The 72,089-nt window shown below is 30.0% G+C and overlaps 2 protein-coding genes across 3 annotated transcripts; one reads left to right on the top strand and one right to left on the bottom strand.

Annotated features, from left to right (window-relative positions):
• Positions 1-18,806: 18,806 nt before the first annotated feature.
• On the bottom strand, positions 18,807-49,195 carry LOC129944515 (innexin inx1). 2 transcript variants are annotated; one of them, XM_056054001.1, is made up of 6 exons: positions 49,179-49,195; positions 30,860-31,222; positions 28,445-28,552; positions 19,838-19,993; positions 19,425-19,777; positions 18,807-19,356 (listed from the first exon to the last, which is right to left on the bottom strand). In XM_056054001.1, the coding sequence occupies exons 2-6, from the start codon at positions 31,106-31,108 to the stop codon at positions 19,119-19,121; spliced, it is 1,104 nt and encodes a 367-aa protein (XP_055909976.1). In that variant the 5' UTR covers positions 31,109-31,222; positions 49,179-49,195; the 3' UTR covers positions 18,807-19,118. The 2 variants fall into 2 exon arrangements, with proteins under 2 accessions (XP_055909976.1, XP_055909975.1); XM_056054000.1 differs by lacking the exon at positions 49,179-49,195 and adding an exon at positions 48,338-49,111.
• On the top strand, positions 25,836-28,335 carry LOC129944514 (innexin inx7). The gene is made up of 5 exons (XM_056053998.1): positions 25,836-26,096; positions 26,217-26,310; positions 26,864-27,044; positions 27,106-27,634; positions 27,697-28,335. Exons 1-5 carry the CDS (start codon positions 25,963-25,965, stop codon positions 28,004-28,006), a joined length of 1,248 nt encoding a protein of 415 aa, XP_055909973.1. The 5' UTR covers positions 25,836-25,962; the 3' UTR covers positions 28,007-28,335.
• Positions 49,196-72,089: the final 22,894 nt, after the last annotated feature.

Genomic DNA, 72,089 nt, shown 5'->3' on the forward strand with positions numbered 1-72,089 from the left:
AGTTGGATATCATCTCACGGTGGCGCTCACCATTCACAGTTACGCTACGATTCGCATCATCTTTGAAGAAGTACGGTTCAATGATGCCACCAGCCCATGCATTGGTATAGCTCTTGCAATGCTTCTATATATATATTTTATTTGTAGCCAAATTTTGTGTTTACATTTTTCATACTTAAACCTATATTGCACAATTTACAGAGATTGGTATATATGCTACCTTACTACTGCCAAGTATATATTTTGTAATCAATTTTATAAAGCTTAAATTCGAGATTTGAAGGAAAAGCTACTGTTAAAAACCTTCATTAAACAAAATAAAAAAAAAAACATAAAAGGCGTAGATGTGTTGAGAGAAGGGGTGGTTTCAACACGAAGGTGGTTTCAACACGAAAGGATACAATACCCAGTTCAAAACAGCTTTTACAAAAGAAATATAATTTGTGTAGGTACATAATATTATACATATCAGTCTTTATTACGAATAAATAAACAGTATTATTATTAATAGAATAAATAAATAAATAGATAAATAAATGTATGAATAAATACAAAATTAAATAAATAAAAAATAAATAAATAAATAAATAAATAATTAAATAAATAAATCAATAAATAAATAAATAAATAAATAAATAAATAAATAAATAAATAAATAAAATAATAAATAAATAAATAAATAAATAAATAAATATATAAATGAATAAATAAATAGATATATAAAAAATGAAAATATTAAATAGATCAGAATAAAATAAACAGATACAAAAAAGTTAATGAATATATAAACATATAATAATATTTGAATAAAAAAAAAAATCTTTGAAATGAATAATTTAATAGATAAATAAGTTACATACAAAATAACGTTGATATACAAAATAGATACTAAACAATTTGAAAAATAAATAAATAGATAAATAATAAATAATTGTATAATAATTAATAACAAAAAACATTTATCAATAAATAAATTAAATAAATTTGCCTATAATACACATTTTATCATTCTTAACAAAAATAACGTTTTATAACAAAGTTTAAGAAGTTAGATTTGAGATAAGGGAATTGTCGGAAGATAAACAAGAATTTATATATTTTTCACTTAATTTTGAAATTGTCATGGAGACCATTTCTATGTTGGCTAAGGCGTGCTATTCGATTGTTCAACAAGCACCATGGAACATTTAGCATCATTTTCAAGAGTTTGTTCTGACAAATTTGAAGTTTTCCTATGTGACTTTTTGCACAATTTCCCCAAGCAGGTGATCCATAGAACATAATCGCTTGAAAAATTGCTTTGTAGATCAGTAGTTTGTTGTCACTACTCAACTTTGATTTTCTGTTTATAAATGGGTACAGTATTTTGATTGTTAGGTTCATATTTTTAATAACTTCTTGTATGTGTGTTACTAAACCTTAATCTCTTATCCAAATAAACCCCTAAATATTTAGCGCTTGACTTCCAATCTGTTTCATAACCGTTAAGAATAAGATTGTTACTTGGTAAGAAACAGGGTTTTCTTTTTCGAGAGAAAAAGACCGCCTGAGTCTTAGCAGCATTTATCTTTATTTTACAGTGACTAAAGTAATCTTGTATTATAAACAGTGCAGATTGCAAGTTAGTTTCAATAGTGGAACCAATTGAATCTGAAGAATAAATACATGTGTCGTCAGCAAAGATGGCTGTTTCACAATTTTGAAGTCTTGGAAAGTCAGACGTAAACACGTTGTAGAGAATTGGACCAAGTACAGATCTTTGGGGGACCCCGGCGACACAAATAAAGCTTTGGGAAAGACAATTGTTAACGGACACAATACACTTTCTTGAAGACAAAAAAGATTTTAAAATTTTAATAAGGTACATAGGAAAATTGAAAATTAATAGCTTATGTAATAGTCCGTCATGCCAAACGGAATCAAAAGCTTTTTCAATGTCCAGCAACACCAAACCCGTACTTTTTCCTACATTAAAGTTACTTTTAATGTGTTTTGTGATGCGATGAACCTGTTGTACAGTACTGTGAAATGCACGGAATCCAAATTGCTCTAAAGGCAAAACATTATTTGAATTAATTTGTTCAATAAGCTTCTTTTTAATGATTTTTTCAAAACATTTACCAAGAGAACTCAGCAAACTAATCGGTTTGTAGTTAACAGACAAGTTAGCTATCTTACCAGGTTTTAAAATTGGAATAACCTTTGCTATTTTCCATTCATTTGGGAAATATCCCAATTTAAGGCATGAATTAAAAAGTTTTTGTACAAATTTAACTCCCAGCTTTGGCATATTTTTCAAATACAAATTTTTTATTTTGTCAAATCCAACTGACTTTCTAGTTTTCAAAGAATTAAGAACATCTTTGATGTCTTCAATAGTGATGAAGTAATTTTCACCATCATTCGTATCACAGTTAATTATTCTTATTGATTGAGAAACAACAGATTCAATGGTATCATTTGTAACGGCATTGCTAGCTAACAATTGTGCATTATAAAAGGTCGTTGCTAATGCATCTGCTTTTTCAGATCCCGTCATCATTAAACTACTTCCTACCTTTAAGACAGGAATATGAGAGTTTCGTTTTTTTATAACTTTAACTATATTCCAGAATGGTTTGCTTGCTTTATCCAACCCTAGCAGCTTCTGATTCCAAGCTCTATTTCTGAAAACTGCTATACCTCCTTTTATAATAGAGTTAAGAATGTTCATTTCAGTGAAATAGAAGCTATTTCTAGTTCTTATCCACCTTGCTCGGTATCGGTTTCGCACCTTAATCAATTCGACCAAATTTGGTGGAAGGACATTTGTGCTTTTAATTTTCATTGGTTTTTTAGGTACAGCCTGATCAACACTTTCGATTATTGCAGATGTAAAGGAAGTAATGGTTTGATCAATTTTAAATTGATCTATGTCCGGTGTGAAATTATCTGCGAGATTTCTCAATTTTGTTTTTAATTCTCTTTTATAAATACACCATTTAGCATTTTTAAAATCGAAAACTTCATTTCGTTGACTAAGAGGGGATATAAAAGTGTCCAGAGCTCAATTCGTTTAGCACAAAAGGTTCGCTTAATAAACCCGGTACATTAGTTAGAAAAATGTCTATAGTTGATGGACTTGCCCTACTGTTTGTAGGGTAATAAGTTGGATGAGGTGGATATAAAATATCAAAAGAGTGATTTATGTTTAAATTATGCAATATATTTCCCCAAGCATTTGCTCTTAAACACCCCCAATTTCTATGCTTGCAGTTAAAATTTCCTCCAATTAAATAAATATCTTGAATACTAACTAATTTTCTTAAATCATTGTTTAAATCAAACCTCTTTTGAGGTGACGTAGAGCGACCCGGAAAGTATGCATCAAAAACTTTTAAAAAAGAACCATCAGAAAAAGGAATTTCGATACCAATATTTTGTACTACTTTAGTATCAACAATGGGAATTAATTTATGATGTATAGTTTTTTTGACTACCACGGCAACACCACCACCCCTTCTCTCATCTCTATCTAAACGATAACACACATAAACCCCATTAGATATCACCATAGCTAAGCCATGTTTCAGTTACTAATGCAATGTCTACTTTATGCTTGTTAAGAAAAGCAATACTTCTGGCTGATATTCACTCCAAAATTTTACGTTTCAGTAGGTTGTTCGGCTTCAATTTTTGCACCAGCTGTATTTTGTAAGTTCGATATTCAATATTTTCTTCGATTCGTACTTTACGTAAGCGTGTTGGTGGTTTAATGTCTAACAGTGTAAATTTGGTACGAAATTTAGTCACAATAGCCCGGTTATCGGCTTGAGTGGTTCGATTTAAAAACCCATAAAATGGAAGAAGCGCACAATGAACTTTCTTAACAGAGCTCGCATTTTGATAATAAAATTCAATAATTCGCAAGCGTTTTATAATTATAGACCAAACTAAAGATGTTTGACAGTAAAACAAAACAAGAAACGTGCGTCTGCTGTTTAAACCAGAGTTGCCAAAAAGATAATAGCTAAAAACTCAACCTTTATAAGTACCAATACTACTCTCAAAACACAGAGGTTGCACAGAGATCTTTACACACAGAAAGTTAAAAGCTGCAACCTCCTTTTTTTGTCCATTCAGCTTCTTTAATCAATTTAATTCTTAAATTTTCATTAGGATAATACCAATTAAGAAACACATAAAATATTTTTTTTTAGTGGTACATTGCAAAGTTTAAAATCCCGGTTACTAGCCTTTTTGCCGTTTCTGGCTTTTTTTATAATATTAATTATTGGTTATGGTTGTTGAATAATTGAAAAGATAAAGAATGTAAGTTTGAATGGTGGTTGAATGTTTCCTGTAGTTACTGCCACCATTGATCCTTCTGCTTTCACTTTACCTCATGCTACTTTTACTAAAATTGAAAGTTGCTTGGAGTCAAATGTTTGAGAGTTGAAATAGTTTAATGATTGAAAAATTCAAACAATAAAAATCCCACATTTTTTTGTCGAAGGGTTGAATGTTTAAATTGTTAAAATGTAGAAATGTAATAAAAATAAAAATTTAAAGTGTTAATGAAAGTGAGTAAAGTTGAATGGTTAGCCGCTGTTGCATCCTTCTATCTCAAAATATTAAATTTTCCATACTTTCAGTCCGATTTTAATAAATCTTATCACGAAAAATACAATTAACTTTTAAGAAGTACATAAATTTGCGACTTACACTGATAACTTAACATCTCATCTGTCAACTTGTCTTGCTAAAAACTTTAACAAAATATTCATAATAATATTTTGTTTACAATTTTTCTAAGAACAATATTTTACGTTAAAAACAGAATGAAATCATTTTCAAGTCAATACCTTAATTTTGCGTACTTGTTACTGTAGATTTTAATTTGTACACAAAAACTTACTGTTGTATTTGTATCGAGTGTTGAAAACAATATTTTCTATAAAATGAAATACATTTGTACGTCCGGGAAGTTTTTTTCGTCATCCATAGCTCAAAAACCAGTAGAGATATCTACTTCCAATAAATTTTGTTATACCGATAATAATGCAGAAAGATGCAGAGGGGGCTCACAAAAAAATTGAGTGGGTGGTTTTTTACCAAAGCAAATTTTGATTAACTCTAAACATCTCATGAACCAATAACGCTAGCGACTTGAATTCAATTTTATATTATGTATTGTAACGTAATACCAAACAAATACATTTTGTGAAAAAAAATCCCATTAAGGTTTTTTTTATGAATCAAAAAAAAAACTGAAAACAAATTATGTTTCATCTCGAAAGTTTTTTATTTTATTAAACGAAGAAAAACGTTTTTTAATATGTATCTGGTAAAATTTTGAGAAAAATCGAATTGACAGGTTTTTACCAAAAAAGTTCGTAAAAATGTATTTTCGACTCAAATATCTTTTAAAAATGTTGATATATTGACTTTAGACTAATTTTATTTTAGAATTAAATATTGTTTTCAACATTCAGTAAAATTTTAAGACAAATTTAATTGACAGTTTTTTACAAAAAATAAAAACAATGCTAAAACTTGGTAAAAAAAATTCTTTCGACTCAAACATCTTTTCAAAATTTAAAAATATTTGCTTCAAATTATTTTTCACAGAAAATATTGTTTTCGACATTCAGTACATTTCTTTTATAGAAATATAACTCTTAGTTTTTTTTCATACAAATTTAAATTCTACAAAAAATAGTAACGTATATTTTTTTTGGTTTTTTTATTTGTAAATAAAGTGTCATTTGATTTTTTTTAGTTCAAAATTATATCTGTTTGGTATCACTTTAATATATAAAGTATTAAATTTAAGTCATTAGCGTTATATTTTTGTGAGATATTTTGGGTTAACCAAATCACACACTAAATTTTTTTGAGAGTCCTCTAATTCTATAATTTATTTGAAGTCGATTTCTTTACTGGTTCTTAAGATATGGAAGACGGAAAAAGCTATCCGAACGTACAAGCAAAAGGACGTACCAACGAACGTACACACGCACAGACACATCGCTCTAAAATTCTATGATTTATATTCTAGGATCATTAAAACGTTGAAAAATGTCAAAAGTTTCAATTCGAAAAATCGGGCCGATTACAATAACTTTCTTTGGAAAGTTAACAACATTTTTGTAGTCAATTTAAAAATTACACTATTTGTTTTCTAAAATATTCAAATTATTAAAAAGAAACAACTGTTTTTCTGAGAAAACTTCTAAATCGTCTAAAAATAATTTGAAGCATAGCAATCATGAATTTGTATATGAAGAAAACACTGTGTTCAAGAATGACTTTAGATTTTTTGTCGGGGGTTTTGGTAAAAATTTGGAACTAGGGTTTTTATGAAAACGCAATCAGTGATTTAACTGGAACAAAATCAGACGTTATAATAAAAAAAATTGTATATTTAATTAGTTTACACAACTTTTGACTGTTCTACTTCCTTTTTCAAGAATTACAATTAATTAATTAATTTTAATTTAATACAAAATCCTCGACCTATAGAAGTTAATTAGTAAAAATGATACACACAATTTTTATTTAAGATTTTAATCAATTGATGTTTTAAGCCTTGTTTAAAAGTCTTCAAATTTATTAATTCCCACAAAAAATAACTTGTTCCATTTTTTCAATGTAAATAAGCTTTTAAGTTGCATAAAATTCATTCCATGTGAGTTAAAGCATCAAACTGACGTCAACCCTTTTAACAAAAGATCTGAAAAATGTTCATTCAAACTTTACAAATCTCACTGATGCCAACTGGAGTCAGGAGACGAGCCTATAGTGAAACTATATTAATGTTAAGTTGGGAAAGTAATGTAAAGCTGTTGCGGGTGGAAGGGATAATGAGAAAGCGCCAGAACAGCATACAGTGGGGTAGATATTTTATTTAAAATACTTGGAATAAAATCACGAAACGTGCATCACATCATAATTTTGAAACTTATACAAAGTTACCAAATTATTACGTATGTAACTGACGCAAAGCTAATTTTTGATAATTTTTTTCAAGCGAGTTTATATTTATATTTTTTTATGATTTGTCATTTCATAAAAACAAGACAATCAATTGGTCATCTTTATCCTTCTAGTTCTTCAGTTTAACGGATGCGGTATCGTTCGACTAATTTGCTCTCGACTAATTTGTTGCTGTTCTTTTTAAAAAGGAAGGATAATATACCCCACTGTGCAATGTGGCGGCGGCGCGGCGTCGAATATATAGGCATGGATGCTGAGTTAATTGCATGCAAATTGAATTGTGAACAATAGTGCCGCTAATTGCGTTGTTCCGTCGAATAGCTGGCGCGCTTCAGGAGGCAAAAATACAATAGCCAAGTGCATTTATGTGGCTACTGTATTTGAATAGTAACGCTCTTGTGGTGAATGCTACGGTATGGTGCTCTGGATAGTAGTGTCATTAAAAATTCATTGTGAGCCCAATGAAAATAACTTCACCATCACTATCATGCTTTATACCTGTCGGAGCATTAATTACGGGTAACTTTGTAAGGCTGCATGACCTCATCAAGGATATTTTTTTAAATATTTTATTGTAATATAGGTAAAGGTATATAATCTACTCTAGTCGTACTGGAACTGGTGTAGCGAACAGAAATCTTGATGTGCTGTTCAGTTGTTAAATCTTCAGTTCAGTTCGCGGAAGCTATGAAAGGTCAACGTCCCTGCTTATCATATGCTTTATTCTATGATGTAGAACAAACAAAAGCATTCTTATTTATTCTCTAGAAATGTCTCCATTTTATTTCTAAGTCAACAAAATGCACAAAAAAGGTCAAATGCGGTTATACATAAATCTGCATCTCGACTTTTGAAAACCAGGAAGTAAGAATTGGCATGGGAATTTTTTTTTGTTTAATATTGCATTAATATTGACAATCGAATTAAAAGGCACTGCTCTGGTTTTTTCCTTCTCCTACAGCAGGTCAATTTTAACAGAAAAATTTCTGCCCCATTTCGTTATGTAACTTAATGAACCTTTCGATAATTCGAATTTCGAACTCTGCAAAAGACCCAAATACCAAATAACTCCTCTACGTTGCTCAATATACGAAATAAATGAAAACGTACTCATCACCGTATTTTCACATTTAAATTTGTGTCCGTAGAGGATTTTTATGTCTTTGCTTCAGTCGAGAGAGGACATTGGGCATCTGTGTCATTTTGCTGGGATACAAATCAAATTTGGCATGTGGCCATTTTAATCCTGTTTTAAAAATGCATACATAGCAAAATTGCATATGGCAAGACTCTATATACATTAAAATTAAGGTGATTTTCGTTCAGGATACGAGTTTGGGTTTTGGTATTTTAATTGAATCAATGGGAAATTTTATTTACCGGATGAAGCTTAAAACAAATTCATTTTAATTTTTAAAGAGAGTTATTTTAAAACGAAGAGAAGTTCTTTTATTATTAAAGTCAATCTAGTTGAAAATAAACATCTTATGTTGACATAAAGTCTAGCTTGACGATAGTCAGTGCATATCTGGGGAACTATAAAATATGAATTGAATTTTTTCAATGCAAATTTTGAATGTTATAGAAAATGAAATTTAATCTTTTGGATAAACAATAATTGAATGCTTTACCTCTAATGAAACAAATTAAAAGGTCCTAGTGACTGACAACTCTCAACCATTCTTGTTCTGATTAATGATGTTTGGGATGGATTTACCTCTAATTATTCCAACAAAATCGAGTATGATTGGTATATGGGGGCGTATACGTAATTTTCTTGTTTTATAAAACATTCAATGCAAGGTTTTTCCTTAACTTAAAAACTAGCTGTTTTGGTAATGGTAACATCGAAAAAACGAAAAAGAGTATTTTTAGTCATGTTTGGTTAGTTCAGGGTATTATATTGAAACCCTGAGTGCAAAAAAGGCCTAGTTTTAATATTATAGTTCATATAGCGCCAACATATCTGCATTCATTTTAATCCAATGATCTTATTACTATTTGCTTAAAGGAGACATTAAAGCATTAGTAAGAATAGATTGTCAATTATAAATTATATAAAATTATTGTGATGAAGACTGAATTTAATATAGCGGTTACAACTTTGGTTTTTTTTAGTCACGCCATAAGAGAAGGGCATCGTTTCTAGAGCCGTTTAAACACGAAAAACTTCCTTTTCGACTTGCAACGTTTTTAACTTCCCATAGGAAATTATAATTGGACCGATTTGTGGAATTGAAAATTTTGACCTTTCTCGACGTTTCAAGGCCCTAGAGTCGAAATTTTTTGCGTACGTTTGTACGTCCGTATGCTCGCGACGTTTTTTTTCGTCGTTCATAGCTAAAGAACCAGTAGAGATATAGACTTCAAAAAAATTTTGTTATACAGATAATAATGTAGAAACATGCAGAGAGGACTCTAAAAAAATTACGTGGGTGATTTCCATAACAATTTAAAAAAAGGGGAAAATTTTGGTTAAAATTTGATTTTTGAATCAAATATCTTTTCGAAAAATTTAGGTTATGGCTTCCAACTAATTTTTATTAAAAATGATTAATAAAAGTTGGTAAAAATTGATTTTCGACTCAAATATCTTTTCAAAACTTTAAGATGTTGGCTTTAGACTCATTTTTTCTTTTTAAAAATATTGTTGTCAGCATTTATTAAAATTTTGAGAAAAATCGAATGGACAGTTTTTTTACAAAATATAAAAGCCTAAACAAAACATTAATAGAAGTTTGTACAAATTGATTTTCGATTTAATTAACTTTTCAAAACTTTGAGATATTGGCTTAAAATATCTCGTCTTTTAAAAATATTGTTGACTACATTCAGTCAAATTTTGAGAATAGTTTTTTGACAGTTTTTTTACAAAAAAAAATAAAAACCTAAAAAATGAACAAAGTGTGTAAAAATTGATTTTCGACTTAAATATCTTTCCAAAAATCTTAGATTATGGCTTCAAACTAATTTTATTTTATAAGAAATATTGTTTTTAACATTTGGTAAATTAAAAAAAAAATCGAATTGAGAGTTTTTTTTTACAAAAAAAAATAAAAAAACCCAAAAAAAATTAATAAAGTTTGAAAAAATAGATTTTCGACTTAACTATCTTTTCAAAAATCTTAGATTATGGCTTCAAACTAATTTTGTTTTATAAGAAATATTGTTTTCAACATTTGGTACATTTTTTAAGGAAATCGAATTGATATTTTTTTTAATTTAAATTTTCGACTCAAATGTCTTTTCAAAAATTCAAAATAATTTTATCTCACAGAAAATATTGTTTTCGAAATTCAGTAAAGTTTTTATAAAAATCCAACAGTCCGTATTTTTTTTTATTAAAATCTGCAAAAAATAGAAGCAACATTGGTGAAAATTGATGTTCGGTTCTGGATATCTCGTGAACAAGAGAAGATATTGAATTCAAATAAGTTTCATTTATCCAATTTGTATTTGTTTATATAAGAAATAAAAAAAATTAAAAAATGACACTAAAATTGGTAAGGAAGGGTTTTCGACTAAGAATCCCGATAACTTAAATAGATTTTGAAATCAACTTTTAATCATATGAAAAATATTGTTGATAATTTTTTTTTTTTCAGAATAACTCTACTGACTACTTTTTTAACAAATAACGAAAACCTTCAAACCTTTTAAAGAAGACAAATCAACAGATGGGATGGGAAGTTATCAGCACACCAGCTTCTTTTTAAGATTTTGTTATCATTTCCTTTGACTGGCTTTAAATTTGCCAGGTTGCAACTGATTAATGATTTATTTAACAAGAACTGAAATTGTTTTTGACTGTCTTTCCAGTATATTACCAAAGGGATTTTCAATATGGGCAGGTAGATGTTGAAATGGAATAAAACAAGCGGTGTGTGAGGTAATAACACAATTATTTTTTTATTTGCCATTACATAAGTGTTGAATATGTCATCATTCAAATGCCCGCCTCGGTTTTTTACGGTAGCAGTGATACGAGTATTTCACGGTATGACTCATTAGCATAGATCCGTCGGAATTTGAGCGATGGCCTGTGTTATGTTCACAGGTTGATTGTGTATGCATCATTTGATTGTGGTTTATTTGCACAGACCTGGGACTTCAAGAAACCCCACAGGAAAAAATGCACATCACCCCTTACCCTCAAATCGTTCATGCGAAATGTCAATCGTGGCGTTTGCTGTGTGACACGTAGCACCGTCCTGCTAGAACAATGTGTCATCTACGTCCATATGGTTCAATTTGGCCCATACAAAATTAATTATTATCGTTATTTAGCGTTCGCTGTTGACGGTGACCGCCTTACTAACGACGTTTTCAAAAGGCTCCACACCAAACGGTAAATTTTTGAGGATGCATTATCACCTGATGGACCTCGCGTGGATTGGTATCGTCAGATATACATCAATTTTGCAGTTAACTGAACCGGTCGTCTCAAATTTGGCCACCAAACATTGAAGAAGCGACTATGAAGGGCCACCGCGTCTATCGTAAAATGGGCACAACGACATCCAATTCAGATTTTAGAGTGGTTAACTGATTTAAATTTCTCAGCTGTATTAGCTATTTTAATTAATGACCGCGCTGGACATTCAAAAAAATTTGTTGAATGGATACGTGAACAAGCAGAATTGCCGTATTTGGAGCGAAGAGGAACCAGAAGCTTTATTAGATTTATTAGATTGTTTTTGTTAAAATTTGAAGGCCAACGAAATTTTTTACTAGACGAACATGTTAAGTTTTGTATTTTTAAAATCTCATATTATTTTCGCTTAAATGTTTAACTATTACAAAAAACAGAGCTAGTTAAACTAATTATAGCCTAATCAAAAGCCTCGTGGTAACCTTAAGTTAAATTATCTGCATTTAAATCATTGTATAATCATTATCTTAACTTACAAACAAAATATGTTTAAATTACTTCTTATAATATAAATAAAATAAATATAAAATAAAATATCTTAAATTTATGTTTAGGTTTTTATTACTTATCACGTAGAAGATTTAATTTGTATACTACCTAAAATAATTGTTCATCATAACCTTTTACTTAGGTAAAAGATTGGTAAAACTCACCCTAGTGGAGGGTTAAATTTCCTTCGCAAACGGACGTAAGTTACCCTAGCTATAAGGCAAACATCCGGCAGATCACCTTTAATACTAAGGCATTTTTACCTCCTGCTAAGGTAAAAACTTGGTTAAAATCACCCGAGGAGAGGGTAAAATTACCTTAGCAAACGGACATAAGTTACCCTAGCTATAAGGCAAACATCTGGCAGATCCCCTTAAATACTTAGGCATTTTTACCTCTTGCTAAGGTAAGAACTTGGTAAAAATCAATCTAGGGGAGGGTAAGATTACCTTGGCAAACGAACACAAGTTACCCTAGCTATAAGGCAAACATCCGGCAGATCACCTTTAATACTAAGGCATTTTTACCTCCTGCTAAGGTAAAAACTTGGTTAAAATCACCCGAGGAGAGGGTAAAATTACCTTAGCAAACGGACATAAGTTACCCTAGCTATAAGGCAAACATCTGGCAGATCCCCTTAAATACTTAGGCATTTTTACCTCTTGCTAAGGTAAGAACTTGGTAAAAATCAATCTAGGGGAGGGTAAAATTACCTTGGCAAACGAACACAAGTTACCCTAGCTATAAGGCAAACATCCGGCAGATCACCTTTAATACTAAGGCATTTTTACCTCCTGCTAAGGTAAAAACTTGGTTAAAATCACCCGAGGAGAGGGTAAAATTACCTTATCAAACGGACATAAGTTACCCTAGCTATAAGGCAAACATCTGACAGATCACCTTAAATACTAAGGCATTGTTACCTCTTGCTAAGGTAAGAACTTGCTAAAAATCACACTAGTGCACGGTAAAACTACCTAAGCACACGATCATACACTACCCTAGCTTTAAGGTAAACAGTTAATTAAGTTAACACGTGATTTAGGTTGGTTTTACACAGTTTTTTCTTTGAGTGTACAACAGGTAGCAAAGCATCCAGAATAATTCACTGTTATGGTGTGTATTGTTAGCTGGTAGAATCACTTGATTGAATAAATGAATTAAAGATAACAACCTTTTTTAAAATTTAAGAGCTTGACTCGCATGACATGTGGTTTATCATGCCACACAGCATGCGTAACAATGGACAAGTTGAGAGGCGTGTTCGGTGAACAGCTTATATCACGTTTGGGGCTAAGCAATTAGACGGTTTTAACGTCCGATTTAACGCCTCGAAGCTATGTTAAAACTTATTCCTATAAAAACAAGCAGTCTTCGATTGGCGCACTAGAATCCAACATTTTATTGTGAGATACCGATGTACATATGTATAAGTTAGAAAGAGTGTGCCACCATTAGTCTGAGCGGATTGTCCATCGACCGTACTATCGATTCAAATAAAGCTTTTGTAAATTTTATTAGATTTCCGATAGCTCTTAAAAAATCACTATTTTGTAATTGTGATTTTTTTTATTTTTTGACAGTATTATTGCAGTCATTGCTTTTTTAAATAATCTTTCATGGCACATTGGAATACAAAAGAAACGTTTTCATTCCTGTGATCTAACATTGATGTAAACCCCTCTATTTATAATTTAAGCAGATTTTAAACCAGTGAATAGAAAAAATATTCAAATTGTTGCAAGTTTTTAATTTTTATTTAAGAAACATAATGTACTTACATTTTTCCAAGCAAATTGTCACCCATGCAAATATATTCATAGTTTTAACATATTTCATATCTATTGTATATGCAATATGTCAATTTATACTTCATACAATAATGGACGTGCAACAACTTATACTGGAACAATTTTTGGCATTTTCACATCAAATTATGTAAAATTCCATTAAAACTTTGTGACATTTTGACATGCAAAGTATAATGGATATTCATATGATGGTGTTTACCTTCACAGTTAAAGGTGTTTGGTTGTTCATACGTAATGTTACTATTGACTTATATAGACGTTCATTTTGTTTTTAAATAAACGAAATAACAAATATAAAATAAAAATGATATGTAAAACCTATGGAAGGCAAGATATATTTTGTTTCATTCTTGAAAAGTCAAGATTCAATAAGAGCAAAAATGTTGTCAAATAAAACAGATAGGTAAACATGTATTTTTAGAACATTTCTGTATATTTTCCGCACCTAAGTGTATATTTTAATGGTGTCAATAATATGCTATTAATGTGCAAGTTTCTAGCATCAATATGGAAACATTGAGTCCAATTATTTGTTAGTATAAGCTGTGCTTAAGGCATATATTATAAATCTTTATCTATGGACAGGACACCATGCTTTCAATTGTTACTCAAGATTAAAGTTTGCAAACCTAAATAAAGAAAACAACATGCGAGTAACACATTTATTTTTTGATCAACAAAGTCGCATTAACTAGAAGGAAATGTCCAAGGATGGAAGAAAGGCTCGCATGTCGCATGTGCTAACAACTATTTGATTGCCTTTGTATTTGAAAATTAATTTTAAAAAATGGCCAATAAACCCCCAATTTCATTTTTTCAGTTGGTTGTGGAAAATTTAAAAAACAGAACTTAACGATATTTTCGTTTTAACGAATATTATTTTCATAAACCTTTTTAAAATAATGGTTTTGATATATGCTAGAGTTATTTCTCGTCAAACATAGGTGGCTCTACTAAATTTTTAGAGAATAAATGACTAATGCTAGGTTTCCACTTGTGATTTTGAATAGGGTGTTTTTACAAATATGAACATTCGAATAATCATTATAACGTTATATGGTTCAGACTGGACTTGATGAATTTTATTATATCGCTTTTAAGATATTCAAAACAACGTATTTAAATTCAAAGAACCCGGATTCAGGATATAAAAAGATTACTTTTAATGTTAATAGCCTTTAGTTCCTCTTAACTCTACCATACGTGCTAACGTTGACGTTATTCTAAAATCTATTTCTTTATTTCTAAAAACGTGTTAAAATTATTTAAATGAAAAAGGACTTCAGGGTTGTAAAGATTTTAGTATTTTAGTGACTGCAGTTAGTTAAGTTAAACACGAAAAGTCATAAAACTAAAGAAAGTTAAGAAAAGCTGAGCATTTTTTTTTCAAAACTCTTAAAAGAGCAAATAAAGCTGAAAAACTTATACGTTTTTAAATATTTTAAACAAATTAACGTTATTAATCAGTTTAAAAAAAAAAAAATGTGCCTATGCAAAATAATTCAATAAAGGGTGATAGTCTGTATAGCCATGAGCTCTAACATAGCCCCAAAAAATAGTCTAATGGCTTAAAATCGCACGATCTAGGCGGCCAATTAACCCGTTCCGAACATGAAATAAAACGTTCTCCGAACTCGCCTTTCAATAAGTACATTGTTGCACGTGCTGTTTTTCTTGTTGCACCGTTTAGTTGTAACCATATGTCAAGTCAACCTCTTGCATTTTGAGCAACACATTTTTATCATCTCACGGTAGCGCTCACCATTTACAATTACGTAACGATTCGCACATCTTTGAAAAAGTACGGTCCAAAGATGCCACCAGCTCATAAACCGCACTAAACTGTGACTTCTTCTGGATGCATTGGTAGCTCTTTCAATGATTCTGGCTGGTATTTGCTCTAAAATCGACACTTCTACTTATTTACGTACCCATTGATATTGGGCCAACTTTTTTTACGTTTCAGTATTTCGTTTGGCTTGGCTTTAATTACTGCAGCAGGTGTATTTTGAAAGACATCACATCTAAATCCTTCTGCAAAACATTGTTGAGTAACAGAGGCCCAATTGCTGGAAACACATTAACACTGGTAGATACTGCAGCGATATTTTCTTTAGTTCGCACTTTACGCAAGCGTGTTGGTGGTTTAATGTCCAACATTGTAAATTTGGAACGAAATTTAGTCACTATAGCTCAAGTAGCCGATTAAACTGATCATAAAATGTAAGAAACGCGCCATGAACTTTCTTAACAGAGCAGGCATTTTGATCATAAAATTCAATAATTTGCTAGCGTTGTTAGTTTTTAAGACGATTCATGGTTAAATTATAGACCAAACTGAAAATGTTTAACAGTAAAACAAAACACGAAACGTGCGTCTGCTGTTTAAAACAGTGTTTCAAAAAAGATAATTACTAAAAAATCACCCTTAAAAATAAATCTTGGTCACTGTCCATGCAAAAACCATGTCAGCTGTCTTTCTGAAGATTGGATGTTGCGTGAATTAAAATAATGGTAACTTAACTCTTTTTTTAGTTTGTATTAAATATATATTTATTAATTAATTAATTTTTAAATAACAAATAGCGATGTTACTGTCAGGACATGTGATATGTAATAGTATTGGTTTACTGTGGAAAATTTCCAAGAACAAAATTAGACTTCATTATTTCTTTATTTAAATTTTTCAAAAACTTGTTTCTATTTTACCTTAAAACCCTAATCTTGTTTTCAAAACCGTTTGATTCTTAAATATTTTAGTATTTGAATTATTTAATTTTGAAATTTCAGTGGATAGTATTACAATAGCCATTCTTCTAGTTAATCGACTTGGAATGCCGTCAAATTATTGAACTGCACTAGAAATTTTATTAAAAATTGTACACCAGATTTCCTTGTTGCATTACCGGAACAGAATTATAGTTTTACGACAGACACGTTCCAAAAAGTTTTGAAAATACATAATATTCCCTTTACACAAAAAAGGATTCTACGATTCAACAGAAAATTATAGAAGATGAAAATAATGTGGCATACATATGGGATGGTGAGTATATTTATAGAGTATTCAACAGTAACAGAGTAAAGCAAGGTTGTGTCTTTAGTGCGTTACTTTTGATTTTATTTCGTTAACTTAACAAATGTAAAACAATGATGTTCAAAGATGGTGGTATTGAACACGTTAAATAAGAGAAGTGCACTTTTAGATTAAAAAATGTCTCTATAGTTCGTGAACATAAGTATTTAGGTGTACTTATCTCTCTCAATCTTAACACGTGAAATCACTGCGAGCTAAAATTAGGCGAATCGAAAAGAGCAGTTTCTTTAGTTTGATTTTTGTTGTTTGGGAAGTAAATACTATGTATAAGGAACATAGTAACCGGTTATACATTTTGCGGTTTGAAAAGTATAGAGCTGGAATTCGACATCTGTGAAACTAACTTTTTTTTTTAGTTGAAAATTTGACATTTACGAAAAAGGATAGCTTAACTATCGCACAACGCATACAATATATCGCGCCTTAAGAGAAAATTATGGTATAAATAATCGTAAAGAAATTTGAAGAGAATGGATTGGTTACAGATATTGTAAGGCATCATCTTTTCGTCGTTCAACTGAAAATTTAGCTGTTGTTAGTAAAAGTGTTGCCGAAAACCCGAATGTGGCGATTCTTCGTCGTTCTAAGGAACTTGGAACCTTCATTCATATAAAATTCAGCTCACACAACAACCGAAGCCAGCTGACCATTCACAACGTCATCGTAGATATACGTCGAATGGGTACTTGAACAAAATGTTCGGTGGGTATGTTAATACACAAATTTGTCGTATTTGGACTTGTGATTGGACCAAACCTCTTGAAAACGACAACTGAACGACTGTCATCATCGATTCAGAGCGTTATGGTCATATGATACCTGCTACTTAAGAATAGGACTTAAATAACATGTGGTTTTAACAAGACGGTGTCACATGCCACACAACTTTATTGCTGGCCGCGTAATTTCTCGTTGATATCAACTTGCTACCAAGTTCATGCGATTTGACACCGCTGGACTTCTTTTTGTATTGCTACGCAACAGACCGTGTTTAAAAACTAACATTCGTCAAGTTATGGCTGAGATACCGTCGAATATGTGTTAAAAAGTATTGGAAAATTACCTCAAAAGAATCAATTTCTTTAATAATTGGCATGGTAGTCATTTAAATGATGTGGTTTTTAACACATAGAATTAACGTTCAAACTTTAAATTAAAAAGAAACATCGTCAACAAAAATATTATACATGTGTATTATTAACGTTTACTTTTGAAACCGCAAAAAGTAAAAAAAAAGTTTAACAAATGTCAGTCGACCTTAGCTTCTATTCTTATTCATGAAGGCCGAGTTTGGGCTTACACCCAATTCGAAGGAATAGAAAAGTACGGAAGATGTACAAAATTTCATTCCCAGATGTCTCATACTAAAGAGTTTTCCTCGAGACACTTTAAAAGTTTAAAGTATAGAGGTGATGGAATCAAATGACACGATACACTTCCTAAATGAAAAGCTAGGCAGGGAAGAAAACGTTTAAAATAAATAAAAGTGAATTCGAAGTATCCGAAATGTCAATCTGGTAGACGGCTACTGTCCAAACCATACAAAACTTGAGATTATAAAATTGTAAATTTTTTAAATTTATCAAATTAAAACATTTTAAAATAGTTTTGTTATGAAGTTATCAACTTACTCCTATCAATTAAAAATAAGGTTATATTGATTTTGCAAATAGACACAAATGAAAAACAAAATTACTGTCAGTGACATACACAAAAATAAATTTATTTAAATAAACTTGTTTGATTTTTATGTGTTTTTCATTGAAATATTTTTAAATAATTTTCATTTTGATTATCATCAATAGGTACTCTTAAACATACTTTTTTTCTTAAAAATAAACTTATAAAAGACTCAGAAGCAATTTACTTAAAAAGAGAGCTAAATTAAATGCCTGTTTTTTTTTTATTCTCATGAAACTTAACTAAAATTGATATTATTATGGCTTAAAATAGATCCTTTTTATTTATAATTTTAATTGCATGTGTATAAAATTTTATAAATTAAATTTAAATAAAGTTATATAGTAGTAAAGAATTCTTAAATATTTATAAAAATTTAAATTCTTCTCGATTCGAGTTGTGATCATTGCATACAAAAAAAAAATACCAAAATAGGTTAAAACTTTTTGTTTGATTTCCCTATTTTCTTCGACTATTTATATATAAAATAATATTTATCTTAATCACAGAACTAAAAACTGCTTCTAATTAGCACTACGTTACGTGATGGGGTGTGTTTTCGAATAAAGATAAGAAACTTTTTCGTTTCCGTTTCATCAAAAGGCAGCCATATTGTATGTTCATCAATTTCTTATCCCAAGTTTTTTTTCGAGTGATAATATTGGTTTTCGGGTTCAACTTGCTTAGCAAATTCACCCATAACGTCCTTGTATACACCAGGGTCTAGATTGTGTCCAAGCATGTAGATGAGCCACCAGTCTCCCAGTTCTAGCTTTCGAGATAAAGAACGACAAGTTTCGATTGGGATCATGCGGTTACGAGAATGCAAAATACGTGGACGTAACTTGGGCATGAAAAATATAATTCCTCTGAAATAATAAAAAAAAACATAATGAATGATAGCTCTTGCTTTAGTTTTGAAAAATCAAATCCTTACCTGAATATCATAAGTCCAAATAAAAGTATTGTCATTATGACAAACCAAAACCAAATGAAAACGTATGTTTTTTCGTTGACAATATTGAGTGGCAGAATGCAAAGTGAATCGTGTTTTTGCAATGTTCCAGATGCACCAAATTTATGGAATATACACTTGGTGACTCTGGGAAATACATAAACCATTGGATCGACACGTTGTTCCTGGGGGGTATCCAATAGACCCATGACTCGGGTACCATAAGTCATAAATTCTCCATCGAAGAATTTGTTCATAAGATACATTTGAATAATGATATTGAAAAGGCAAAGAGCTTCACATGCCCAATAACGAGCAACATACATTTTATGGCGCTAAAAATAGATCAATATTTATAAGTTAGCAGATATATTGGTATGAGGTTTAGAATTTACCTTGACATGTTTAATTAAATAGTCCAAAATTGCGTCTCGTTTAGCTTCTTTTTCTTCTTTTGTGCAAATTGTTAAATTCAAGCCCATGACAATGGAACGTAACAATCCACCTTCGAAATGATCCCAAATAAATTTCGGCGTGTAGCATGCAGCTGCCTGAAAGATAAAATGGTTCCAAATTAAACAAAGTTAACAAACTTTAGTGAAATACAAACAAATAAAGTATAAAGATTCTGTGTTTAGTAACTTAAAAATATATCAAAAAGCATACATTATAAAAACATTGATCTGCAGACAAAGGGCTGCACAGATAGGGCTTAAAAAAATAGGTTGAATATATAAATAAGTATTTTCTTAAGATCAATGGATTTGTATTTCATTTATTAATTTTACAGAAAAATATGTGCCCCCCAAAGGGTAACCATAAAATTTTCCATGACCAATTTAAACATCTGAGCCTATATGTACTCGATACCTTTACCAATCCCATTTCTATGGCCTCGATAAATAACACGGTCAGATAACTTTCCTTAAAAAATTTCAATTCTTTCGTTGCTTTTTTGGCACGTATCGACACCGTTTTGTTAAAAATAACTGTCATCGTCCAAATCATAACCTTTCAATTCCGTGCCGCGATCTATTCACCATAACAGTTTTTAACATAGTTTTCGGATAAATCTAATTCCATTGCCATCAACAGCCAACAAAAAAAAAATGGTGTACAGACTTCTCAACAATAATTCTCAGAGTTTACAAGTTTAAAGCAATTTAGTTTTGCGCATAAGGTAGCCTCTGATATGCTTTTGAATGAAAACATAGTGTTTCATTGCACTTCAAGGAAGACACTACCGTAATGTTGCTGATGATCTACCAACTAGAGTTATTATTCTTTCTAAGCCTTAAAAGTCTTTAAAATTAAGTCTTTATACAAAATACGATGAATTGGGAAACTTTTAGCGATCGAACACAAATCGACAAACTTGGGTTTTCGTCAACACTATGGACTCTATGCACATAGTTTCGAAACATGTCTGTGTCGTCGCTCAACGGAGTTGCTGCTGTAGCCTATAGTGATTGCTGTTGAAAATCCAAACTTGTCCTCTGTCCCAACACCTGAAACGATTGCATTAGTTGCACTATTGTGAAGCAAGAAAATGCTTTAAGACGACCCAAAAGTTCTTTCGAAGATTTTTGTATTTAATTTTAACAATATCAACGCTTTGTTTAAATTTTCATTGCTTCTCTTGTCAAGTGTCAAAATATCATGTCTTGAAAATTGACAACTGCCCCAATGATGGAGTATTCTATATGAAACCTCTTTCGTACCAATGTATGTGAGTTTAACTTTTTCAAACTCATTTGACTCTTTTGGTTCTTCGTTATACATATTTTTAATGTTTATCTTTCAAACATGTTTTCTAGGAAGCATTTCAACATTTTAAATTTATAATCCTTTTTCAATAGTTTGCATAAAAACTTCTAAATTATTGAAGTAATAAAATGTGCCTATGCCTAATTAATTTAAATTGCTTGTCATCATGAGTATATATTGAATATTGCACTAAAAATGTAAACATATAAAACATATTATTTCATTGTTCCACAAAGGATTGATGGCATTTTTATTACTTAAACTAAACTTAAGATGATTAGAGTTAGTCCAATACAAAATAATATCGTCTCAGCAAAACCACAGTCAGTAAATTATATTCATCTAAAAACACCTTTTGATCATAAATTGTTTCCTTTGTTTCAAGATTTACAAGTCTCCGTTCTTACCGTGTGTAACAATTTTTAAATGAAAATAAATGAAATTCAAATACTATAAAAACAAAGCTATGATTATTTTGGATTGCTTTCAATAAATCTATATCGAAAAGATAAATAAGTACATCACTACTTGTTTTCTTGAGCTTCTTTATGGATAAAAAAAAGAATATCATGCTCATGTCTTTTTTGTATGCAGTTTCTCTTACTTTAGAATTAAGAATTTAAATTAAATTGACATTAATTGAACAAAGACTAGTAGACTGGCTTTAAGATGTTATTTTTCTGTATAGACTTTATGGATACTTTGTTGAGATGAAAACATTGGAAACATGACAACTGAACTGATGTGTCCTCTTTTTATATGAACAACAACATACGAGTACTCGTGCAGCTACATTATGTATACTTCTTTTTTTAAATAAATAAGATAAGATTATTTCTTCATATGTACATGCACATATGTATAAATATATAACACGTCGATTTAAGCCTATGCAACTTGCAGTTATTTCCATTTACATGAGGTCAATTTACTGACCAACTAAATGATGATGACGATCATGGTGACATTCAAAATGATGTACAAACGAGCATTCAATCAAACTGAATAAAATTCATTTAACCGAGTAGGGTATCACCCCATCATATTATTGTTTGTTTTGAAAAATTTTTACTTATTATTTAAATTTATATTACATAATAAATTTTGATTTTATAACAAAAACAAAATGATTATTTGGGGGATATATAATAAATTATTTGAGTATTTTTACAAATTGATCGATCTTTGTGTCTTCACACTCCTTGAAAAAATAATTGAATGATAATTGTTTAAATATCGAATAGAAACGTAGTCCGAAACTCTTATACTCATATTTTCAATTCCTGATATTGAAATTGTATTTAAATTAATCAAGTTTTTCAAACATTTAGAAAAATCTACACGTTCCAAGAACATGTTTCTATAAATTCAAGTCAAAATACTTTCTTTTAGGAGATTAGAAAATATAGATAAATAATAAAAAAGAAGCCAAGTTCTGCTGTACAAACAAAAAAAACTTGGTAAAAATTCTGCTGGACAAGAAATAAGATCTTAGTATTTTCCGAGTTAAAAAATGTATGAATTTTTTAATAACAATTTATTATAAGCAGTTTTATATCAAAGCAACTCATAAATGATAATTTTTTGTATGCCTCGAATAATTCAAGACAACAAATGTTTCAGAAAATTTGTATGTTCAAAATGAAGATTTTAGTAAAAAAAAATGCTGCACATTGTAATAAGTGGAAAATATTGGGCTTAAGGGCAAACTGATGGCAGTCCTAGCAGTACGGGTATTACGGTTGAATTATTTAAGGGGAGGAATGCAACTGGCTATTTTGCTAGAACATTGTTTATAAAAATAACGATGAAACAATGACAGCATGAGACCTTGCAGCGTTGTTCAAGAGAAGCGAATGTCTCGATGAGAGAACGATCTATTATCATTTTTTAGAGCTCTATTTACAATTGTATCCAGAAGACTCAAGTACTTTATAGGGGCTCCAGCCAAAATAAGAGTGGCACTCGAGCTTAGGACGAATAAAAGATTTGTAAATTATAGCCAGTTTAGAAGGGGTAAAATACTTCTTGCATAGTCGAAGAAAACCTTAACACTTTGCAACATTTTTGGTGATGTCAAATATGTGATCACTCCACAACAAGTGGTTTGTGATGCACATACCTAGGACTGATAGTTGTTAAATCTGCTCGCTTTTTGTGACAGTAGAGAGCATTGAGTTTTCGAAGCATTTCTACACGGTTTTTGAATCCCATTGAACAATGCTGTCAAGATCATGATTTAATGGGTTTTTCATACGCTGCCGTTGATAGTCCACTTCCGAAGAACAGAGATGAGAATCTAAAAACGGATATGAAAAGAAGATCTCAGACAAAAGATTATTTATAAAAATAAGGAAGAGCTTCGGAGACAAAACGGAGCCGTGGGGCACACTAGCGTTTATTTTGTGGATATCAGATTTGAACTCGTCCAGTCCAATACTACTTGAAACAAATGGTCCGAAAGGTAATTTACAACCCAACAAAGAAGAGATTCATCATCATGCCTTTGAAATATCGAGTGCAATACTCTTACTTTCTCCAAAACGATGTAAAGATTTGTGGACCTATTGCGACAAAATCCATACTACCGTTCATTAAGAAGCTTCCGTTCTTCAAGATATTTCTTAAGCTGAAAATTGATCAATATTTCCATGACCTTGGAAAGAAGGGACGTAAATGCAATTGGACAATAGTTAGAGGGGGAGGATGATTCGCCTTTTTTAGGGACAGGCTGGACAAATGCAGTTTTCCATCCACTTAGAAAGAACCAAGTCGAATAGATGGAGCCCACGTAGTGGTTTTGTCAGCGTTGAAGAACAACTCTTCAGAACTACAGCGGGGGTGCTATCTGGGCCAGCGAATTAGTGAATCTCAAGATCTTTTAGTACTCTACCAACTGTAAAATTTGTTGCTTCCTTATGCTCCTGTCTGGCAGTGCCCATAGATTTTTAACGGCATTCATATCCGTCGACTGTGCTGGCGGTGTCATTAAATGAGGGTTGTTCCATATCAACCAGGACTGCACAATATTTGTTTTGATCTTCGGATCGTTATGTTGGTAGCATCAAAAACAAATGCTTACGCTCAACTTCTCAGCTCTTTGGATCAAATTTTTCTTTAAAAAGATAAAGTACAGTTTTTCTATGATCTTATTCACTAAATTCTATGCAACCAACTTCTGCAGCGGACATACATTCCCAAAGCATAACGCTGCCGCGGCGCGCGCCGCCGTGTTCCACTGTTGGCTCGAAGTTTTTTAGTAATGCAATCAGAAAAAAAATATTAAATTTGAACTCGTCTGAGAAAATAACAGAGTTTCAGAAGTAAGAGTCCATAGAATGATGTTTCTTGACGAAGCTTTTCTTTTTTAAAAACGGTTGCTACAGCTACTCGACCATAAAATTCATGGTTATGAAACACGTGGCGTCTTGTTTGGGCACTGTACGACTGTTCCAATACCTCAAGCACCTTTGAAGCTATCCTTGGGGAGCTAAAAGCTTGCGTTCATCTGCTGGAGTATATTTTATTCGGCGCAATTTCCCTTTGTCTTTCGAAAGATTTTCATGTAAATATGTACATATGTATGATATGATGCACTTAACGGTCTCAGCAATTTTCCGCCGCGACGGACCTTTTTTAAAATGATCAAATAATTGTGTTTGCATTGCCTTGCTAACATTCTAAAGTAGCATACGTGTTCAACTTATGATATGTATGCTCAACATGTAGACATCTCACTAAGTTTACAAATTGAAGTGGATTAATTAAGCTGATACCGACTGTATGTATTTTTACTAAAATATGAGTCATTAATTATCATAAAATATAAAATCTTGTTCAGAAGCAAAATATTGAAATCATTACAAAAGTTTCTAAGAAAATTTCAAAATAAAATTTTGATTCTGTGGGGAGCTTTACAAAAATCTATATTTTTTTATATTAAAAGAAGCCAAATTAACAAAACATTTGTAAAGATAATTTTATAAAAATCTATCGATCCATTTTTGAGAATTTTCAATTTTTGACCGACAAATTTGGGTGTAGATTACTGATTATTAGTTTTGGTCTTAAAACCTTAATTTTCAAATTTAGACTTAAATCATTGGTTAAGGTTGCAGAGGCTAGGACAAACAGATTTATAGAATCGCCGAACCCACTGTTTTGGAACTTCTTTACCACCGTAATGTCATGTTCGATTGAAATCTCGAGTTTCAAATTTTTTAAGAATGCAATACTTGCCAAATTAATGCCTCGCAAGTAGAATTAATAATTTGTATCTCTATGAACAAACTTGAGATAACATACTTTACATCTGTTCAAAATTAAGAGTCAACTTTAAAACCTATCCAGAAATTCGCTTCATTTACTGCACATTTTCGCAGACTCAATATAAAGTTTCACTCTTAAGAACTTTTTTAATACCAAACTCTCTAAAAAAGCACGTTATTGAGAATTCCAACTAACTAACAGTAATAAAGGTTAAGAGTGCGATGGAAAACAATTCCTTATCGGTTAGCAAAACCATTGATAAGAAAGCTATTGATTTCAATTTGTGGGTTTGATTTTTATACCAATTTCAGAAATGAATGGAAAACTTAACTGAAACCTTAATAGCCTAAATATGAGAGTTTCAGTTGTATCGAAAAGGTTATAAGATATAGACGGTTTATTTTCTTCGACAGTTTTAGCTCTAAGAGTAGTTCATGAGAGAAAATATTTTATTAATATAGTTTATTAATCAACATTTGATATCATGTTGAAAATATTTGAACCCCTTAAACCATTTCTTCAACCAACAAAGGTTTCAATAGATAATTTTTTCTTTAAATTACATTATCGTTTTACATTTTTAATACTTTTAATCGCAACAGTTTTAATAACATCGAGGTGAGATAATAAACTGTATATATGTATTTATTATGTTTTTTTTTGTATATAGAAGTTTAACGAAAAGTAAAAGGAAAATTATGATTTCTATATTTTTAATTTTTTTTCGGAAACTTGAAGACAATACATCGGAGAGCATATAAAATGTATTTCAGATACAATATCTGAACATGTTATTAATACATTTTGTTTTGTTACAACAACATTTAGAGTGGTGAGTATCTCTGAATTATTAGGGCTTATTTTTGTTTTTTGCAATAATTTATGGACTAACATTAAGTTTGTTATAAAAATATTGGTTTATTTCATTGTAAAGACGATATCTACCAAACGACCGAACATAAAAAAATAATTTCTCCTTAAAAGCTATGTCTTAATTGTGGTTGCCTGAAGCTACTGTTGAGACTATATTTTTTGTTTAAGCTAATTCTAGATTTAGAACTTTTTTGTTTTTTAAGGTTCATATTCGTCTAAGTTGAAAAATAATTTTTAACATTATACACTCATAACCTATAATACAAAATTACGTGGCTTAACAGTTTGAAGAAAGCCAGGGCCTATTGACAACTCTCAACTATTTCTGTATATCAGGAATGAAGGGGACTTACATGTTTTATGCCTAGTCCGAAAGAACTTTTCATGACAAGAACTAATTTTCGAGGATTTGTCAACCCAAGGCCTCTGGCACGACAACTCTACGCACTAACCATAACACTACGGGTACTCTCTTATACCTTACATTAATTTATTTATTTTTTTATTTAAAGGTTCGTCATTTTAATATTACCGCTTTGGAAACTGGTGCCATTTTTCAACCAGGCATTGGTCCATATCACTTCAATGAAGAACCTATAAAAAGACATGCCTACTACCAATGGGTTCCGTTTATACTCTTTGGACAAGCTCTTTGCTTTCTTGTACCACATATTATGTGGAAACGTTGGGAAGGTAAATATATCAACTTTGATCAAACTGTATTATTTCTTTTCAAATCATCCTTTTTTCTTAGGTGATCGTGTAAAGAAACTGATTATACGTTTAAAAACGGCAAGCATTTCAAGATATGTTCATTCAAAATTTAAATTTGGAAATACTGAAGTTCCAACTATGGAAGAAACCGAAGATCACATCAAGGATATTCGTCGCGAAATAATAACCCGAATGCCTTTGAATGAGTCCTGGGGTACTCATCTTATGATTGCTGAATGGATGAATTTGATCAATATCGTTTTTCAAATATGGTGGACAAATAAATTTCTCGGTGGTCAATTTTTAAGTCTTGGTGTACATATACTGTCGGAAAATTGGAAAGACAAAATGGATATCCTCGATAAGGTTTTCCCTAAAGTTACAAAATGTCATTTCAATAAATTTGGTCCCTCGGGATCGTTACAAGTCCATGATACACTTTGTGTAATGGCTTTGAATATTATCCATGAGAAAATTTACTCAATTCTATGGTTTTGGTTTGCATTTATTTTGATCACGTCAATTTTGGCAGTACTTTGGAGATTGGCAACATTCATATTTTTTAAAAAGTAAGCTTGAACATTTTTTTCGTACATAAAACACTTAAATGACTGATTTTTACTTCTTACAGCGAAAAGTTTTCACATCTGGCTTTTTCATTTGCAAAATCTGGCAGACATGCTAATCGACATGATCTAAATTTGGTTATTCAAAAGTGCAACTTCTCTAATTGGATGTTTTTATATTTTTTGGCATCAAATGTATCTTATTTTATGTTCAGACAAATTATTGAAAATCTTGCTGCAGAAATTCCAGAAAAAAACGGGAATCCCAAATTATTTTACCGAGAACAAATGTCTGGAAGTGTCTCTAAGCCACCAGTAGGAATAGATACAGTAGATGCTCCATTAATAAGCAAAGAAGCCTCGAAAGCTGACTAGGTTAAGTTAAATATACATTTTAAGTCTTAAGAAATAAAATTTGTATTAATTGACGTTTTTGAAAAAAAAAATCAAACAAAAATTGTAATTACTGACTAAAGAATTTATCACAAAGCCGGCCGGGACAAAGAACTGTAAATTAATGCAAATTTGTCCAAGACTTTAAATTGTCCAAGTTCATCAGAGTATATAGGTAGGAGTGTGGGAAATATTACTGCCAGACAATAATGAACCAATTGCCTTTAATTAACTTCCCCCGACATAGTATCTTTTGTTGTTGTTGGTTTATTATTAGAACTTCTAGCTAAGCAGACAGGAAAAAAGTAAATATCTACTTTAAATTGTCTGGTAAGTATCTTGTTAAAAATGAATCTAAAAATTTATTTTATTTAATCTACATATTCTAGTTCTATTTTTTTTTGTTTGTTAGAAACTTACTTGGAAAAAGAGTACGAAGCAAACCCACTGGTAGTAGGTGTAGAACTTCTTGGCTTGTTCATCGTCAAAATCGTTAGCAATACCAGGATGAGCAACTTCGGTTCCGACCTGAAATCAAAAAAAAATAAAAAATAAGTTTCCTTAAAGAAAATAAGATCCATGTATAAAGAGCATAAAGTTCTTCCCCACCAACTAACCGTGAAAGTTAAAAAAAAAACTTATTTTCTAGACTACCTTACCGACGGTACTAGTGAACTAGATTTACTAGATTTTTGTATTTCATAGAACTAGACATTTTATTTGTATGGAACCAATACAATTTCACTAGATATAGAGGAAATACAAATAGACCCTATTGCTTATACGATTTAATCAAAGTCATTATTTTTCAGTTGAAAATACAATTGTTTCCGAGAATATCCAGTAATAGCACAATGGGCAAATACGTTAGTGGTCATACAAAAGATAAGGTACAAAGAATAGGTCTAGCATAGTATAGAACCCTTCTATGAGCAAGTAATTTACTTGTCTACCAGACATCAGTCATGTTAAGCATATAGGCAAGATACAAAGCATGCATGATGATTTAAAAGCACTATGGAGAAGTATTGGTCTCTTGCTAAATAAAAATTTAGGAAAAGTAAAAAAAAGTGTTTTTTGTCAGGCATAACAATTTAACCTACATGTGTTGAACTAGTAATGCAATTTGCTTCAAAATTGGTCCAAAATACGTTTTCTCAAAATTAAAAAATTTACATATGCCTAAGTACCCTCGTCAAAAACAGTTTTAAGTTATGGTTGTTTCCGTCAGATCTATGTACTTAATGGTTTGGGACAAAAAGCACTATGATTTTTAAGTTCCTTGTTGAATCCTTCAAGTGAATGTACAATTCTGGCGGGGCTTTTAGTTCCCTATATATATAAATACTTAATTTCCTTGTGTACTTTTATGCGTTTTCAATTCTTTTTGTGCTTGAATGAATGACATTAGTACAAGTCCTGATACTAAAACAAAATTAATAAATTAGGTTTCGCAACAGTCCGTAGAGAACCAGGGCTTAGTGACTTACAACTCTCAACCATTTCTGTGAGCTAGTAATTGCAGGAATCGAGGGGACCTAGTTTATAAGCTGAATCCCACGGCTCATTTGAGAAAGCACTTTTCATGACAAGATTTGCTCGTAGATTTGTAACGTAGGTTCTAATTGTTAAATGTCAAAAAACGAGAACTACAAAAGAGGATGCTGTATAAAGGCGAGCTATTCAAACCAATAGCTCTTATTGGAAAACCGTTGAATATAAAAATTATATAACATTTATAAATATATAGTTATATCGGAATAATATATGACTTGTGGCTATTAATAAAGGTTATGAATTAAACAACACTTAAAGTAGGTAATTAGATTTAAGTCTTAAACTGTTTTAGCTCTATCCTTATCGTTTTTAAATACAAATAATTAAAAACATAATATTATAACCTAAGCCATTTTGCAATTTCAAGCCACAACACACGATAATGTCTGAAGCTGTTTAAAACTATACTACTTTCGTATTCATAGCATGCGTATTTTTTTGCAAACAACGACCACCGAACATGAAGAATCTGATGACATTTAAGTAAGGTATATGACAGATTAGCTACGAACAACGGAAGTTGCTGCCGCTGAGACGATAAAAGAAAAATAAATATAAATATTGTCTAAGTTTGCAGATTTAAAGTTCACAAATAACATGACAAGTGCTGTAGTATTTAATTAAGACCTTACTTTCTGAATCATAGTTAATCGTTGAAAAGTGGTTTTGGCAATTGCATTAATAATGTGCGTACAATAAGAGCAGTGACGTTAAACCAATACACGATCGATTGTTATACGCTATGCGCAAATTATCTTTTACTAGCGTTGTTTAGGTTTAACTAAAAAAATAAAAAACAAATTGGGTAGCGCAACAGTCCGTTTGAGAACTAGGGCTTAGTGACTGACAACTTTCAACCATTTAGGTTTAACTAAGAAAAATTAAAAAGGTGAACGATTTTTTTAAAAATTAACCAAAAAAATAGTTTATGTAATTTAAGCTAAAGCTTAAATGGGTTTTTATCTTGCTTATGTATTTTCTTTAAAATGTTTTTTTTTAAGAAGCACTATCTCGGTCGGATAAATTAGACCTAAAAAAAGTAGAACATTGCATTTGATTTTTAATAATTTTTTAAGAAAAAAAAAACAATCTATCATTTTCATTATACAATATACATGTCATCTCCTATCAATACTTCTGTTTTTCATTATTATTTTTTTTTAATAAGGAACTGACAATACTGCGATTTACAAAAATGTTGTTTTGAGATTTTTATAAGAAGAATTATTTTATCAAAATTATTTTAATTACTTTAGGAAATTTTTAAATTCCACTTACCTGTCTTCGAAAAGCATCCGGCATCGTAAACGTACTGGAAATCCAGCAAAAAGTATTCACCACATGCACCGGAATGCCACTGACAATGCAACTAATTGGATTACCTACATATTGTGTAGCGGTAATGATTAGACTGCACATCAGCAACAATGCCGTTGTGAATGAATTATGCAAACGAAATATTGCATTATCCGTATGAATATCTTGTATTTTAAGATATACTTTCAAACTTCCCAAGACCTTAATCATCTTGTCTCAGAGTTTTGTATTTGTTTGTTTTGAAGAAGAAAATGTCTCAATCAGTATCGAATAGTTTTTTCCGGTTTGATAAGTATAAGTTCTGTATATTGCCACTCATATCATCTGGAAGAAAGAAAAATGAAAAACAAAATATGTCGATTAGTCACATCATCAAGAAAGTAATAGAGAGTATCAAAATATTAAATTACTCAACAGACAAAAGTGTAGTTGCAAGATTTCTACTATGATTTTGTAATTGAAAATAAAATCTGTTTTTTAATGAAATAAATCTGTTTTCGATTTCCTTTGTTTGATTGATTGACTCATTGTTAATTGTTCGGAATTTATTATGACACATCACAAATCCTATCAAAGACATGGGGTTGGAAAAATCAATCATATTAATTGACCATATTGCAACAGAAAACAGAAAGCACATATTTTTGAATAAAGAGTTTCGCAAGTATGGAATCAGAAGATTGGGCACATTTTTGAAACAAATCTACAAGGGAATGTTTTATAAATAAATAATTTTTCAAACCCAATAATAATTGAACATTCTGTATTACTTAAAACGTTTGTATAAAACATCTGATTTAAGCTCAATAAATGAAGAAATGCAAAATGAAGTGATAAGTAATCAAATTATTCTAATTATTTAACAATATGTTCTCTGAGTTCCGTAAAAAAAATTACTCCAATCTGTAAAATAACTGATGCACAGCAAATTCCTTAGAAAGGCTCAAAAAAAGACTTACTATATATTACTCTGTTGAAAGTTAAAATGCTCTAAATAACACAATAGACTCTATAAGAAAATTAGATGGAAATCAGCACTCAAAACCTTAAAAGTACCACATTTGCACAATTTTGGAAAATGAATTTTACATATTAAATTCTAATTAGGTTATAAACTCTTTAAACTTTTTAATTTTAAAAACGTTTTAGAAACTCATCAAAGCTTATAATGGCTTTGCACTTATAAAGATAAAAATATTAGTTGAATTTGTTTTGATGAAAAACTATGAAAAGCAATTGCTTCCAATATTGTATCATTATAAATTTTACAAAAAAGTAAAAAACGTTTTTCTAACCTAAATTAATGTTTAGTTAATTAATAAGCTCAGTTTTTGAAAAAAAATCGTCTTAAAATACGAAAATAGAGCTTGCTGACTTTATCAACATTTAAAAAACCTAACACATAATTTCTACATACGGCCAAATTAAAAATTTTGACATTTCTCGTTTCAAGGTCCCTAGACTGGAAATAAAAGATTTTTAGAATGATGTCTGTGCGTGCGAGTGTACGTACGTTCGTATGTCCATATGGCCGTATGTCCGTATGTCCGTACGTCCGTACGTTCGAGACGTTTTTTTTTTGTCGTCCATAGCTCAAGAACCAGAAGAGATATCGTTTCAAATAAATTTTGTTATACAGATAATAATTCAGAAAGATACAAAAAGGGATCTCAAGAAAATTGCATAGGTGGTTTTTTTACCATATCAGTTTGAAAAAAAGGTGAACATTTTGGTTAACCCTAAATATCTTACGAACCAAAAACGCTAGAGACTTGAATTAAATTTTATATAATATATTGTAACGTGATATCAAAGAAGTATAATTTTTGTAAAAAATCCATTTAACGGTTTTTTTATAAATCAAAAAAACTGGAAAAAAAAATTGTCACCTGTAAAATTTTACGCCTAAAATATTATTTCATCACCAAAATAATTTTGTGCAACGAAGCATAATGTTTTTGACATCTGATAAAATTTTGAGAAAAATCTAATTGACAGTTTTTTTTTTATAAAAAATAAAAATCTAAGAAAAGCATTACTATATCGATTCAAAACTTTGAGATATTTGCTTTAATTCACTTTTAAATTTCAAAAAATATTGTTGTCAACACTCAGTAAAATTTTAAAAAAATCGAATTGACAGTTTTTTACAAAAATTAAAAACAGAAAAAAAATTAACAAAAGTTGGTAAAAATTGTTTTTCGACTCAAATATCTTTTCGAAAATTGTAGACATTGGCTTTAAACTACTTTTATCTTTCAAAAAATATTGCTGTGAACATTCAGTAAAATTTAAAAAAAAATCGAATTGACAGTTTCTGTAAAAAAAATTAAAAACCTAAAAAAAAATTTAACAAAAGTTGGTAAAAATTGATTTTCGACACAAATATCTTTTCAAAAATTTGAGATAATGGCTTAAAACTAATTTTATCTTATAAGAAATATTGTTTTCAACATTTTGAAAAATTTTAAGAAAAATTCAGACAAATTTTGAGAAAAGTGGATTTGACATTTTTTTTACAAAAAATAAAAACCTAAACAAAAACATTAATACCAATTTTTAAAAATTCAGTAAAATTTTGAGAAAAATCTAATTGACAGTTTTTATAAAAAAAATAAAGAACTCAAAAAAAAAAAAAAACAAATACTAAAATTTGGTAAAAATTTACTTTTGACTCAAATAGCTTTTCATAAATAAAAAATATTGTCTTCAAACTTTTTTATTGCACAGAAAATATTTTTGTCCATATTCAGTAGTTTTCTTAAACAAAAGTCCACTTTTTCATTAAAAAAAATAAATTCTACAAAAAATAGTTCGCAAATTTGGTAAGAATTTATGTTCGGTTCTTGATTTCTCTCAAATTAATTGTATTCATCCAATTTGTTAAAATTTAAAAAATTCTATTAAAATTGGTATAATAATTTGTTTTCGGCTAAAAATCTATTTAACGAAACTAGATTTTCAAACTAAACTATTTCTTTATATGAAAAATATTTTTGGTTATTTTAAAATTTTTAAAAATAATTCAACTGAAAACTTTTTTAACCCAATACGAAATCTACAAACTTTTAAGCAATACAAATCGACGGACGGGATGGGAAGTTTTCAGTGTGGGTCGCAAGATAAACACAAGAGGTTTTTCCAATAACAGGTTTCACTTCGATATTAAGAAAACTCTATTTAGTAAAATAACGCAATAATTGTAAAGAGGAATTTTTGCCTTTAAAAATGATAAACTTAATCAGCCAACGATCACCATAAGTTCTGTTCCAGTACCTTATCCTTTTCAGGAAATTTCCCATGAACAATTCGCATATTTATGGCTGTATTTTCAAAATAGCTTCCCGAATTCCGTCTATTAAATATTCAATCCCTTGTGGTGGATTTTTAATAGAACATATTTTTCATGTGGTCTAAATATAAAAGTTTCAAAGTGTAAAGTTTTAAGATGTCGGTAGCCAATTGCGAGACATATGACAGTCAAGAAATTTTCCTGGCAAAACAGCGAATTGTGACTGCAAAGTGTTTTCCATTTTTGTGATAAAATTTAAAAATTTCAGTGCGTATCATTTCATTTAAGTTATGCCAGATAAAGACAATAATAGCATAAATGTCGAAACTTTTATTTTTCCCAATTCTTTATTTTTAAACTGATTTTTAAATGCGAAAGTTCAATTTTGTTACTTTATTTTAAAGTTCAACAATCTTCATAACACATACAATGTCTTAGTTTCGAATGAAGTTCTTTAAGAATAAAGATAAACAGAAAATGGAAAAAGATATTAAAACTCAATTGGGATCATTTTTTCTGTCCTGAGACAAAATCAGGGCAGAGTTGCAATTATATATCAATTGATTTCAATCAAATCACTTAAATCATTGTTAAAGTAAGAGATAAAATTGTATCTTGAATTCATTGGTCTGTCTGATCAATAATTTCATGAAGAATATGTGTTTGATAACCTATTTTTAGATTTTTTCTACGAGATAAATAACAGTAGCAATACTTATTCCAATTGTTTAAACAAATATTAATAATAAAATAAAGCAAGACTATTACAGCCATACTAAGCTTTTAAAAATTTAATACAAATAATTGTAAGTCCATTCTGGAAAAATTAACAAATAAAAGAATGCAAGTCATGTTATTATCATTGCTTTCTTAATGTGAAACAAATTATTTTTTAAACTGAAACTTCACACAGGTTAAACGCAATTTAATCTAAAAAAGAAATAAGTTTACACAGTAACTATTTATTATAAATTTGTAACCTTATACTATTCTAGGTTGCACAATAGAACAAAATAATTTACTTTTAATACTGATTGATATCAAACTGATAAAAAAATCAAATTACAGTGAACGTTTCTTTAGACGAAAATAATATGAAAAAAATATTATTTTTGTTCAGTTTGGATAAATTAAGAAACTGATTTCCAAGATCTCTTTGCTATCATTCTTTTATCATTCCTGCTAAAGATTAAGTTTGTACATAAAGTGTTATATATAGAATATAATAAAAGAACGATGACAGTCATTCTTTTCATAGATTGTCTTATCTAGATACTCTAGTCATTCGAGATTCAAAGAATCATTATTATTTTATGAAGAAAATTCTGACAAAAAATTATAAAAATAACCTTGTAAAAGTCATATTATTCAGTCTTAAAAACAAATATAAAATAAAAATGTTGTCTTAAATTTTGCAAGTATATTACTTATATTCTTAGTTAATTATCTTATTAAATGTTTATACCTATTTCGTAAAAGATTTTTGTTTATTCATTTGTGCAAACATTATTTTTCAACTTAAAGTTCTTTAAGTACCTAACCTACCTAATTTGTAGTTTTTAAATATGTGTACCAGTGTCATTGTATCTTTTTTAAGAAATATAAAAACCAGAAGCTTCATTCAACAATTATTAGCCAATTTATACAATATAAGCATTAGGGTGTTCGTTAACTTACGTGTTAATTTTTTAATAACACACCTTAAAAGTTATTATTTTTTATTCAGAAATACTATTTCAAGCTATTCACCCGTGTGCGTACTTATCATAAGTTTATTATTATTATTTTAATATTAACTTAAACAAACGGAAATTTAAATTACATTGCGTATACTTCTGGAATGACAATGAGCACCCTACTTAGCTACACGTATTCTAGAAAACCTTTATAACCTAGAATTGAGTTTATTCAGTTGTTATATGTTTGTACATACTTTTATTATGACACCAAAGAAGTGAAATTATGAACCTTAATTAATTATGAAACAGCGTATTAAATATTTTCACAAAAAGATGAGATTTTAAGCATCAACAAAACAATTCTACTTATTTTTAATAAAATGTATTTATCTCTTGACGCTTCGTTAACAAAAGTGTTAAAAAAGCAAATATTTTTGTTTATTTACATCGTAGGCATTAATAAGAGAAAAATAAAATGATAAAAATAAATTATGTAGGTGACTTACAACTTTCAAGTCTCAACCATTCCTGTGTGCAAGTAATCAGCCCTATCATGAATTCCATCGTAATCGGAAATTTTTACGAATCCCGAAAAATTGTATCATGAAATCCGTTCGTAGTGGAAAATCTCATACAATTTTGCATTACGAACGGATTTCATGATACAGTTTTTCTGCATTCGTAAAAATTTCCGATTACGATGGAATTCATGATAGGGCTGAATGTTTCCAGGGATGGCGGGGACCTATGGTTTCTGAATGACTAATATATGAAAGCACTTTTTATACTTTAGGAGGATTTGTCACAGTACTTCGAAATTTTAGAAAAAAAAGAACATACATTGATTAAAAATTTGATCATTTCTTTTTATTACTTTTAAGAAAATTTAAAAAATTCATTACAGAAAAAAAATGATAATGATTTGCAATGATATGAATATTGTCAAATCTTGAAAAGGCTTGTGAAAAGATCATTACAAACCGGTTTTCGAATGTATTATGAAGCTATTCAAATAGAATGGTAAACAAAATATTCCTTGAAAATTATTAAATTCTTGTAAGAATTATTGTAAAAATAAAAAAAACTAGTTAACGGGTAAAATTTTGAATTTAGTGTATTCATTCAGAATCAATTTGGAACAATATTCATAGAAAACTACAACTTTATGAAAGCAAACCTTATTTGATAATTTATGTTAATACATTATTTGATACACTTAAATTGAAAATTCAATAAAAAATCTTTCCAAAAAGATAATAATAGTTAAGTGTTAGATCATAGAATATTGGCAGATAATTTTCATCACTTCTTCGAGAATTAAGGTATCTTTTCTAGTTCATTCTTTTTATAGTGAATTTAAAAATCTTAATTTTAACAGTTTTGATAATGGCGTGATTTTTACTATGAAATGTCATAAGATGACAGCGTTAAATTTACATCTTCCTAAACAGCAGGGTTCTCAAAATATAACCTCTCTTTCGAAAACTCTTAAATAAATCATTACAACCACATTTGAAAAAGATTTGTTTAGTACAATAAGGGTTTTGACTAGGAATGAGAGATAGTAACCTAGAAGCTTTGTTGTACCTTCCTTTTTGGAATTTCGTCAATTTTGGTAAAGGTATTAACACCAAACACCATTGAAGATATGGAAATCGATAAAAATCATTTTGCGCGAACTTACGACGCAAACACGATTAAAGTAGGGTATGAACAAAATTGCAACCTCAATATTTTTCGATTAGGGGTTGAACCCTTTTTACTTGCGACATATAGGAACTGTATAAGTATTGCAGTCGTAAAAAAATTCAAACTCAAGATTTTAATCAGACATGCCATTACGATGCATGGTAGAAAAATAAAAAAAAAGTGGGTCCGTGATTCCGTCCGTCTGCCTGTCTTTGGTCCTTTATTCAAAACTATTGGGTCGATTAAGTTCAAATTTGGAAATTAAGGCGTTTTTTAGATTTTTTTTGTAAGGTTGAAACTGATAGTTTTCCTCACACAAATTTGTTGGTCTAACATCGAAAATTCCATTTTTTCAATTAAAAAAAAACATACTTTCGTATAGTTCCAGAAAGAACCCCTCATAAAAGCGTTATTTTTTTAAAGTTTTTTTTTTTATTTTTAAAAAAATTAAAATGTTTTTTAGATTGGATATCTCAGAAAGGGGTCAACATTTCTTTACGAAATTCAAACATAAAATTTATATTCTTAAACAGAAAATAGCTGTATCTATGCCAAATATATTAAGATAAAACTTTGTATATACAACATTAATTAATAAGGAATTATGGAGGTTTTTTGAGAAATAAAATGTCATTTACATTTTTGAAAACAATTTTTGTTGAGTTACATTTTTAAATCATCAAATACAGGAATTTTTTTTTACAACTCTTGTGATAAATGAGCAAGAGCTAACCAGTCGTTCATTTTATTTCACCTTATTTCACTGAATAAATAGAACTTTTCAAAAATCATAAAATAATAAACTAAACAATAAAAAATAAAATCATTTTAGATTTGGTGTTACGCTCAAGGCAACTCTAGAATCATATTTTCAACCAATTATTTAACGCTTAAGTTAACTCAATGCTAATTCGCCAAATTTGGAACCACAAGCTTTAAGTCTAATTAATAATAATTAAATCATAATTTTCAACGAACAATGTGGTGCAAAAGTCATCACTTTTTTTTAAGATTTTATAATTTTTGCAAATGGAATCAAAGATGATTGATTGTCTGAAATCTAAAATTTATTTTGACTTCTGTAAAGTAAAAACTAAACAAAAATAAACATAAACTATGCTCTAGAAGATTTTTTGTCGTTGACTATTTAAGCGCCTAATATCAGTTTTTGCACCACCTTGTTTTTTTTTTCAAATCAATAATAATTTACAATTTCTGATAGAACGAGATTTTCAACTTTTTTGATTAATTAACTTAAAATGTATGCATAAATTCTAAACGATTAAATTTAAAAAAGAGACACTCGTTCTATTTTTTCCTTACAAATAAAATTATAATAAAATTGAATCTAATTGCTGATTCTAAGATATGGACACGGTCTTAAAACCGATGTAATAAAATGAACATGTGTTAGAATTGACGATATCACATCCATGTTTTTTTTATAAGCTTCAATTATCAACCAAAAGGTCAAGAACCGAAAATTAAAAAGTCAATTCGTCGAAACACCACACCGTATAAAGAATGAATTGAGTAAAGTAAGAAGTAAAGAAACCGAAACACGAGCTTTGCGAGAAACAATAGCTTCGTCTTTTTGTATGTTCTTCGATCACGTTCACATAAAATATTTTGTTGTTAAAATTGATTAATGATATGAGAATAATAAATTTATTTATTATACACACATATGAACATTGTGTAGGTAAGAACCATGCTGTTTTTTTGTAGGTGTATGTTCTCATATGTGGATGTGTATGTATGTTATCATAACGTATAAAGCCTTTAGCATGACCCAAAACGGTTTGTTACGCCGCTGACTGTAATTAGTGTAGACACGTTTATAGTTATATAAGTACATATGGATGTCTCGAGAGTTAATTTTTCACATTTTTTCACACACAAGAGCTTAAGTGAGACGTTACGTCTAGAGTTGTATTTTTGTTATGATGTTTTTTTTTCTATTTTTTAAGGCGTTTATTTCTATCTTTGGAAACTATTTAATTTCCCAAAAATGGTAGGAATTACCAAGTTACGATTAGAGCCATAATTACAGAAAAAAAAAAAACAATAAATACAATAAATTTCTAACAAAAACGTATCTCAATCATAATGCTCTCTATAATAGGTTAAAATAATGCATAAGCTTGAAACAAAGTTTAGAAAAAACTATAAAATTCTTCAAACTATACTTATTATTATATGATGAACATTTATTTGTTTGCATAAAGTCAAAAACCTATCAGATTGTCCTAAAAATTGTACTAAATGCGCAAGTGATTCACACGAAAATAATTTTGTATAGTTCAAGGCTATATTTTGACTTTTGTGATGATAATTAACAAAAACAAAACTCAGAAAAGCAATTCAAACTAATTTATAACTTTGATTTGGTTTGATAATTCCATTAAAAACACTTTAAAACTCAATTTTATTTTATTATTTTCAGGAATGTGCAGACATTAAGTGGTAAAAACTATTCGGAAATTATCTTGTGGCAAAAAAATTTAAGCTCAATTTGAATGTTGATTTTTAGCTAATTTTAAAATTTGAAAAAAATTTAGATTTTTATTTTCATATACATTTTACAATGTTTTTTTTTTAAAGAAGAATTTGTATCCATTTCAAAAAAATGCATGTTTTGGAACAATTTTAAAAACTGAGTCTAGATTTTTTGGATTCAATATAAACATTTACGAGAATCCTTATTAAATTTGTTTACAAATCATAACTTCCACATTTCCTGACCCATCTGATTAATAGAATACAAAATAAAATGCACGACTGGGTCCCCCAACTTGTTCCTGTATGCAAAGAGTCTGTTTAAAAAAGTACTTATATAAGATTTTAAAATATACCTGTAAAATAAGTGTGTCTTTAAAGCCAAAATGCCATTTGATTTGTCAAAAAAACCGCGTGATTCATCCCAAGACACAACTCATCTTAGGACATTTCATTCCGGAATTGAAAAATACTTGTAAGCCTACTTAACGAAAACAATTTTGTGTATTCAACTATTTCGTTCAAAGCTTTTTCATTTGGATAGCTTTATTTTAATTTCATATTAGAAGAACAAGGATGGAAAGTAAATTATCTGAAGATAAGAAAGAGGAAGAATATGTATGTTTAAATTTTAAAGCGATCTCCTATTGGTTGTGTAGTTAGGTAGGTGTCTAAAACGAACATAGAATAGTTCTTTTGGCGTTCTCAGCTTTATGCAGATAGATAGATAGTGACTGTTTATGATGATAGTGAAGGAATGTTATTGATAGGTTACTTAATACAATCCAATTACATTTTTTCTTTCCTACAAACATTAAGCTAACATGGAGTTATTACGTTCAGTTTATTTTTTTCGTTAAAGAACAAGAAATTGCTATGCATGTGTTGTTTACTGTCAGGCTCTTTTGCGTTTTGGATTTTAATTATAAAGTGACATGGAAGCAGTAGCTGTAGAGGTTGTACGTTTATTTAACTAGTACTAAGTATTTATTCTTTTATATAGGCGAAGGCAAGTAAAATATGTGTGAAACAACCTTATTCGTAAAGAATAATATTTTAAAATCATATATGCAAAGGTACCAAGATATTAATTCTTGATAGACACTTTAAAATAGATTGCTGATTAAACTTATCATATTCGTTCATCCGAAGCATTGGCGCTACACGGCATCGTTGGTATTTACAATAGTTATAGTTATGAAAATACATAAATATGTACCAAATGCATTAATTGGGATAAAAGATAGGAATGTAATTAAAATTGTGTCAAAGTAATTTACATTACAGTTAAAATAATTTAAAAAAAAAATGTTTTAAGATTCAAAATTTTACCTGAAAAATAAGTTTGTCTTCAAAAATTTCAATGCCATTTTAAAAAACCCTTGATTTTGCAATTTTTTTTAAAATCGTTAAAGCGTTTTTTTTTTTAAATTTATTTTTTGTGCATAAATTTTTTCTATTTTGTTCTAAAAATATTTTTGGTATGCAGTTGTTAAGTGATTGTATATATAGGCTCTACATTTAAAATTCGTAAAAAACTGTTGACCCCATTTTTCAACAAAAAAAAATTATTGAAATCAGTTGCTGAGAAAATGAAAAAACAAAATAACGGTTCTATGAGCGGTACTTTTCCTGAGCAACACACAGATATGTTTTTCTTATTAAAAGAAGCCAAGGTAAAAAATAAAATTTTAGAGAAAATTAAAAAAAACATATCGGGTTGTTTTTGAGAAAATTCGAATTTTCTTTTATTGGACCAAACAAATTGTATGGGAGCCACTATTAGTTTTGTACTTAATAAAAGAAATGAAAAAAACGCCTTACGCGAATCTACTCAAAACATTAACTACCAAGTTTGAACTCAATTGACCTAATGGTTAAGGCTGTAGGAGCGTCGACAGACAAAACAGACCGGACGGAATCGCGGGACCCACTTTTTCGACTTCTCTACCATCGTGATATCATGTTTGATTAAAATATCTAGTTCGAAATTATGCACGAATGCAAATCTTGCCATATAGTTCCTATATGTCGCAAGTAAAACGAGCATTCAAATGCAAACTTATTAAGAAAAACAATGATTCAAAAAAATACTAAAAACAAACTTTTAAAATGAGGAAAAAGTGTATAGGTATATTTTTAGGAAGTTACAAAATTTAATTTTTCAAATCTGTAAGAAATTCTAGAATTGGTAAAAAAAGTATTTAGTTTTTTTTTCAAAGATCTACACAGTGTAAGCTTCAACATTTTCTAGGTCTCTTAAAAACCTTGTTTTCAATTAAGCACAGTGCCACTGTTTATCATTTATTTGAACCGAATAAGATTTAGTTTTTGTTTTGAAAACCAATAGGTAAATATTTTTGCCCAAAACAGAGAAAATTTGTTAATTATGTTAAAACCATTTTAATTTAATGTGTTCTTTTATTTGACATGTTATAGTATTTTTTATTGGACCTCGTATTAAATTTAATTAATTATAATAATGTACTTTGTAATTGTCAAAATAATATACTCATGTATTTTTTTATTGATATCGCTTTGAGAATTGCCATCAAAGCAAAAGTTAATTGAAATAAAATCGGAGTTGCTAAGTACATAATGTTATATTTAAAAAAAACCACATCAGTTGAAGTAGTCTTAAAAAGCATCAACAATTTCTTAGAATATGATCCAACAAATAAAACATTTAATTGAGAAGAATTTAAAATATTATCATCTCATAAATTTTGTCCTCATAGTAAAGCTTTTAAAAATTCATGATTATCAATGTTGAATTTTTTTTATGAGATACAGAATAAATTAATTAACAGATTTATAAAAGAAAATAATGATAAGTACATCAATTCAAGAAATAATAAAAAGATATTATGTTTGCTTAAAGCAAACGGTGTTTAAAGCTTGGCAAAGTAAATTTAAGGGGTTATACAAATTAAGTTGCAGAATTTCCATGGTTTTTTGTAATGTTTAACACTTTTAAGTTTGAATTGCTCAATCCAAGGCTTCATTTTTTTGTTGTCAACAAATTTATTTTCTGTAGGGTTGAAAGATCTGAAAATTTCATTAAATTTTCTTATTAAGAATGCAGTTAAAATGTTATTTTATTGCTTTTAAAAATTAAAATGATTTGTATTTTTTTTTAAATATTGTGCATGTGCATACAATTTTTTGGACTCACGGTGTCAATTTGGTACAACATTCCCCCGCTTAAAAAAATCAAAGTAAAAGCTATATTAGAATGTTGGTTTATAACAAAAAGCTTAAATTAATTGCATATTTACATTTTCGAATATCCTTGTTTTATGTCTGGACTCATGTGCACAAATCAAAGTAAAAAAAAATGGGGAATGTTAGTCTGTCCACAACTAATATACAACAAATAATCTTCAACTTATTGTATTAAGTATAATTTCCGAAATCATTTTGTTAAATCGTTGAATATAGTTTCTATTTCTTAACAGATTCTTTGGATACTGCAACAAGTTCGTCCGATCCAATCTTGCATTTTAATTTAATATCAAAATGTTATTGGAAAACCTTAAAACAAATATACGATGTAACGTTAATGTATCCATAAATAGTTGCACATATCTAAGTAAATACAAATTTTATATAAAATTGTTTATTTTATGTACATAATGCAATAATTATCATTGATAAACGACAAAAACCTTCAGTTAAGTAAAGCTGTTAGCTCACGTGGCCTCGATTGCACCACTAAAGTGTGTCTGATGATCAGGTTGATCCACGTAAAGCAGACATAGTTTTATGTTAAGTATTTGCACCAATCCAACTCAAAAATTTTAATAGTTAATGTATAAATCTTCTTTTTAGTTTTCTTTAAGTTAGTGTAGGTGTCGATAAAATCAAACAAACCAGAAATAAGTTTTCAAAAATGTGCAAACATTTACAGACACTTTTTCTCAAGAGTATTGGTTTCATAATAAACAAAAAACTAACATAAATTTATAATCTAATATTTAATCTCAGGAAGCTCATAAAGAACTTCAACCTGCAGAGATCGTAAAATTCAAGATTTGAAAAAATTTATTTGTTGTTCCTTTTTACGTATATGTTTGTACTCCAAAAATAATCTAAAAATAGACTAAACCCGCTTTCTCAGAATGATTTGGCCCTATATAGAAAATAAAACATTTTTGGGAGCAAGTTCATGCAACATAGTTGCATGCCATTGCATTATAATTATACTTGATAATAGTCGTACAAAATTATAATAATTTATGGTAATTAGTTATTATGTCAAACCGCAAAGTGCATAAGGAAACATGCCGATAGTTAATTTTCTGTGCTCAACCAACCCAAGCGTTAAGAAACAATATATGTACATACATATCTACCTGTATAATATACCTAGAATGTGTGTAAAGGTATTTATTTAAACCAACCAAACTTGATGGGGAGTAATTGGAGACATTTAATTATACAAGTAACTACGAGAAAACTAAATTTAAATAAGTTACATCGGTACACATAAATGACGTCAAGAAAATAGAGCCCTGCATAGTTGACGTTATACGGGATTTCGGGTTAATATTCACAGAAGCTATCTTGGACTTTTTTTTAAATGGTAAATTTGTAGTTTAAAAGTAGTAACAGGCCTTCAAATAACTATTTATGTTAAGTTTCATGATTTTTACCAAATTGTTTTTTTTTTATGAAATGACTTCATTGTGCATACAAATTTGAAAACGGGAACAATTTTTGATTTATACATACATTTTTTTTCGAAATTCATTTATTTTATGTGAATTTAAAAAAAAAATCCTACTATTTTTGTCATTGCTTACGAACCATTGTTTTAAAGATAAAAACCTGCTGCCCGATAATAGTTTTCATCCATGCTTCCCTTATCTTTGTAAAACTCTTCAATTTATTGCTAAAACTTACTTAAAGGCCCTAAAAACAATGTTCATGAGTTTTAGATTTTATTATGGATATTCCCACGGTTTAGTTTTATGCTTTCTTGTATTGATCCATCCACTGAAAGGCTATATATAGATAGAGTTAATGCAAGCGGAAATGTGTGCGATGCATGTTGTTTGACATAAATGCGTGGGGTATTGAAGTAAATTGGTAGAGAAATTGTGTTTTTCTGTTGTAGTTGATTTTAACGATCAAGATCATTTTATTTATAGAATTATTAAAAAAATGTTGGGGTAGGAAGTTGTAAATGGATAATAATTAAAAAAATGAAGAAGCTGTAAATTGAAATTGCACAAAATATGGATTGGATGCACTTGTTTTTCCACGAAACCAAGCATTTGAAAATATATTTTAACAATTAAAACTGTTCTCAAAAGAAGTTAAAACTTAAATACAAGCAAAACAATAGCGAGTTAATGATAGTTTAATTATTATCATAAAGAGATCATCTGTTTGCAGGTATAGTTGTAGTTTTATTCGTGACTTGTTCTAATTACCATTTTTTCTGTAATTCTATTCAAATGCTTTCTTAAGTATAATCTTGATTAAATCATTTTAGATTATCTCCAAGCATATACAAAGTAATAGGTTCTTAAAAAGGGTGTGTTACATGGGATGTCAAGTAATAAAAAATTACCTAGATTTTAAGCATTTACAACTTCGTGTTCAATTGAGTTTTAGATTTTTGAAAGAGTAAGCATTTTTTTAAGTTAAGAAAGTAAGGATTTTGGATACATTTAACGAACCATGTTAGTGCATACATTTAAAAATTTGAATCACTTATAAATTTAAAAGTTAATTTTTATATTGGACTGGTTTTCAAGTATGACAATATTTTCTTGAAAAATAGATAAATAGCTGCAAAGAAGTACATTTTTGAAGTTATACATAGTTTTTCTCGGTAACTGTTAACTTTAAAAAATATACTAAACAAGAATAATACTAAACAAGACATTAACATCAACTTTTTGAAATATATATATTGCAAAAATATAAATATATTTAAAACGAGTATTTTTGAAATTTTAAGAGATAGTTAAAAATAAACTTTAAAACGTATTTTTCAAATTTCTGAAAATTTTGAATTCAAGATGTCTCATAACTTTACATAGAGACAAATAAAGACTCAAAACTAATACAAAAACTAAGAAAGTTACTTAGATGATTTAAAGTGTATCTATAAGACGAAGATTTGTACTTTGCGAAATTATCATACAATTTTTGTTTATTAATGAACTGTATTATAACTTAACTTTAAAACCCAGTTTTTGATTGGCTTTAGCATTTTTGAAGGGGCATTTTTTAAAAACGTGATGGCGACATCCGAATTTGAGAAAACTTAATCCTTTAAGAGATTGTTTAATTTCTGATACAGAGAATAAACGTAATTTTTTCGATCATCAAATTTATAGAAATCAAACTGTTTTCTCTTTGCAGCTAAATTACTGCTAATTATATCGCAATTCCCATATCCATCTTAGACGTGATCAGCAGTAAACTTTTGGTTTCTCGTTTACGATAAAAATACATTTTTGGTGCTTACAACAGTTTGGCAAAGCAAAAGGGTTTTGAGTTGTAATATACCTATTAGCGTATACTTTCAAATTGAGGAGTTTCTAGAACAGATTTATTATCTGATGTGCACCAAAATCGTTCTAGCATTAAGAATTTAGCTTTTTATTTAAATATTGCGTCATTTTCAAAACTAACTCAGATTGTTTGATATTTTAAAAAGTGTTATTCACAGATCTGGAAATAAAAAGTTCACTTGATTCGAGAAAATTAATGTTATGTTATATAAAGGTATTACGATATTTCTTCTGTTGTTAATATTCACCAAAAAGTCTCCGTACAGCAGCCTTATTTCAGTGTTTTTTGAAAAAGAGTATTAGGAATCAATGTAAAAACCTAAGTGATAAAATTAAAAAAAAATAGTTTCCATCTTTACGTTTTTAAAAGTAATTAAATAAGGTGGCACAGCAGTCCATGAAGAACAGGGACTTACAACTCTCAACCATTCCTTTGTGCGAGCAATATTGTCAGAGATGGAAGGGATCTACAGTTTATATGCCGAATCCGAATGGCTAATTTTTAGAAAGCACATTTTCATGACAAGAATTACTCTTAGAGGATTTGTCAATTCCCCGCAAGAGGCAGTACCCGTGAAAAAAGTTAGGTGGCACAGGCAGGGATTGAACCCAAGACCCCTTGCATGACAGTCCAACGCACTAACTATCACGGTACGCGTACTACCTTCACCTATTTACCAAATTTTAAAAATTGCGATTGTGATTTTTAAAATACTTGTTTAATAATAAATATTTTATCTTAGAATCAACAAACGGAGACTTTTTGGACTATGTATTGCGTTACGTAAAGTTCTTCTTGTAAGATAAGTCTAATGACATGCATTCATTTTAGCTTTGGTCTTATTCTAAAAACTATTTATTTAAGTATTGGTATTAAAGAAAGTTCTTCCGAGCCTTTTGGTTTTCTAGCTGATTTCAATCGAATGAGTTTTTGTAAGAATTATAAAAAGCAATATGTTCTTATTTTAGATTACTAACTTACTTGCTCTTAATAGGCTGCAGCTACTTGGATCATGTTTCTAATTTTAATAAAATTGATATTCAGAAAGTGTATGTTTTAAGTAGTACTCGTAATACTCGTTGTTAAAAAAAAACTGAAGCTGAAGTGCAACAATTAAATACAAAAGACCTATAACCAAGTAAAGATGTTTAGGTAAATACCTAATGTATCTACATACACAAGTAGGTACGAAAAGGACACGGTTTTTTAAGCAAATATTTTGCTTGCAATTCCCGCCAAGCTAATATTGAGTCATACAATTTCCAGTAGCCTGCTTATCAGCGAGTGATTTGCAAAATTGAAATGACACCGAACGGCTTCTGTTAACAAACTGTCTTTCGCATCAAAATATCACTTCTGTTTCTGATCAGTCTAATAGTTACTGACTAAGCAAATGAATTGTGACAATTGATCAACATGCTTGCACACTTGCATAAAGTTGTTTCACAATTTAATCGCAATTGACATAGAGATTATGTTAATAACAATACAAACAAATTAGTAAATAAGAATATGAATAAGCGTAGGCATCTAGGTATATAGTAAAGTAGTAATTTTTCATTATGCACGAATGAATCTGAAAGCAAGAATGTTTGAATTTGAAACAGGTGTAAGTAGATAGATAGGAGTGTAGATGAAAAAATAACAAGTTGGGTGAGTTTCAATGTTTAATTCATTTTTGTATAAAGCTAAGCTACTATTAAATTAATGTTATATAAAATATTGCTATAGATAGGTATATGTACTTACAAAGATTCCATTGATAGATAATTGTGTTCCCAATAGGTGTATTATTGTTATTCACTATTGATCATCTCATTCATAAAAGTTCGGTATGATTGTGGAAAGTCATCAGAGCAAAACAATGTACGAGTCACAAACAATAATAATTCTTTCGTTCAACCGGTCTATTTTATAGTTTGTTTATCTGATTTTGTAGCGCAACGCTGTCAAAATTGATAACAAAAATAAATGTCAACACAAAACTTATCTTGTTTCTGAGACAGAATAGGTCTACCACAGAAACCACTCCACTTCGACTCGACTATGATTCGTTTGCAAATAAAAAAATCAAATCTTATCACTATGACCAAAAATGTTTTTTGTTTTTTTTTGGAAGAGCACGTCTCTGAAGACCGGCGATATAATCTCGAATAAGACGCAAATAAAGTATAAAACAGGAGGCAAAAAAAAACAACGTATCAACAGAAAACCAAAAACCTTAAGGACTGACTGTAGACTGTAGCCTGTCTGTCCTTAGATATGTTCGTAAATAAAATAAATATACTACGATGATGTGATGTAGATTCACGCGTCCTATATGACTGTGCAACACAAACACTACACTAATTTGCCTTTACAGAGGCTTATGCTGAGAAAGCCGAAAAGCTAGCCAGCCAGACAGAACACAGAACAGCCATCAGCCTTACAAAACGAGCACAAGCAGTAGTCGTCCAGACCCAGAGTCAAACAAACGAAAACCCAAACAGCAACAGCAGCGCCAGATACTCAGAGTTCAGAGATACTAACTGGTATAAACGAATTAAACAAAAATACAACCAAAACTCAAAACAGATGTGAAAGTACTCACTCTACTCATCGAAAATGGTCTCCCCTTCCTGTGTTCAGTGCTGGAACTGGAACCAAGTGAGCTCGGTCTGAATCTATACTGTGTAGCGTCTATAGTATCGCCATCGCATCGGTGCGACGGCGTCATATCGCCAGCAAAGCAGCTGACGCAGGCACTTCTCCTCCTTTTGTATATTATACGAAATCACTTTAAGTCTAGATCGACTAAAAACGACGTAACTACAGAGAATAAGTTGCTGACATGACTCAATTGATGTGAGTTTTTTACTTCCCCAGCTCACATAGATACTCAATACATTGAAAAAAGTGCTTTTCAAATATATGTAGCCTCAATTGCGATACTAAAGGCATGCTTTAAAGATTCAAAACCTAAACCAGGTATTTTAATGTAAGAACGAGAAAAGAACGTTTTTAAAGCGGTTTTAGACGAGATTTTTACGATTTATGGTTATTTATTTTTAGGTGTGTTAATATTTGTGAGCTTAGCGCTTGTAAGTATTGGTTAAAATTTTTTTTTGAAGTATGCGATGTAAGAAAAATAATTATTAAAAAAAATATCACCAACCAGATAGAGAGGATTCGTTTGGCATAGTTTAACGACTTGACAATCACTGACACTGTCAACACGTGTTTCTCAATGTTCCAAAGCTCAAGGTGCTTAATTGTAAATCTAGTAAATAAAAGAATTTATAAGACAAACCTTAAAAAAAACATCAGCTGATTAAATATTGTTTACCTACACCTAACGTTAATGGTTGTTTATAAATAAACAAATACGAATAAAAGTGAAAAGTTAGCAAATGTTCAAGTTCATGCTGGTATTTCGTCAATCTTACAGGTGGTAGCATTTGTTGGTAGTATAGGAAAAGCACTTACCTAGGTTTGTTTTCAAGAATATTTAAATAATATGCAAATAAGAATTACATATATTCTCATTATTTATATCGGAGGTATTTAAGATCACCCCGAAAGAAATTATCTACAGAAAAATCGGAATAACATATTACAGAGATAGGTATTCCAAAAGGGAAGAAATAATTGTTGACTTTTCTCAACAAATCGTTTTCGTTTGTGACAAGAAAAATTTGTTGATTATAGTTATAAGTAAAGCAATAATTAAGGTAAACAATTCTATGCAAGAAACTGAATGCCACTGTGTTGTAGGAACATTTTAATAATAAAACTGCAATTAATGGCTGAAACACAAATACGCTTCAGCTTCGGCTTCGTCAACGTTACGATGGGTCTGCTTCAAAGTTGATTTGAATGACATTTCCAATATAATTTATAAAATTACACTTCTGTCATTAGCAGCTGTTTTTTTTTCAAAAGTTTGTTTTGATTTTTCGTGCAGTAAAAAATATGAGTTTTTAAATAAAAGCAAATTAAATTTATCGCGGAAGTAGCTTACACAGCCTATAATAACCAATGGGAATCCCTCTAAAAGCAAATGTGTTTTGTTCGTTGACTGTTTTCTAAAGCTCTTGAGCTGTCAGACAAATCAAATGTTCAGTAAATTAAAATTTGAACAAGAACTTCCGTTTGGAGTCACATTACGTAACATTACGTTCTTTTCCTTACGATTGTCAAACGAAATGTGAGGTCAAAGCTTTGTTTTGATAGCATGCATTGAATTCCTGTGGCTAATCTCGTAGCCACAGCTGAAGCGTGTTTGTGTTTCAGACACAAATCTCAAAAATCCTACATTTTTAGTATACCTTCGTCTTCTATTTTGACAACTGTCACTTTTAAAGCTGTCATATTTAAAGTGCAAACTTCTTTAAATTTGTATAGGTAGCCAAAATTCCTAAGACTAAGACACTTTTCCGTGGTACCTTCTTAGCAGGCAATAGTGAAACAGTTGAAAAATATTTCTCTTAAGAACAATTAAGACATTGCTGCTGTAACCACTACGGTGACGAAAACCTACGTTTTTCAATTCGTCTATGTTTGAAAAGAAGCATTTCACAAATGACATTTCACACAAACAAAAACTAAAGCCAGTGGATCACCAACAACGACGGTTCTTCGCTGATTAAATTCTAGAAATTCAACTCAGTGATGCAATCCACTTTATAATCAGGGGATACCATAAGAATTGTCAGCTCGAAATTGGGCCTTTAAAAATTATTGTTGAAAAAAGCTGTCCTTTCCCAACGTGTCACAGTTTAGTACGGTTATTGAGTTGGCAACGTGGTTAGACCTTACTTATTCGAGAATGAGTTTAGTACCACTCATGTAACAAAGCAATAGAAATGGTGAAATTTTTCCTGACGTTATTTTAAATAAAGATCACAATTGACCACCAAGACTTGGATTAAACACTTTTTTGGATTTACCTAAAAGAAACGGTCTATGCTAATGCCTTAAAAATTAAGGACATACAGCTACAAATGTACAAATTGGTCCTGGAAATTTTATGGTTAAGATATAGTTCTAGTACAGCTGTAGCACATTTTTATTAATGACACATCTTCTTCTCTAAATTGAAATAAACATCTTTTAATTTCTATTAAAAACACAATTTGTTTTGAAAATTTTAAATGGAAGTTTTTGGGAAATTCTACATATTATGATAAATGACTAACACCCATTCACTGACTTTCTTCAAAACTAGTCTTACGACGAGACTTGTTTTAAAGGCGTTTCATTTTGCACTTTCAGAAATTGGATTTAGATGTTTTATTTAAAAAAAATCTTTAAACTCAAAACATGCAAGAAACATTTTACATTTTTTATTAATACTACTTTTGAAGAAACTCAACAATATAGAATTATTTATTGTAAGAAAATAACAGTTTATACAAAAATACTATAATATTTTTTAAAATGTTTGTACAAAGGTTCGAAAAAAAATATAATACCAAACTATGCATTATAATTTCTTATTAATTTTTTATAGTTTGGGACTTCTCTGTAGGAATGGAAAATTTTCAAAGAAAACAACCTATTTCACATTTTTCGAAATATGTATATCTTCATTCAAATGAAAATTATTATTGTTTTAGGAGCTAACTTTGAGTACCTCCAGAACGTAGGTACCTATACCAGAATGAAAATGTTCACATTCATATTTTTGTTTATTAAAATTATAATTTTTGTTTAAAAGAATTGAATATATTAATTTGCTAGTTTCAGTTGGGTTTTTCAATAAACCAAAAAATAAAAAGTCGTATCATTAGTCATTTGATTTTTGTTTCATTAAACCAAAAACGACAAACTGAACAACAAATCAAATATTTGTATGAAGCATATCGTTGTTGTGTCTCTAAAAAGATGGCAACAAATATCTCATAGATATTAAACAAAAATACGTGTCACGCACCACGACAAACGTAGACCTTTAAAAAAAGTAAGGAAATCATTAATAAATCTCAACACAAATACAAAACCAAATTCCCCGAAAGCAACAAACATACATACACAATAAATACCTAATTCTTGTTTGTTGGAATTCCCAATATGCAACATGAATTTTTGGAAACAAATTTTCAAGCCATGGAGAATGGATGGAATGGAGAATTTTTGGTCTAAACTCTATAAGAGACAATGCATATATGGTGATGAAGTACTTGGTTATGTTGTGCGTACAAGTACCTTCAATGCTCATGGATTTTGGATTGGGGAAGGAGAACTCGATGTGTACCAAAAAGTGGAAAAACGAGATTCCACCATCAACATCAACATTGCCATCGCCATCGCCATCGCCATAACCATAGCGCGGACGGACCGGTATGTAATGATGACGCGCCACAGTTTATTGCCCTCTTGTGCTGAGTTAAACGAATCGAACCGAACACAGAAAACGAACATATTTTGACGCTCTGGAATAAGAAAAAGCAATTACCTTGTCTGTTTTTCATACTCTCAAAAAATAATGTTGAAAATATTCCCTTTCTTTTCGTCATTTGGTTTTGGTTGCATTTTATGCTCTCAATGTCACGTATGTTTATTTTCAGACTAAAATACCATCATAAATGCATTTTCGAAAAGGGATTTCAAAGAACCCAAAGACCATACAAGTTTGATGATGTAGACGCATTTGGAAAAATACAAATATTATATTTTTAGACAAATTTCACTGGAATCGTATAAATGGGATAAAATTAAACATCCCTTGCATGTTGCTTAGGATATGTGCTAGCTTGTTAGGTAGAAACAACCCTTGTTAATGAAGATGATGGCGTTGGTTTTACGACCACGCACGCACGTCACATCTACTCTCAGTGCTCATTTATTCTACCTGAAGTAAACAGCGACGACGAAATATTAAGCCAAATAAAGAAATCTTCATTGTTGATGATGAAATCAGTTTCAATAAAATGTCGTCGGTCGGTAGGTTGGCTTGGTCTGGCTTTTGCTTAGCCGCCAGTACTACCATATGACACATACAAGTTGAATAATATTCGATTGGTTTTGAATTTCTTTTAATTTTTTGTTTGAGTGTGTATGTGAACGGAAGTGACCTTGATTCTAGTCACAGGTAAAAACTAACCCTTACTTTGTTCATGGTCAGACATAATATTACTCGGGTAGGTTATGTTTTACAAGCTGCTGGTACGGTCGTTGCACTACACACGTAGATCTACTATTTTGTAGGTTCTACATTTGAGCTAGTTCTTTGAGAGATGGAAAGTAGGTAGGTAAATTGTTATGGCTTCGTGCAAGATGACATGGATCACTTTGATAGTAGAAAAAGTCTATGCCTTCAAACGTGTTACGTTTGCAATCTTTAATTGAAGTTAGCAGAAATCTTCTTCAAAGAGGTCTTCCTTTCTTCTTGAATGGAAAATTTCCAAACTCTCTCATATAGATTCTCAACAATACAATACAATTCAAACATTTTAAAGGACCTCCAGCATGGATGGAAGTTTTATTTCAAAAAATTTGTAACGTTTCTTTTGACACAACAAATTAATAGTTAATAGTTACATTTTTGAATATATAGACATTTAAAAACTTTTAATCATGGGATCATGGTTGGTGAATAAGTGTCTGGACAATACGACCATTCTCCTTTTTTATTTGATGTATTGAATAAAATTAATGGAAATAATTATGGGGATGGAAATCAAGCCATGGGGCTTGATTGTATATTTTAAAAAAGTTAAGTGATTTTGACATTATAAAGTGATAAGCTTTTGTTGGTAAAGTATGAAATAAACCAAATTTTTCATTCAATTTAAAGTAATAACTTTTTTTACAAAACAGCGTTAAGTTGCAAAAATGTCGTAGAACTAGATATACGTCAGTTATTACTTTTTGATTAACAATATGAAGAGGATCCATGTGGTATAAATATGCATAATTCATTGCTTTCCAAAGGTTACTGTAGTTTGCGTTTTATCGACGAATAATGTATGAGTCACAAGCACACAATATAATTGAAGATTTAAAGTATTTCCATTTTTATGATTACTTTTGCCATAACAAGTGATTCAGACCTAACTTTATCTTGTTAAAAAAAAAGATAAAGAACATCATTCTCAAGGTTCTACCTTTAAAAATTTGTCTTAATTGCGTTAATTTGTACTTCATGTTTGACAAAATATAGTAAAACAATAAAAAGTTATATATTTTGAGGTACTGTGGCGTATGCGTAATTTTTTAAAAATTGAAATTTAAATATTCAAATCAACTAAATGTGTCTTAAGGGGGTATTCTGGTCTAGAAATTAAAAAAAATCAATTTTTTTTTCTTTTCATATTTTCATAGTTCAACTATTTAAGAATATATCTACAAGAGGAATTTCTCAAATTCAAATTATTTCCGGAGAAATAAGTATTTTGCTGAGCAGCCATCCAAATCGGTTGGGCTGCAACTAATAGAACAAAAGAAATAATATGGTACTTTAAACGCGTTTTTCTCAGAATTGTCTTTTTAAATCTGATACCCACGATTTCTCAGGTTCTGCCGAACTGATTTACTTGAAATTTTAAGAGAGTCTTCTCTAGGGACTTGTCTACGTTCGGAACTACGGCTATCCCCCAATTTTCATTTTTACTATTTTTAGCAAATCGAAGAATGTTCAAAAAAATGGTAAAATTTTTTTATTTTTCTTTAGACAGTCGCCATTTTGTAAAAAAAAATGTTTGTAACTTTTCCGTAGTTCCAGACATTGCGACATTATTGTAGATTAATAATCTTTTTTAGTTTTTGATTTCAGATTTCTAGGAGAGTTAAAATCGTGGGTATGGTCACGCACCAAATTTTTGAGACGCACCACTCCATCAGCTGATAACTAACGGAATTTTTATTTTTTTTACTTTTTTATTTTTTTGTATGCTTCTAATGTGAATATATAATGTATAAAGAAATTGATGGTAAAATTGTTGCTTGCTTTTTTCTACAGCACTTCAAAAATTACCTAAAATTCATGTCTCTAGACCAGAATACCCCCTTAAGTCTTAACTGGCTGCTGAAGTAATTCAAATTATATGATGGCTTAAAAATGACCTTAAATTAAGAACATTTTTAAAAACTTCACGAACCTATGTGACACACTAAATCACACTAAACGATATAGTCTAATGTTGTTCTATCTCTGACAACATTACTCGCACACAGGAATGTTCCTCATGGACTGTTGTGCCACCTTATTTATTTAGTTAATTGTTAGTTATTGATACAATATTGCTTTTCCACATTTCTGTACAAACAAGATCAAAGGGCCACAATGACTGATTTAGGATTTTGGTGCGCAAACGATAGATTGTGGCATGGGCTATGTAAAGTGGTACATATATATTTTAAGAACAAGAGACCATCAGAAACCGAGCTTCTAGTAAAACAAATTTAGGTTAAGACTCTATAACGTCCTTTATGGTCACCGAAAATTTATACCATCTTTCAAGAAAAATGGTAAAATGACGCCATTATTCTAAAACCCACACCAAACTGAACCCTCTGTCCATTTATTGGTCTCTCGACAATTTCCGAGCCCTAAATACAACAATTTTTTTGGTTAAAGTAGCAGCTGAAATAAAAATGCGTCTCGCCAGAAAAGATAATTTTCCCTCAAAATCTTTGTTTAATTCTGGCTGCTCTATGACCCTTACGACAAATCGGTAATGAAGTGGATTTAATTGCTAAATTAATTGAGGTGTAATCCGAAATTGTAATAAATTCAGGCAATTATTTGAAATGTTGGGGTTTTGTGATCTAAAGCTAGTTGATTTTCCTCAATTGAGGCTGGGCTACGGAAGGCAGATTCTTACCTTGGCTCACCATAATTACGACAAAGACCATACATGTAGTCCGCAGTAGCAAACCTGCTTTACAAAATTTTTGCTCACACTTGCTTACAGCAAACATGGTCGGTGCTTCATTTTGGCTAAAACTTATTATCAAAAAAGAGGCTGAGATGCAACCGAACTTCCTATCCCGTCTGTCAAAAAGTCTTGCTTAAAAGGTTTTTAGGTATTCGTGTTTTGTTAAAAAAGTTTCCAGTTAAATCATTCTAAAAAACGAACTAAAACTTACCAACTATATTTTCCCTATGATGAAATATTTTGATTTCAAAATCTTTTTTTTGCTAACGAGATTTTTTGTAGAATTATTTGAAAGTTTTTAGTTCTTTTATAAACAAATACTTTGATTTGATTTTTCTAAAAAAAACTTATCACAGAATGAAATCATTTTGAAATTTCAAATACAAATTTTACTAAGTGTTGAATCCAATATTTTTTATAAGGTGAAATAAGTTTGACGCCAATACCTTAAATTTTAAAAAAGGTTTTTGAGTCGAAAGTAAATTTTTAGCAAGTCTTGGTATTGTTTTTTTTAGGCTAAAATTTTACCAAATTTTGAAAACAACATTTCTTATAAAATAAAATAAATTTTAAACCATAAGCTAAAATTTTTAAAAAGATATTTGAGTCGAAAATTAATTTTTACCAACTTTTTGTAATCTTTTCTTAGGTATTTATATTTTGTAAGAAAAAATGTCGATGAGATTTTTCTCAACATCTTACCACATATCAAAAACGTTATTCTTCATTGCATAAAGTCATTTTGGAGGGTGAATCATTTTTTGTTCATAAAATATTTTATTTATAAGAAAACCGTTAGTTGTATTTTTTTTTTGAAAAATATGCTTGTTTAATATCACGTTACGATACATAATTTAAAATTATATTTAAATCTTCGCAAACGTACGGATGTATGAACGTGCGTACACACGCACGTACAGACTTCTCTCTAAAAATCTTTTATTTCAATTATAGGGGCCTCGAAACGTCGAGAAATGTCAAAATTTTCAATTCTTCAAATCGGAACGATTACAATAACTTACTTTTGTAAGTTAATAAACAAGTAAATAATCAAGACAAAATAAAATCAAATACCAAAACACTTGGCCCTAAAGTAAAAACAAGTGTTATGTACTGTGAAATGAAAATAAATTGCTAATGTACTAAAATTACATTACTTCATGTAAGAGTTATTCAAATACTTACTTTCGATCTTCATAAGTACTTTTGAAGTGCTTTTCATCTTAAAATCATTCAACATTGTATTTGTTTCTTAAATAAACAATGTGATTTAGATGAATTTATTGTTTCTCAATTGATAGAAATTAAATTATCATTCCAGCCACGTCATCAGTTCTAAAAATATAATATTGACATCTTCTTGAATAATAATAATAGTCATATTGATGTTCGTTCAATAAGAATAATATTCTTATGTGTGCGTGTGTGTATGTCTATTCTATAAATGTATAAAATAAATAAACATACAAATATCGATGAAGTCTTAAAAAATGATTTTTTAAATATGATAAGGCAATAATAAAAGTTTTATTTACGACTGATAAAATTCAAAGAAAAATATAAACAAAATTGCGCACAGTCAACTGACATTTGAGGTCAATTGCATGTTCTCTTTATTTTCAAACGTAATTTTGTCTCCAATGTCCGTAGTCGTTGTTCCTCAATGATTGTTCACTGATGGCGCATGGTTTTTTTTTAAAGTGAAGTTGAAAAAATAAGGGAGACGAAAGCTATAGACGCGCCACTTTGCCTGCCGTCTTGAGAAATATTTCCACTTTCGTCATGTAATGTAGCTCAATTTTGTTACAACGAGATAAAGAAAAAACAACAAAAAACATTGTTTTTTTTTGTAATCCACTTAGGTCGGGTACATACGAGTATCTTTTTTAAAAGACTTGGATCCATAGGCTTAATTAAGTAAATTGAAGAGAATTTAGTGCGTGTCTTGAAAGAGAAGATTATATATTCTGACAGTATTATAGAGTTCTGTTGCTAATAAAAACAGACTTAATTAGCCTTGTATAATTAAGTGGTAAGACAATGTCCTACTATCTTGGCAGATTTTAAAAACAACTGACGAAAAATATGTTTTTTTTTTAATACTAGCTCAGTTTTGTTTAACTTAAAAACATATCGTTTGCGTAGATTTTTAACTGAGGCCCACAGCCTTAATTACGAGTATTAAGAATTAAATCTTTTAAGTCATTGGAGCTATTTTTAGAAGAAGATATACTTGGCACGAAAACACAATCAAATTATGTTAAATTGGCTAAAAATTATAGAAGGTATTTTACATTCACAAAGTCTAAAACCCCTACCAAAAACAACCCGTCAAGTACTTTGCAGCGCATATTTTTCTTTATTTCAAATGGTCACTCAACAGTGACAAGTAAAATGATACATATTTTGTCACTTTTAGCATAATCATAATATAATGCAATGACACCAAGATTTTATTTCAATAAATTAAAAACAAAAGAAAAAAGTTTAATGTATAAATGCAAAAATAATAAGTTGCAGTTGCTGCTTAGCTTTAAAATTGTAGTCGGCGTTCGGACGGCACGAGGCAGGCAAAATTAAAAACTATGAATGGATCATGTTGCGTGTTGCAAAAAATCAACACAAAATATATTAAGATAACTTTATTCTAAGCGTAATTAAACTCTAGACGTTGGAAGTGTATGTGGTAAATTATCATCATTTGTTTGGATTTTGTTGAATTGAAAAATCTCACTTTAAGTTAATCTGATGACAAATATGAGTTTTATTAATTTATTGATAAATGGAAGATTTGAAAAATTAAATGATAAATGTATTATAATTAATAGAATTGTCACAGAACTGAACAGTTCTTTTGAAAAATTAGATATAATTGTCCTTTCTGACAAAATTATTTTAAAATTTGTATATTTGAAATTTAAATAAAGTAGGTCACACTGATAATGAATTCCATTGATGTATTCCACAATTAACAAATTGTTAATTTGCAATACGTAATTTTCTCGTTAAATGAGCTACACAAATTGAAGTTTAAGGTGTACGTAATTTTCTAATTAAATGAGCTAGAAAAATTTAAGTTTAAGATACTGATAGCGTAAAATAGCTTTTTGAAAAAAAAAACAGCGGCATCAGACTTTGTTTAATGTAATCAAATTCTTAAAACAATATTTTGAAAGAATGAAGTAACATTTAAGTCATATTTTTATTGTTTTCAAAATTTCTTGGGTTTCAAAAATTCATTTCAGTTTTGTTGTTTAAAATTGGTATCTTTATAAAAGCAGTTAATTGAATTTTTCTAAAAAGTGTACGAAACTTTAATAATAATATTTTGCATTTGGTATGTATAAATGTATAAATTTAATACATAAATATGATAAATGCGAATGTAACTCTGTCTGCCTGTCTCTTAATCAATCACGCCTAAATTACTAAACCGATTTGTATGAAATGCTACTTTTTACCTCTGGAAAATGGCGCATTCCCATTGAAAATTCAAGTGGGCCGATCGCATTTAGGCATAAACTACTGAACAGATTTATATGAAATTTGGTAAGGAGATAGTTTGAAACTTAAGAAAGGGCAAGAGTTACTTTTGACTTTGGGAAAACAACGCATTCCCATTGGAAAATTTACTTTTCGAGGAATCTGATCGCTTTCACTCCTAAATTAACAAAAATTTGAATAATATTTGGATAAAATAGGTATTATGGGAAAATAACATCACTAAACGGGTCTTCCCGAACGGGCACACACGTGAGGGCCTACGCAGTTGTCGGACGTATGCAGCATTTGCAATGACAATAAATAGAGCTCAGGGGCAAACGCTGAAAGTTGCAGGTGTACATTAAAAAAAAAAAACTATTTTCCCATACACAATTATATGTAGCGTGCTCACGAGTCTCAAACCCACAAAATCTTAACGTTATGGCCAAACAAAGAAAAACAAAGAACGTCGTATATAAAAATGTATTGTAGTAACCTATTTTTTTTCTTAAAATGTATTAACCTAACATATCCTAACCTATGACAATCACACTTAGTATGGCCTCATCCCATCTCGGCACACAATTCAAACATACGTAACAAAAGTACAGCTCAGGTGATTTCATACTACGATCCAAAAAAAACTATATAATGCGGATGAAATAGCGGGGAAAAACTAGTTCAAGTTCTTTGTTCTTAAGATGTTTTTGTTATACATCGATTTATCAATCTTAAGCAGTTTTTTATTTCGATTTCTTTAGTTAGAAGATGATAAAAAAATTGTCTTTGTTTCATTATTGTGAAGGGAACATGATTTATTGTGATGACAAATATTTGTTATTTGTCCGAATTGGCCAATTTAAAACTTTGATACATCTCCAGATTTCAAGGTCCTTAGAATGAGGCTGGGATGCGACCCACACTGGTAACTTCCCATCCTGTCTATCGATTTTTCTTGCTTAAAAGGTTTTAAGGTTTTTTTGTTATGTTTAAAAAGTTACCAGTTAAATTATTCTTAAAATAAATTTGCATATGATAAAATAGTTTGATTTCAAAATCTATTTTCGTTAACGAGATTTTTTATTCGTTAACCAATTTTCACCAATTTTAGTAGCATTTCTTAAAAGTTTTTATTTCGTGTATAAACAAATACAAATTCGATGAATGAAATTAATTTAAAGACAATATTTTCTATTGGTCACGTTATATCGAGAACCGAACATCATTTTTACCAAATATTAGTTCTTTTTTTTGTAGATTTTTTATTTTTTATGAAAAGAAAAACGGATTATTGGATTTTAATAAAAAATTCACTGACTATCGAAAACAATATTTTAGGTGAGATAAAATAAGTTTCAAACCAATATTCAATTTTTAAGGACTTTTAGAAATGCTTTTTTAGGCTTTTATTTATTGTCAAAAAACTTTCAATTCGATTTTTCAAAAAACATTTATCAAATGTTCAAGAATATATTTTTCATAAGATTAAATAAGATTCAAGCCAAACTCAAAGCTTTGAAAAGATATTTAAGTGGAAAATAAATTTGTACCTACTTTTGTTTTTTTTTGTAAAAAAAAACTGTCAATTCGATTTTTCTCAAAATTTTACCAGATGTTGAAAACGTTTTTTTTTTTTTTGTTGCACGAAATTATTTTGGATTTTTCTCAAAATGCTACTCAATTTTGACAACAATATTTTCTTTAAATTAAAATTAGTTTAAAGCCAATGTCTCAAAGTTTTGATAAGTTATTTGAATCGAGAAATCAATGTTTTATTTGGGTTTTTATTTGTAGTACAAAAACTGTCAATTCGATTTTTCAAAAAAAAAAAATGTACGTGATATCAAAAAGGTTTTTTTTTAGTTGCAAAAAATTGGTTTGGAGATGAAAGCATTTTTTATGGGTAACATTTTCCAGGTGACATATTTCTTTTTAGTTTTTTTTTATTTATAAAAAACCGTTAATTGGATTATTTTTCAAAAAATACACTTGTTTGGTATGACGTTACAATATGCTATAACAATTTAATTCAAGTCTCTAACGTTGTTGGTTTGTGAGATATTTAGGATTAACCAAAATGTTCACTTTTTTTTAAACTGCTATTGTAAATAAACCCTTTCTGCATCTTTTTGCATTATTATCTGTATAACAAAATTTATTTGAAGTCGATATCTCTTCTGGTCTTTGAGCTATAGATGACGAAAAAAACGTCGCAAACGGACGAACGTTCTCAAAACTTCGAGAAATGTCAAAATTTTCAATTTTAAAATCGGACTCATTACAATAACTTTCTACGAGAAGTTAATAACAACCCATTTTCAAACCATCAAATTTCGAAAAAAAATGTTTGATGTTTGTCTTTAAATCAAAAATAAAACCAGTGGCATTTTGATCATCAAATATTATTAAGAATACAAAATTATAGTACCCGTGGCATGATAGTTAGTGCGTTGGACTGCCATGCCAGAAGTCTTGGGTACGATCCCTGGCTATGCCATCTAAAGTCTTTTCACGGGTACTGCCTCTTGCGAGGAATTGAAAAATTCTCCAAGAGTAATTCTTGACATGAAAAAGTGCTTTCTCAAATTAGCCGTTCGGAGTCGGCATTTAAACTGTAGGTCTCCTCCATCCCTGCAATTACTCGCACACCGGAATGGTCGAGAGTTTTAAGTCACTAGGCCCTAATTCTCAACGGACTGTTGCTCCACCCAATTTATTTATTTTATAAGAAATTATAGAAATCGGTTAATTAGTTGTTGAGAAAACTTAAGAACAAAATAACTGTTCTATTGGGGGGGGGGGGTAGCCTTCTGGAGCAATACAAAAATATTTTTTTATCAAAGGAAGACAAATAAAGGATAAATGCAGAAAAAAATTAAAAAAATCTATCGGTTCATTTTTAAGAAAATTGGAATTTTCGATTTTTCACAAAAAAAATGTGTGTTTGGAGCACTCTTATTTTAAGTTTTTAAATGAAAAAAATGCCTAACACGAATCGGCTTAAGACCTGAAATTACAAATTTGAAATCAATCGACTCAATGGTTTGGGCTGCAGGAGCGAGGACAGACATCAGACAGGCAGGCGGAAAGAATCGGGGGACCCATTTTTTTGATTTTTCGCCTATCATAATGTCATATTTGATTAAAATCTCGAGTTCGAAATTGTTTAAGAAGGCAAAACTTGTCATATATGTATTTCCTATTAATAAAATATTAACTAGGTATTTATAATTATAGCATTAAAATTTAATGTATTTCGCATTTGGTAAAATTTTACATTTTTTTACAAAAAAACTTATAAAAGTTGGTAAAAACTTATTTCTGACTCGAATATTTTGGCAACAATTAAGGACATTAATCTTATCTTTTAAAAAAATAGCTTCTAATTTTTTTTGTGTCAAATATTGTTATTAATATTTTATAGAACTCCAGCTTCTTTTTTAATTTAGTTATCGTATGCACCAATTTGGTATGACGTAAAAATAATTGGTTCGTGAAACATTTATCTCTCTAAAACACCATTGATTTTGCTTTACTTATGTACCTTAAAATGTTGATACATTTTTTTTTTAACTTCTGTTATAGTAATGACGACGAAGAAATCGACGAAATTTGTGTTAATTAAAAAAAAACAAGTAATTTTAGCCTTAAAATTTGACAAAATCTGTAACCGTGTACTTAATTTTAAAAGTTTTCTTTTTATCCATCATATATATAGTTAAGTTATAAGTAAGTAAGAGTAAGTGAGTTATTCATTCATTTAATTACATTTCATTATACAAAATAGAATACAAATTATGAATTTAAGAGCTATGACTAAGCCGTCAGCCTATAATAGTAATGTTCCATTAGTTATTCTAGCTGCCAATAAATCATTGTTAATGTACAGAGGTGAAGCATCCATTATCTAACATCCTGCTTCGATGTTGTACAAACATTTTTGTCATCAACAAAAAAAAATAATTATAGTAATAGTACTTAAGTTAAGTTAGTGTTAAGTTATGTTAAGTTATAGCTTGTATTAAGCTGAATAAATAAATAAATACTTGTTACCGAGTCGTTAGTTGAGATTACTTTTAACGTCTTAGTTTTGAATACTATTAACATCTTTTAATTTTAAGTAATAATAACATTAATCGCTTAAACTTGCTCATCATTCCAAACTTTCAGATGTTATAAGAGTATCGTATTAGTAAAAGAACGTATTTCTAAACTGAAAATAACTACCATTGGATACATATTTTTGTATTATCATTTAGAAACCAAGGCCTATCAAAAAGATTAATTAAATGTATTATTACTTTTATTGTAGGTAAGTCTACATTAACTTATATTTATAAAACTATGTTTATCATGTGATGCTTGTTAAAATTTGTTAAATCAAGTACATAATTGTTTAAAACTCAAATTACCCCTCTGATGGCTATAGTTGATTTGGACAAAGAATACACTCTACTGATCATCGTAAGCGCGTAAGCGATGCACAACTACCACACAATTTATATATCTCATAGCAAATTCGCGAATGTTATGACGTGAGTAGTTGAAAGCTTGTCTACCGTGCCCCCTATGATAAGAAGCTACTCGTGTGTACTTAAAATATACTTATACTATGTATAATATGCACTTGCAAAATAAATATTTTTTTCGGTGGTGGATTTGGTCTAAAAAATCGTATAGTGTCTGTGCAATAAGTACAAAAATTAGGCTATGAAAGCATACTTTTATGCGGCTTTTTTATTCTATTTGGGAAGCTGTCGCTTTTAGGGCTGTCATTTCAGACATTCGATATTACTAAAAAGGACGATACATTCTTCAGCATTGCATTTGAAAATGAGGCTGTCATTTTCGACATTTGCAAAAAGTAAAGAAACGATACAATCTTCAGCAATGCATTGAAATTGTTAAAATTTACTACAAAAATTATGAAAAGTTTCTGACTGCGTATTGTTTTTTTTTTTCAAACAGGTGATACCAGCTGGCTCCAAGATTTTATGATTCAACACCTTAAGGACTTTGTTGGAGTCACGAAAATTAAAATCAATTCTTTAAAAACGGAATTCATGGCGTTATCAAAGGCATACAACCGTAAATAGGAGAATTGGTGACACAAAATTTCATGAAAATGATATTTCGGTAATTTTGCTGATTTTGTTTTACATTGCTAAAGAAAAATCTATATTGTTAACTTCCTATAATAAGTTATTGTAATGGGTCCGATTTGTCGAATTGAAAATGTTGACATTTCTGAACGTTTCAAGGTTCCTAGAGTCGAAATAAAAAATTTTTGGAAAGATGCCTGTGCGTGAGATCGCGACGTTTTTTTCGTCGTCCATAGCTCAAGAACCAGAAGAGATGTCGACTTCAACTAAATTTTGTTATACAGATAATAGTGCAGAAAGATGCAGCAAGGGCCCTTAACCCTAATATCCCATGCACCAATAGCGCTAAAGACTTGAATTAAATTTTATATTATACATAGTAACGTGATAAAACAAGTACATTTAAAAAAAAATATAATTAACGGTTTTTTATAAATCAAAAGAACTGAAAAAAAAATTTGTCACCCCGAAAATTCTACGACTTAAATATGATTTCTTTTTCAAAGCAAATTTGTGCAATGAAGAATGATGTTTTAGTCATCTGAAAAAAATTAAAAAAAAAAATCTAATTGGCCGTTTTTTTATAAAAAATAAAAACTTAAAAAAAAACATTACTCAAAGTTGGTAAAAAATGAATTTCGACTCAAATATCTTTTCAAAAAATTGAGATTATGACTTCAAACTTATCTTAACTAAAACTGTTTTTTTTTTTCAACGGTAGAATAAATTTTGAGAACAATCGAATTGACATTTTTTTACAAAAAAAAAAAACCTAACAAAAAATTAGTTGGTAAAAATTGACTTTCGACAAAAATAATATTTTCAAAACTTTGAAATATTGGCTTTAAACTACTTTTATCTTTCAAAACACATTGTTTCCTGCGTTCAGTAAAATTTGAAAAAAATCGAATTGGCAGTTTTTTTACAAAAAATTAGAAACCTGAAAGAAAAACAACACTAAAACTTGTTAAAAATTTACTTTCGACTCAAAAATTAAAATATTGGCTTCAAACTTATTTTATTTCACAGAAAAAGTTATGTTCGATATTCAATAAATTAAAATTTAAAAAAAAATTTAAACAAATTTGGTAAAAATTGATACATAAAGACTAACTTTTAAGCAAGACAAATCGACAGACGGGATGGAATGTGGGTCGCACGCATCCAGCCTCTTTTTTTAGAAGGGTTATTTCCCTTTAAAATGATGTGAGCTTAGGTAAAACATAGTTGTTCCTTCTTCATATTTAACCAATAGCAGTGCAATAAACAAATAATTATCAAATTGAGGGTTGTTCCACTTATATTATTAATGCCTTATACACGATATTATTTATTTCCCCAAAATTTGAGTACAATTCACTCGTTTGCGTATAGGTGTCCTTATATCAAGTTTAAGACCTTACGACAAAATTTATAAAAAGCATCAAGCTGATAGGTTTAAACTTCGCCACAACAAACTTAACACTTATAAATAACGTTTTCAGTGAACTACGTAATCGAACTCCAAATCTGGAGCATCATTTTATATAAATCCAGCACTGAATTTTTGTAATTTTATATCTCCATATAATAATGCATTTTGTTTTTAAATAAATGTATGAATAAAACATAAGATATTATTGGATTTTTTTTATTTTGTGAATTCAAATCTTTATTACCTTCGACAATCTATTTGTCATGGGAAGCAACTTATTTTTATTGAAAAGATTATTGATTGAAAAATCTATCATCTCAATAACTACGTGCGTTTATTTTGTTTAAACAAAAATTACAAAAAATAGTAGGTACATATTTACTTTTTTTCACTTTTTATTTCGAAAAAAAAAACTATCAGATATCAGAAAGTGGGTCATGCCCATGATGTAATTATTTTCATATTCTTCACTTTTTGATAGAGTGTATCTAATTTACGTGCATTATCAAATAATAAAATGAATTGTTGACGCTTGAAATCAAAATCATAATAATAAAAAAGTAAGGTATATGATGTGGAGAAATAAAGTGCGAGGAGTGAGAGTCAGAGGAGAAGAACTGGGAAGAGAAAGGAGAAATCTTTTTGTAAAACACGATGTTGTCGTCGTCAGTCGGCAGTCGCTAGCTTATCATTTTATATTGTGGTAATAGTAAACTAGATCAGTTCAATTGAAAGAGCATGTGAATGATGGTTGTTGACTCGATTTGTATATAATATTGAAGCAACTGAAACTTTATTCAGCTGAACGAGAGTATATTCTATCTGGAATGGTACCAATTTCTATCTGTACTCTTTGACCTGTACTTAATTTAATAAATTTTATGGAATAAATTCAAATTTAAAGAAGAAAGTTCTCCGAGTATCACTCACTCTGGTTTATTAAAACGTACTAAATCGACAAGAGCTATAATAAAATGCACGCCTAAGTTGTTTATACTTAAAGTATAAAATACTAGTAAATTAGTAGTTTGTTGGAAATTATTCGGGTCTAGTCTATGCGAGTGATTAAGATTAAATTGAAAAGTTTCAAGATTAGAGATTCATTTTTCAGCCAAGCATCAAGAATGTGATACACCCAATAATAACTTACAAACATTGTTTTATTAAGGGAGGCATCGATCTCAAATAATAAGAAATTAAGATACGGTTCCTTAAGAAATGTCAAAGTCAAACAAAAATCTATCATTAATTTCTTTATTAAATCATTCTCATGTTTCTTAAAAAATTTCTTAAAGTTTTTTTTCAGTAACCCAATACTTTTCCTGTTGTATAAGAAAGTATACAGAAGTTATTTGTATAAAATAATTTAATTGGTCCGAATAATAGGTGAATGAGCTATCAGCAATTAAATTAATTTAGTATATGATGGATTATGTGAATCATGGATGACTCTCTGAATAAATTATATTTAATAGAGTTTAATTGCATGTATTTAATTACAGAGTTATTTAGGCAAGTTGTAAGTTAATATTATCAATCATATAGAGGGTAAGTCGTTTTTATTTATTTATTATAATCAAGTCCGAAAATGATAGATTTAGCGGATGATTAGAAGTACATAGAAGACTCAGCTTTTATTAGATGTTTTCAATTTACTTAAAATGTAAAAAAATATATGTATGTTTGTATGTATGTACATTAGAGTGACCGCAATAAATCGATTTTCGAAATTGGGTCGGGGGAACCCCATAAAATGATCAGTTTTTGCAGATTTTTAGCTAGCCAAAATTTCAGCTCGATTCGATAACGCTAAATGCTGCCGACACGTGCTCAAAGTTTCAAAAAACTCTTTTTTTTTCTGTTTTGCGAAGTAAACTAGCCCTAGATCCCAAACAACTGTCCCTATTCTCATTATTTATACAGGGTGTCCCGTAAGTAATGGATAACCCTGAAATGCCTCATAGTAGACTTTATGACCGTCCTGAAAACTGATAAAAAAAGTTCTATCCCAACCACAAGAAAAGTTATATGCATTTTTTTGTTCTGTGCTTTATTTTTTTTCTTACTTTACATTTTTAAATACCACGGCTACATGTGAATGAGTTCCATCATTTTTTTCAGGAATATTTTACATTACTTGTGCCAACACATAAGTAGAAGAAAATTATTATAACTGTTGGACTTCTTAGAGAAACAAATTATTTAACATTGAATTTCAATGCAAAATGTGAAAACAAATAGTTTTTGAAAAAGTTAAATCATAGCTGGTATAAAAAAAATGCATGAACTGAGTGGCCAACTATTTTAGAAAATGCGCGTTTAATGCAGATTTCAAAATGGTATTACTTATTATTATATCTAGAGTCAATAGCAAGTTATTGGTGAAAATCTGCAATACTAGAGTAAATTTAGCAAAAACAAAAGTTTTCAAAATTAGCACAGTAAACGTTAAAATAATGCCAAGCGTTGAACAAAGCAGACTTTTGATTTATTGGCGGTTTCTAAGATGTTGTCCTAATGATAAATCCAAGCTTTCAACTTCTAGGGCCGAATACATTATTGATAAAAATGTCAAAAAGTGCAAAAAACGGTTACATTTTCTAGCTTGTTTTGAATTTTACCTGTTCTATTGGGCTTTAACAAACCCATCAAATATTTTGTTGGTTGCTATTAGTTTATTTGTTATTTTCTCCAAACAAAAAGTCTTCTGATTTAATTTTAATTGTTTTTTTTTTTATAGTAAATTGTAAGATCCTGAGAAAGCGAGACCGCATAAATTCGTAAGTTTTTTAAATTTTGAACCAAAGTTCTTGTAATTTGATCTTAATTCATAACATTAAGACCACGACGAACACTTACTTATATCGTTTTTATTGCTCATTCTTCAGAAAAATTAACGGTCTAAATAGCTGTTTTTCTGAACCTGCTTTTTGATAATTAAGACTTTTGATTGAACTTTTTCGATGCCGCGTATTTTGTATTCTGCATAAGAATATGCAAACATACATTTTATTTATGGAATGGCAACGCAAACGAAGCTGTGACTCTGTATAGGGAAAGGTACGCTAACGCACGTCACCCGGATTATTGAGTGTTTATTAGAGTCCATAGCTGTTTCTCGGAAGGAAGTGAATGATAGTCAAAATTGAAGAAGATCCTCAGTTTTTTGACAAAATTCTTTGGAGCGATGAGTCGACATTTAAAAGAGATGGCTACACTAATCTCCATAATCTCCACTTCTTGGCACTACAAAACCCAAACATCATGAGGGAAGACAGGTCTCAATACCAATTCAAAATAAACTATTGCACTGGGATTCTCAATGGGAAAATAATTGGACCCTTTGAGTTGCCGTTGATTTTAACTGCCCAAGGTTATTTAGAGTTCCTCCAAAGCGACGATCTCCCAACCTTGCTGGAAGAAGTGCCTCAAGAACTAAAGGAATCCCATTGGCTTCAAAATGATGGTTGTCCAGCACAGTTTGCTATGCCTGTACGGGCATTTTTAAATGCCAGATATCCAGGCAGATGGATATTACGTCTGGGACCAATTTTATGGCCACCCCGTTCACCAGACCTAAATCCACTTGATTTGTTTCATTGGGGATGCATTAAGGAAATCGTATACAGCAAGCCGATGAGGTCTTTGGGATAGAACTTTTTTTATCAGTTTTCAGGACGGTCATAAAGTCTACTATGAGGCATTTCAGGGTTATCCATTACTTACGGGACACCCTGTATAAATAACGAGAATATGGACAGTTGTTTGGGAGCTAGGGCTAGTTTACTTCGCAAAACAGAGAATAAAGAGTTTTTTGAAACTTTGAGCACGTGTCGGCAGCATTTAGCGTTATCGAATCGAGCTGAAATTTTGTCTAGCTAAAAATCTGCAAAGGCTGATCATTTTATGGGATTCCCCCGTAACGAATTCGACAAAAAAAAATTTCTTCGGGAGTTGCGGTCACCCTAATGTACATAAGCATTTGGGTTTTAAAGTTTGGTCGAAAATTGAAATTTAAAAGAATGTTAGGGATTAAATTTTTGTATGTTTTTTATCGTTTTGAAGCTGATGAGTTGTGGATTCCTGTCTATTAAAAAAAATACATTATTTAGCCCAGGAATTTTCTTTTACTTCATTTTAATTTTTTTAATAATGAAGACTCTTGTCTCGTTAAATCTCTCAAATAAAATATTGAATTGGAGAGTATCAAAGGAGAACTCGTTCTCCGATCCAAGATACCTCCAATTCAAACTTATTGAAGGGACCCCAAAACCGATCCAATTCCGGAATTATAGGAAAACAGATTGGCCAAAATATAGGGCGACTCTGAAAAATCTGATTAAACCAGAACTTTCGGATCCGCCCTTGTGCGCTCTTGAACTCGATCAAAAGGTCGATGAGCTTGCAGCAGCCCTCAATAAAGCCATATAAACCACCTGCCCCCTCACTACAGTGCGGGGAAAGAAAAAACCAATCTGTTAATACAACAAACAGTCCTGGGTTGGGTATTAACTTAATTTTTCCTCAAGGTCTGGTTACAAAAGAAAAATTGACATGGGCTCTGAATAGTTTCAAACCTTACAAATCTCCAGGTCCAGATCGAATCGTACCAGCTGAGCTACAATATACCATTGATATAACTTCGCCCATCATTGAGATGATCTTCAAAAGTTGTATAAATCTGGTTATATACCTCAGAGTTGGAGGGATGTAAAGGTAGTTTTCATTCCCAAGGCGGGCAAATGCTCGTATGTCAACCCTAAGGACCTAAGACCTATTAGCCTATCATCTTTCATTCTCAAAACTCTGGAACGATTGATCGATATCCACATACGTAACAACATTGAGAAGAGACTATCAATGCCTCAGCATGCTTACTGCAAAGGGAAATCGGTAGAAACAGCCTTGCACACTCTGGTAAGAACTATCGAATACTCCCTAGAGAAAAAGGAATACACTATGGTGGCCTTCTCGGATATTGAGGGCGCTTTCAACAACGTTGACACATCCGCTATCACTTCTGCTATGACGACCTTAAACGTCGAATACTCAATCTGTGAGTTGATTAATCTTATGCTAAAAAGCAGGATCATTAACTCTAGTTTGGGAGATTTTTGCACCAAAAGGTCTGTCAGTACAGGCACTCCGCAAGGTGGTGTTCTGTCCAATATGCTCACTAGATGGGCTGATCACTGGGGACTTAGTATTAATCCTCAAAAAACAGACCTCGTCCTTTTCACACGGAAATACAAGATCCCAGTAATTGTACCTCCTTCAATAAAAGGCATACCACTAATTTTTACCAATGAAGCCAAATACCTTGGTCTGATATTGGACAAAAAATTAAGTTGGAAATCCAATATACAGGAAAGAGTTAAAAAAGCTACAGTAGCTCTTTTCCTTTACAAGAAAGCTATAGGAAGCAAATTGGGTTTTCAACCTCGCATAACCTACTGGCTATACACATCGGTCATCCGACCAATACTTATGTACGGGGCTGCAGTATGGTGGACTGCACTGGAGAAAGTCACATACAGCGACAAACTCAGCAGAGTCCAGCGCACTGCATGTCTCTGCATAAGCGGGGCATTGAGAACCACACCCTCAGCAGCGTTAGACACTCTCCTCTATCTGACACCACT

This window comes from Eupeodes corollae, chromosome 2 (assembly GCF_945859685.1).
Source record: "Eupeodes corollae chromosome 2, idEupCoro1.1, whole genome shotgun sequence".
Classification (NCBI taxonomy): Eukaryota; Metazoa; Arthropoda; class Insecta; order Diptera; family Syrphidae; genus Eupeodes; species Eupeodes corollae.

Excerpts from the sequence above, each read along its gene's own strand:
- LOC129944514 (XM_056053998.1), top strand. The coding sequence starts at position 25,963 with ATGTTGAAAATATTTGAACCCCTTAAACCATTTCTTCAACCAACAAAG. Across the intron at positions 26,097-26,216 it reads ACAGTTTTAATAACATCGAG|ACAATACATCGGAGAGCATA; the intron begins GTGAGATAATAA and ends GGAAACTTGAAG. Across the intron at positions 26,311-26,863 it reads TTACAACAACATTTAGAGTG|GTTCGTCATTTTAATATTAC; the intron begins GTGAGTATCTCT and ends TTTTATTTAAAG.
- LOC129944515 (XM_056054001.1), bottom strand. The coding sequence starts at position 31,108 with ATGATTAAGGTCTTGGGAAGTTTGAAAGTATATCTTAAAATACAAGAT. Across the intron at positions 19,778-19,837 it reads ATTTAATTAAACATGTCAAG|CGCCATAAAATGTATGTTGC; the intron begins GTAAATTCTAAA and ends ATCTATTTTTAG. Across the intron at positions 19,357-19,424 it reads TTTGGACTTATGATATTCAG|AGGAATTATATTTTTCATGC; the intron begins GTAAGGATTTGA and ends TTATTATTTCAG.